The following is a 62,456-nucleotide window of genomic DNA, read 5'->3' as shown; positions in this document are numbered from 1 at the left end:
AATGTTATGTACTAGTAGCTTGTGTGGGGCCTCCGGAGCAAACCATTCAACGTGGTGGTGGGGTGAGGGTGGTGGTTGTCGTAGTAGTAGTAGCAGCCGTGGTAATTGTAGTAGTAGTAGTAGTAGTAGTACTTATTGTTGTTATTGGTGCTATTGCATATTACTACTACTACTACTACTACTACTACTACTACTACTACTACTACTACTACTACTACTACTACTACTACTACTACTACTACTACTACTACTACTACTACTACCACTACCTACTACTACTACTACTACTACTACTGCTGCTGCTGCTGCTGCTGCTGCTGCTATTACTACCACTATTACTACTTTTCTTCTTCTACTAACAACAACAACAACATCAACAGCGGGAGTTTCTTCTCAGAAAGATAGATAGATAGATAGATAGATAGATAGATAGATAGATAGATAGATAGATAGAGAGAGAGAGAGAGAGAGAGAGAGAGAGAGAGAGAGAGAGAGAGAGAGAGAGAGAGAGAGAGAGAGAGAGAGAGAGAGAGAGAAGGAAACCATCAGATAATTTAACTTCCAAGATATTTTGATACCCCCCATGTGATAATAAACAAAATCCGAGTTGTAAGACATCAGAGGAACGAAATAAATCCAGTTATTCTGGATCTTACAAGAGAACGGAAGAAAGGAATGGATTAACAAGGAAACTCTTTGAATCAGTAAGCCGTGCCAAGTGGGGATGAGCTGAAGGAGTGCCGCTCAGCATCAGGGAGACGTGGGTAAGAGGGAAGCATTAACAAGCTCAGAAAATTGTTGCATGATGAATTAAGGGAAGTGACATTATGGAGAGCAATAGAAAGCTGTTGAAAAAAGGCAAGTTATGAAGTGAATTTCTTTTGATATAATCCTCAAAAGCTTAGATGTTCTTGGTTCACTCTTAAACACAAAGGGTGAGAGGAAGGCAAACAACAAGCTCAGAAAATTGTAGGATGATGAATTAGGGAAGTAACATCATGGAGATCGATAAAAAAAAACAGTTGAAGGAAGGCAAGTTATGAAGTGAATACCTTTTAATGAGCCTGAAGAGCTGACTCCTAAACACAAGGGGGAAAGAGAGGCAGTCAACAAGCTCAGAAAAATAAAGAAATAAGGAAAATAACACCGTGCCAAAGAGGGAAGCGATGGAGGACAGCAGAAGGAAGGCAAGTTATGAAGTGAATACCTCTTAAGACAAGCATATCCTGAAGACTGTATAAGTCAGGTGGTAAACACGAGAACGAAACAGATCAGTGTTAATCAATGTTTGGATGTCACACCTCTACGTTTAGCAAGCTGTATTGAAAGTGTGGGAGGAGTGTGGCGGTGCAAGTGTGCTGTTGTGGTGGTTTGATAAGTATTTTGTATTATCAGAAAGGAAGAGATGCGTTGTAGTTGTTGTTACTGTTGTTGTTGTTGTTGTTGTTGTTGTTGTTGTTGTTCTCCTCCTCCTCCTCCTCCTCCTCCTCCTCCTCCTCCTCCTCCTCCTCCTCCTCCTCCTCCTCCTCCTCCTCCTCCTCCTCCTCCTACTACTACTACTACTACTACTACTACTACTACTACTACTACTACTACTACTACTACTGCTGCTGCTGCTGCTGCTGCTGCTGCTGCTGCTGCTGCTGCTGCTGCTGCTGCTGCTGCTACTACTACTACTACTACTACTACTACTACTACTACTACTACTACTACTACTACTACTACTACTACTACTACCCCTTTTTCTTCAAGCACCACCACCACCAGCACCACTACCACTGATAATGATAAAAAGGAATGCTAATGATAATGCTTGTTTTGCAGATGATGAGGCGCAGAATGGCAAGCCAGCAACTCTATGCGTGAAATTGGGTGGCCGGGCTAGTCCTTTGTTCCTTGGAGTGATTTCCTGCTGAAAGGTAAGCTGGAAAAGTTATCAAAATGTATTTCATGTTGTGGATTAAAGAAAGATGAAATAGATGGAGAGTTGAGGTTTGTTGTATCGAGGGCAACTTTAGATGTAAGGGAAAGATTAATGAGTTCTTTATTCTTCATATGTGAGAAATATAAAACAGAAAATCATGGAAGAAGATATGCCGGGAATGTGTCTTGCATGTTACTGTGTGTGCCAGAGAGAGAGAGAGAGAGAGAGAGAGAGAGAGAGAGAGAAGTTGATATTACAACTCTTAACTTATTCAATAGTGAGGTATGGATTTCATTGGACGATTAGGGAATTTTACGAAATTAAGGATAACACTTTCTGATCATTGGTAGATAGATCATTAACTACTTATTTAACACCACTACTTATTTACCATGACTCTCTGTTGTACTGAATGGGTTAGCAGGCAAATGTTATGGTCACAACAAAATCCCAGAGCAACACAAGAGGTGCGTGTGATGTGGTGGTCTTCATGAAACTCATTTCTTACATAACTCATGAAAAGTGACTACATGAAGATTACTAGGAAGCGAACCTGTGATCTCAGATTCTTTCTAAATTTTCCTCACCAAGGTGATAGTCATAACACTTCGTTCTCTTTAAGTGTAATATGATTTTACGACTTATAAGTGGCCGTGTAAGAAGTAACGCTATTGTTCTCACTCGCTGCTTTTACATTGATGTATGAATCGCGGGGGCGCATTCTCAAACACTTCGGTGTCTTACTTTTACAGCTTTCCTCAAACTAATGGAAGTTGTTAGGTGTTTGGAGGGTCTTTTAGTGATTCTAGCTACATTCTAACAAGGATTCTTCACTATTAGGAGAAACACCCCAAAAATCAGGCTAACCATCGCTGTGATTTCTGGAAATAATAAGCTATGAAGTATTGAAGGATATCTTTATGATTCTAGTGATAGCTTAGCAGGGATCCTACGTCATCAATGTAATCCCAAAGAGAATCAGATAAACCATCGCTGTGGTATCCGAAAGAAAATTCTAATAAATCTCAAAGCGTTTCATAATACGTACTTGATACATTCTTGATACTCAATAAGTTTCTTTTTCCTTTATCTGGTAACTTGTAGCAATTCCAGTGTTCGTACTGATCGCCTCTACGTTAATACATGAATCATAATACTGTCTTGTCCCTGCCTCTGCACCTTGGAACTCGGGATGAGATGGTATAAAAAAAAAGCTTATGTAATGTCTCTCGGGAAAACCAACTCAATCAAACACAGGAGCCTCGAGGGGCGCCAGGAGTCAGGAGAACAGAAGTGGCGTGGTGGAGGAGCGGCGGCGAGGAGCGAGGGAGAGCTGGCTGCTTCCCTGGGGCGGAGAACGAAAAGTTAGGTATTGGAAATGGCCGAGGGGAACCAGAGTAGTCTTCTGTGCGCCAGAGAGGGTCAGACAATAGCGAGTTTCTTAAAACACTGAAATTGCCATGTAAAGGTTAAGATTGGTCTACAAAACTGAATTAATTACAGCTTCATTCCCCTTTCTGCGACCAAGCGGGAAATACAATGGAGTTACTCGTGCATCTCATGAGTTCCGCTATGCAAGTACGTGAATTAGTACATGACACACGAACGCTATAGAACTTTGAAGAAGTGCATTAATAACAATTAACATTTGCCCTAAACTAAGATTAGATATGCAAAAAAACATCAAGTGTTCTTGACTGGAGCTCTTAATTAACATTGAAACGAAGTTGTAGGGTGGCGGCTGATTACAACTGTATTAAGAGGCCACAAAAGGATAGCACGAGGGAGAGGAAGTGTTAATATCAGTATGTTTTGATCTGGTTACGATACACAAGGTGAGGTTTTTTCTATAAGTGTAGAAACGCACACTTAAAGAATATTTTTTATCTACATTTTCTAACATATTGCAGAAAAAGAAAAAGAGTGTGTACATTTAACATGTAAACTTATTGTATTCCAACATTCATGATAACATATATCAGTGTCATTACATCAGGTGGGGATTAATTCCTTTTGAATAGAGGTGTAAATACATTTTTTTTTTTCATCAGTGATGATAGGCAAGCCGGTAACTATGTAATCGGTCTCAGTTCAGATAGATTACTCATTAACATTATATTCCCAACAAATTGTTACAGTAAGTGTTCGCTCTAATGGTCAGCAAAGACATAAAACAATAAATGCCGACACTTGAACCTCCCCGCCTTTTACTTCACGTTATTCCTTCAACACCGCTGAATACAACGCTGCTTCATGTCGACTGACAAGCAAAACTGGATAACCTGTTGGCGTCCTTATATATATATATATATATATATATATATATATATATATATATATATATATATATATATATATATATATATATATATATATATATATATATATATACACACCGATAATTGAAATTAATAAGTAAGATCGGCAGACTTAATTCATATCTAGTTGGGAAATGAATGAGACTAATGAGAATATTCTCTCTCTCTCTCTCTCTCTCTCTCTCTCTCTCTCTCTCTCTCTCTCTCTCTCTCTCTCTCTCTCTCTCTCTCTCTCTCTCTCTCTGTCAATCTATCAATCTTTCTGTTTATTTAACTATGTATCTATCTGTATCTATCTATTTATTTATCCGTTTATCTCTCTATCTCTCTCTCTCTCTCTATCTATCTATCTATTTATCTATCTATCTACTTATTTATCTATCTATCTATCTATTTATTTATCTATCTATCCATCTATCTGTCTATCTATGTATCTATCTATCTGTCTGTCTGTCTGTCTGTCTATCTACCTATGTATCTATCTATCCCCTGTGTGTCTGTCTGCCTGCTTGCCTACCTCTTTCCTGGCCTCCACCAGCAAAGCTCTTGGTGTTGAGTGAACATGGCCGCGCAGTGCCATGTTTCACAAATCACTTCCCTCTTCTCCAGCTTCAGTTTCTTCCGAGCAGAGGGCCAATTTCTCCCATAAGGAATTCATTGTCAGTGTTAGCATATTCTGTACGATATATAGGGTCGAGATCTTGTTGCAGTATTCATAGTCACAGATGTGGTCTAACAATCAAATATTGATGGTAAGGCATGCATTATGGAAAGTCTACCCGTGTGTATTTATTCTGTGGTACCTGCGTCTTCATTTAAGTTAATTAATATGGGTGGAGAAGGGAGCCATTTTAATTATTAACTCCCTTACACGACTGTTTTTTGTTATTCCTCTTCTGAACTCATTGTTTTCGTCTCTTGTATAGTGGTGGTAGTACTGAAGTTTTGGTTTGTACGGTAAGAAATGTCTACCAAAAATGTTGTGTTTAAAGTGGAATTCGTAACCTTTATTTAACTAAAACTATATGTCTTTCATGTGCCTTAAACGAGTTGTCTTTGCCCGAGTTGTGGAGCAAACTAACATGGCAGTACGTTTATGATGTGTCTAATGCATCACGAAATTGGAGGATACTTGTGCTCAAACGGTTTCCCCAAAATCAGTTACTCAACGTATTCATGAAGATATATCATACTTGTGGAATTAAGATCGATACAATAGGATAAGTTGTCCATTTGATCAGATTCTTCCTTTGTTATACTATTATATATTCTCGCCCGTGTCCTCGTCCTGCTCTTATTTTTCTCGTTTCCTCTCTTCTCGTCATATTGTTGTTAGGTTTCCACCTCATTCTTCTATACCATCTTTTGTCGCGGTCTCGCCTATTCATGATACGACTTAATACCCCGAGAGACGAGCTCCAGTCCTGAGGGAAAATGGAGAGGCGAGACGTTTTATTAGCTCTTTATTCTCGCCCACAAACAGAACAGCTACACGTGGCCTCCCCCACTCTCCCCCACACACACAAACACACAAACACACACACACATGAACGCACACACACACACACACACACACACACACACACACACACACACACACACACACACACACACACACATAAGTGTAGTGGTTAGCACGCTCGACTCGCAATCGAGAGGCCCGAGTTCGAGTCCCGGTAAGCGGCGAGGCAAATGGGCAAGCCTCTTAATGTGTGGCCCCTGTTCACCTAGCAGTAAAATAGGTACGGGATGTAACTCGAGGGGTTGTGGCCTCGCTTTCCCGGTGTGTGGAGTGTGTTGTGGTCTCAGTCCTACCCGAAGATCGGTCTATGAACACTGAGCTCGCTACGTAATGGGGAAGACTGGCTGGGTGACCAGCAGAAGACCGAGGTGAATTACACACACGAGCGTAAAGCCCAGGCCCTGTAAAACTACAACTAGGTAAATACACACACACACACACACACACACACACACACACACACACACACACACACACACACACACACACCACACACACACACACACACACACACACACACACACACACACACACACGATCTTTCTCTCTTATACAACAAAACAATGAAAAAAAAAATAAATAAGAAGAACTGCAAGAAGTCAGCACACCTACATACACTCCGTCTCCATTTTCTGCATAAAACTAACTTGCTTATATCCACATATCATCCAAGTCCATACATTTATCTGGCCATTTGAAGCTCCCTTATGAATTTCCCTGATCAGTTATTCTATTCCATTCATTCATCTCCCTATTAAAGAACCAGCAGTTGCTTCCTGTCTCATTATGAAATCAAAGTACACTTTTTTTCTACACCCGGAAAGGAAGCAGCAGGGTCGTTAGAACATATCATGCAGTAATGCCATAAGTATACGGTCAAAGAACATGCAATATGTGCTACTGCTAGTCACACACACACACACACACACACACACACACACACACACACACTGTACATACACCAACACCCCTACCACCACGTCCGCATTAATGCACTTCACCACCGTAATTTATAGTGCCACTAGCAAGCACGGGTCAGGTTTAATTGTAATACGTGTTTAGAAGGGCACGCAGAGGGGCCGTGGAGGGTGAAGCGGGTCTTGGGCGGGAGGCGCGAGTGGCGAGTATGGCTTGAGTGCGGCGGGCGTGCGATGTAGGTCCCTCCGACGCGGGCACGGTCACTATCCTTCCTGCCATATGCCCGGAATGGCTCCACTCTCCCTCGTATGTACTGCTTGTGTGTGTGTGTGTGTGTGTGTGTGTGTGTGTGTGTGTGTGTGTGTGTGTGTGTGTGTGTGTGTGTGATCTTCCCAGTTACAAATTAATCTACATACATGTGAGCGTGTGTGTTGTATTGTACATAGCACACACACACACACACACACACACACACACACATCATCCCTCCTTTACCCTTTCCCGCTCTTACTTCCCTTCTCCTTTCCCCTTTCCTCTTTCCTCTTCCCAATTCCCCTTCTCTTTCCTTCTCTCCATCTCCCTCTCTCCTCATCTCCCTATTTTACACACCTACACGAATTCTAAGGAGGCACAACGAAGGCGAGGCAAGAATACCGCTCGGTCCTCTAGTAGTCTATGTGTTTCCCCACAAGTATGCTCTCTATGATTCTGGTTCCTTTGAGCGACTGTAGACTTAATTGGAGATATAGATGAAGTGTTCTTGGTGGCAGTCGTAATAAATTCCAATCGAGATTCGTGTGGGAGTGATAAGGTTTGATAAGGTGTACGTATAAGCTCAAACAGATAAGAAGCTTACCTGGAATGTTTGAGGTGACAGGGAAGAAGGAAGACTTGCCTGTGATGAAAGGGAAGGGTAAAAAAAATAAAGGAGGTCGTGAAGGCTTACCTTGTTTCTTCTCTATCACACGCACATACACGCACGCGCGCCCACACACACACACACACACACACACACACACACACACACACACACACACACACACACACACACACACACACACACACACACACACACACACACACACACTCTCTCTCTCTCTCTCTCTCTCTCTCTCTCTCTCTCTCTCTCTCTCTCTCTCTCTCTCTCTCTCTCTCTCTCTCTCTCTCTCTCTCTCTCTCTCTCTCTCTCTCTCTCTCTCTCTCTCTCTCTCTCTCTCTCTCTCTCTCTCTCTCTCTCTCTCTCTCTCTCTCTCTCTCTCTCTCTCTCTCTCTCTCTCTCTCTCTCTCTCTCTCTCTCTCTCTCTCTCTCTCTCTCACACACACACACACACACACACACACACACACACACACACACACACACACACACACACACACACACACTCACATTGCCGTAAAACGATATTCAAAAGTCTACAGAGTCTCACCAAATTGCTGTTATATATTTTCTTTTTACTTCCTAATTCTTAATCATATTATAATTTCTTGTTAAATCATCCCGGTGATCCTAAGTCTTTAGCCTCATCGTCTGCACCAAGACTGTTTCCCTTGCAATCTCCTACTGCTGTTTTCACGGTCATTACCTCTTCTGAAGTTTCATACAGTATCTGTGCCCTTTCAGGAGTGTCCGCTATATACGAGATTATGGTAATTGTCTTCTTTGTTCTGTCTTACTGATGTACATGTTAATCAATAGCTTGTGCATTTTTTTTATTATCATCCTTTTCAGTGAAATTACTTAGCTTGGTTGTTCTACAATGACACAGCTGGAGTTCCTATGATCATTTAAACGTTGAAAATTGTTTCTCAAGATCGACTAATGGCTTAGAACAGTTGTTTTCAATCTGGCGTTCGCGAACCTTTGTCTATTGAGTTAGTGTCAGTCACCAAATTAACATTCTGTTCCATGTCAAATTACTTGGGGTTCGGGTAGATGGTCCTATAATTTAGAGGGTTCTTAATGAGAAAAAGATTGAGAAACTCTGATCTATAGTCTAAAGGCATAAACACAGCCTACACCTATGAAAGATCCAAACACCCCAATTGGCAGCGTCCTTACCCAGAAAATGAAGAACACCTCATTGGAAAATTACTTTTTGAAAAAAAGAGTAGTATAGAAGAAAGTAAAGAAATAATATATCATTTTTGGAAAATAAGAGAACATAAAGTAAAAAGTTTAAATAGTGATTAATTGCAGCAACAGACCCAGACAAAACCCAAACCAAAACACATCAGGAAGTGCCGATATCCAGGCTACACTTCCGCCTATCAACAGTACTGAACAGAACTGAATACCATGTTCAGGCTATGGCAAGACAGAGCTTAGGGACACGGCGATGAAAACACTATAGCACCCTCGGACTATTTCTGTTTCGGCCGCTAATTTTCTTTTTTTATTTTTCTCATAAAGAAAACCGAACAAATATTGCTCTACTCATTCCTTGTGAAGAATTAACCTGTGCAGAAGCGAGGTGAAATGTGTGTTAAGGTTCCGTGCTGTATTTAAGTCTCTAGAAATTAAAGATCTTGGTACACCAGACAATTATGTTTTGCTCTATATTATGATGTTAGTCGTATAAACTCAAGTAACTATAAAGAAATACCATGGTAGAATAAGAACAGAAAAATACTGGAAGGAGTAAAAGCATGGTAAATCAATAGATACATCGTAATACAGTGTTTAGAGACGACTACTCTGTACCGCGAGACGATGCTGACCCACTCCTGAATTAAACCAACCTGCGAACACTGAAAATGTGACAGTTTGGGTCCTCTCCTATTGACATTAATCAAAGTATTACGATTTATTCACAATAGTAATATATTATACTCAGACGGAACACGGGCCTGATGTGTTTGAGATGTGGCATTTTGTTATAGTACATTTCGCACTATATAGCGACTGTTTAGGACCGAAAACTATAGCTTCAGGTAGATATACAATAATGTTATCTATCGATTTTCAGTCTTAAAGTAGGGAAAATTACAAATATTGATGCATTTCTTTATAGTCCTCCTTGCTTCTCGAAAAGGTGCACGAACTTAGAAAAGGTTGAAGAACACTAAACTATACCCTGAGAAAAAAAAAAATACAGTAAAAGAGATAAGATAAAAATGACCAACATCTCTATTATTACGGAGGCTAAGAATAATACCAAGACTAATTAAGTAATTCAGAGATAACGAAACGAACGACGATCACGAGAGCTTCCACGATAACAGTGTGTATAATAAGATGGGATTCCAGATTCCTCGATAGCGCTCCGAATTTCCAAGACAACAATGCCAATCCAGTTTCCTCGATAGCGATGCGAGTTTCCAAAATAGGGACGCCATTCCACGATAAAGTTGCCATTCCAGTTTCTACGATAATAATGCGAGTATCCACGATCAAGATGCAATTCCAGTTTCCACGGTAACGATACGGGTTTCCACGATGTCGATGCTGTTCCCGTTCTCACGATACGATTTCGTGACACAATGTTGAAGTCCACTTGCCTACACAGGTACTGGGGCGAACTCTTTCACCCGTAAGAGTCCACCCCAGACCCTTGGGTGCGAGTAGAGTGACGCTGCCACCTTCCTGCGCTGCAATTGAAGTTCACTTGCCTACACAGGTACTGAGACGAACCCTTTCACCCCGTAAAGGTTCATCTCAGACCCTTGAGTGCGAGGAGAGTGACGCTGCCACCTTACTGCGCCTCACACGGGTAGCCATGAGAAATGACCCGCCACACACCACTCCCCAAACACTGTCAGTAAGTCCTTTTCACCCCGTAAAGGACCACTGGTATTGTCAGTGTCTGGTGCATGGCGCACAGCGTGCCCTCGTTCATGGTGAGTTGTTCAGCGCGGTGTCATTATAAGCAGAGGTCCTGTACACACCACTCACCACCAGACTCTATGCAAGAAACCCTTATCACCCCTTAAAGGCCCCTCACGGCATCATCTGGTGGACGGTAGACACGGCAGACTGCTTAAGGCGACCCCTTGCCTAGTGTGAGGCGCTGCAAGTTGACGACAACCGGTGAGCTTGAAGCCGCAAAGGAAAATGAGTCCACGTTAACAATGGGATTCCACGACAGGTTGCGATTCCAGTGTCCACGGTAAAGATGTGTTTGTCGAGGATAACGATCCGTTTATCGAAACTGACGATGCGGCGATGGCGATGGCGAAACGATTCAAAGTATTATTACCTACACAGGTACTGGGACGAAACTTTCACCCCAGTCCCGTGATTATGAGAGCAGTGACGATGCAACCTTGCAATGCCTCACACGGGTCGCCATGAGCAATGACCCGCCACACACCACTCCCCAAACATTATCATGAAGTGAGTCCTTTTCACCTAACCTAACCTAACCTAACGTAAAGGACCACTGGTACTGTTAGTGCCTGGCTCATGGCGCACAGCGTGCCCTCGTTCATGGCGAGTTGTTTAGCTCGGTGTCATTATAAGCAGGGGACCCGTACACACCACTCACCATCAGACTGTATGCAAGGAGCCCTTATCACCCCTTTAGGGCCCCTCACGGCACCATCTGGTGAGTGGTAGACATTGATCTCTTGCTTATGGCGACCCTTGCCTAGTGTGAGGCGCTGCAAGTGGACGACTAGTAGTGAAGCTTGAGGCCACCAAGGAAAAGAAGGACCTGCAGCCAGTTCACTGCCTTGGGCCCCAGGCCGGACCCGACAGCCACCTCCTTCCCCCGTGCGGCGCCCAAGGCCGTCACGGCCCTCAACAACTTTAGGCCGAAAGTTCTCAATCGTCGTTTAAATTTTGATTCGAATATAAAATCGTCGATGGTAAATGAAAAATAGCTTTGGTCTGAAAGTGTGCAAGAGTTAGCTGATTAATGAAACAAGGTGAGGCAGCTTTGCTCCGGAGTATTTAGTGTACTTTGCATGTTGCTGCCGTGAATGTGTACGTGTTTGTAGATAACTGGATAGAAACAGTAGACCAATGGTAGTTGTGTAACTATTGGGGAACTTTTGAAAATTAGTTAAGCTTCTGGATAGAGTGGATGAGTGCACACAGGTTTGCTTGTCTTATACATAAACTGCCACCTGTAGACATAATTTTTCTATTTATGCTCTTAGAAAAAAAAAAAAAGTTTCCTTTATTTCCCTGATCACAATGACGTGTAAATATCAATGTTTCAAATATAAGGAAACACTAGGAGAGGGACCCAAACTCCTGTTGAAGTTGCCAGATTCAACATATATCGTAACATTTCACAGAAAATATGGTCAACTGCATATCGTACATTTCTTCTGTCACATAAGGAGATATTAAGATGGGTAAAATATTTTTAAACATGTATCTACGACAAAAACGCTATAATAGTAGAGTTAGGTTATAACTATGCATTGTTTTTTTGTTTTTTTTTATACCATCTAGCTCTATTCCTGGGACGAAAATGACTTCTTCCTCAATTGATAGCTCGAAGTCAGTATGATATTTTCTTTCCTTTCTTGGTTAGTAAGTAGACTACAAGACACCATGAACATATGAAGCCCCGTAAATGAGTTTATTTTCATAACAGAAAAATCCAAGTCTGATAATGAGATTGTCTGTTGCCAACCAAACCGTTCTGCATAGACGTCTTCAGCGTCATAGAGACCTAATGATGTTAGCTCATGGACAGTGGCCATCCTGACAGCGTGAAACCCCAGAGGATCCATAGGAAGATTTCCAGGGGTACTTAGATGGCTGATCTAATAAAATTCTTTGCAGCACCATTGCATATTGAGTTCCATGTTCCATGTGATGATGCTGGGGGTTCCGGTAGATGGTCTTATAACTCAGGGGGTTCTTAACGATAAAAAGGTTGACAACCCCTGGCTTAAAATGAAATGACTATTCTTCAACCTGAAAGTGGACTCCTCCTCTATCTTTAGATTTGCCAGTGAAGTTAGTATATACGTAGTACATGAAATCAGGTAAAAAGGAAAAAAACACAGTTTCCATCAGTAACCTTGTTATAATTTCGTTAGTTTAAGTGTACTTGTAAGTGATAAATGAGGAGACTCATATAACCGAAAGCAATAGTTAGAAAACTTTTATTAAATCCAACACAAGCAACAGATGATCAAACACTATTTTCAAGCAAGTATGGTCGGGTTTTTTGTATGTTTACTTTTGCTTAACTTCCGCATAACATGCAAAGCTTTCTTTATTAGTTTCAATTGATGACTTTAATGTATAAAAGATTGATGAGGTATGCCATTTTCCTTGCTAACATGACATATGGAAAATATAAGAACTAGATTAATAAATTGAATAAAAATGTAAAAAAAATTCATTAATCTCTTGTATTCGTTATGCACCGGATTTTCTTTTATTGGAAAACATAATTTTATCTTAATATGATTATGACTGGTGTAGCGTGCATGGAGTAATGCGCAGCGTGGTGAACCCAGCATGCCAAACCTGGCGTTGAGCGGCCCTCCCGGTCTTTTGTTGACCCACACCATCCAAAACTCACAAGAACAACAAGACTTTTTTGTTTTTCTCCGTGGTGTCTATATGTCTTACCATAAGTGCAAAATCTAATTTTTATTTATGTATTATATGCGTAATAATTTGCCCCGCTGGACCGTAAACCACTGTAACCACTATCCATTTCAGGTCGTATGAGGCATAGTTTTCAAAACAAGCTTCCAAAGCTGGTGTAAGCAGAGTAGACAGCTGCACGGGGAATGTTTTATGTGACGTAACTGTGACGTGTTTCATTCCACCACCTCTCCCTCCGTTCCCATCTCCCTCCCTCCTTGCCTCCTTGCTGCACCGCATCGTCTGTACTTGTCACAGCTGCAAATGTCTACACGTCTACTACCAGCTTCGCCTTCACAGCCAAGAGTAAACTTCTTAATGACACACATGTCAAGGCTTTGTAGCGATAATAATTACATAACGGTGCCAAACAGACTGTGCCAAAAAGTCATATTCCAACTGGTTGTTTAGAAGATGTTAGGGAAAGTGATGTGCAATAGGCCTTGAAATAGAAGGGGGTCTTATTTGTATACCTGCTGTTTCATGTCGATGATTTATTACAAGGAAAGGAATTACTGACATCGCGTCTGTTATCGATTTTTGCTTTTGTTCTGTGATGAGATAACTGGTCAGCAGAAAACAAAAAAACATACTCATCCATGTTGAGAATTATATATGTATGTGGATGCATTATAAAAATATATGTATGAATAAACAAATGCATATACGATTTAGAGGAGGTGGAAAGATCAAATTTGTATTCATATCATGAATTTATTGAAAGAAAGAAAGATATATGTGATACAAGGAAGACAGAATACAATACATGCGATACTCATGGCTACTGATACATTAGGTTGTGCTAAAATTTGGTTACACACATTATGATACATAGAACATATACAACACATATGATACTCATGGGAAGTAATACATTAAGTTGTGTTGATATATGATTATACATATGATACACAAAGATATAAAACACATACAACACTCATGTTAAGAAACACATTAAGTTGTATCAACATTTCGCTTCACAACTAACGCTTCATTCTTCCGTCATTATAAGCTTTTCTTTACATTTTCTCATTTAATTTCACTTCCCAACACTTACTGGTTCGTGTTCTTGCCCAAGTGTGCTTGGCTTCAAGTGTCTACTTGTTTTCTCTCCCCCGGTCCGTACCCTCCCTTACTGTTTGTAGAGACACGGTACACACACATTTCTACTCCTTGTTCACAGCGCTTGGCGGGTTGTTTCCTCGTGTGAAACCTCGTGGAAACTTGGTGCGGCTTGCCTGTCTGAAACCGTTGAAAGATCCGTAGCGCTTGTAGCCTACCCAGTTCCCCATCCCCACCTCCCCTCTTCCCATCCCTCCAGAATTGAATAATAGGGTTGATTCTCACTCGTGTCACATTTATTTCGCATCTGCTCCGAGTACTCTGAAATCTTTCGGTGCGATAAGATTTTTTAGTATACCTTATTATTCTCCCTTTTCTTTTTTCTCTATTTTCCTTTCTCTGTCCTCATTAAATTTTACGGTACAGGATACTATTGACATTTCACGATATTAACTCACCTTCGCATTACCTACTCTGAAATAAATACTCGTCTCTGTTCTCTCTCTCTCTCTCTCTCTCTCTCTCTCTCTCTCTCTCTCTCTCTCTCTCTCTCTCTCTCTCTCTCTCTCTCTCTCTCTCTCTCTCTCTCTCTCTCTCTCTCTCTCTCTCTCGTCGCTGCTCCGTCGTGTTGTCTGTGTCGGAAATTCTCTCCATTTCCGGTGTTGTGTCTGGTCACCTCAACCTTTCTTCGTTATTTGGTGACGAGGTGACCTGCTGCTCCTCTTCCTCTTTCTCCTCCTGCTCGTCATCTTCCTTCTGCTCTTTTTCATCGTTGTAGTTGTCATTGTCCTCTTCTTCCTCCTTCTCCTCCTCCTTCTCTTCATCTTCTATCTCTTCATCTTTCTTAGGTCTCTCCATTGCAAAATCATGCTTAGCTGCTTCTTTCCTCATAGCTCTTTTCTCCCAGCCGCTGCCTCCTCGTGCTTGCAAATAATGTGAGTTTTATTTTGTGTTGATGGAATGTTGTGTGTTGGTATTCATTTAGGAGGTCAAAGTGTGCATTCAGTTAGATTCGTGTTTATGTGTGGGTGTGTATGAGAGAGTAAAAAAATAAATGAATAAGAGTAAAGGTGTTAGTTCATTTGCTTCTATATTCAAGTTAACATGTGCTTCCTTTTCTTTACCGGTCCTGTTTCGCATTGATGTTGGTGAGCTTAGCGGTGAGGTCATGTCTTAAAATCAATTGATGTGTCCTACTCGAAAAGGGAAAGTTAGAAATGTTGAGTAGGTCGAAAGTTTGGTACAGCGGTTAGTGGTGGTGGTGTGGGTGGTTGTAGTGGTAGGTTTGGTATAGCGGTGAGAGCATTCTACTGGTGATAAGGAAGTGAGAGAGTGGTGTGTGCATGAGTAGTAATAGTAGCAGTGCAGGTGGTAGTGACTGTTAGGGAGGAAACTAGGTGGCAATGACAGGGTGACTGCGAGAATGGAAAGGTGACATGATAGTGCTGGTATGTCGAGGTCAGCGGTGGTGGTGGTGGTGGTGGCAATACTTCAAGAACTGTGTTTTTGGACAGTTTCATATCATGCAATCACTCCAAAGAATTTTAATGAAAAGATTCACGAAAGATTTTCAATTAGGTAGGAAAGGCTGTTTTTCCTGACTCTTCTATGTATTTTCCTCCTGTGTTTTCTATTCATTCCCTGTAGGAGTGGCCACGGGTGATCTCACACCGAGAATATATGATAGAATTTTTTTTTGCTCATACGAATGTAGAGAAATACTTACGTTTACAAATCTTGTGCCTAAAAAATGCGGTTATGGAAAAAATGAGCCTTAGTTAAAGCAAATAAAAAAAAAAAGTTGGGTCCCTCGACTCTGTGATTTATTTAGTTCCTGGCGGCAGAAATTTATCCTGAATTTCTTTTTGATACTTAGTTTTTGCATATAAGAAAGGATTGGAAATTATAATTTACGTTGCTTAATTTCTGGTAAGCGCAATAGTCGATCTTTAAAAAAAAAAAATATATATATTTATCACTGTTTTATTCTTGGTCTCAGTCGGCAATCGATCGCACCTTTATGCATCTCTGCTTCAGTTTCTCTCAATAGTATGCATAATTTTACGAGACTGAGTGAAAAGCGTTTTGCCAGTCGCACAGTCAATCATTGTATTGATATCCGTTTGAATCTTAACACACACACAAAAAAAAAAAAAAAAAAAAATAATGAAGTTCTTTAGTCTCGAAATTGAAGAAAAATACAGCATGGTAACGCAACACACGGAAAACGAGAATAGAGGAGAGGACGAAGAAAACGGAGAAAAGAATGAAGAAGAATTGGAAAACGAGTCAAAAGAAATGTGAAACGCTAGTGAGGCTTACAAAGGCGGTTGAGGAGTAAGAAGGAGGCGGCCGAGAGGAGTAAGACAGTAGCGAGTGAGTATTAACAAGATGGTGGATGAGAAGTAAGAAACTAAGGGAGTGTAGAGGAGTAATGAAATACTGGGTAAGGCGGTGTGGGTGAGTAAGGAAGTGTGGTGGATGAGGAATAAGTAGCTAGTGAGTAGAGAGTAAGCAGGTGGCGTGTGAGGAGTCTAGGGAGGCGGGTCGCGTCGTCGATGCGGTGTACACACATTCAGATAAAAGACAACATTGATCCCTCGGCTTGTCCTGCACACGCTTGGCTGCTCAAGGGAAATGCGACCAAAGAACTCACTCACTGCCTTCATTCAGCTCTGCCTCTGAATGGTGCTGCCGCGCGTTTTTTGTACACTGACTCTTTTTCATGCGTGGCGTTCATCTTTCAGCAACGGCCCCAGTAACATGGTAATTTTTACTGGGACCTAGACGTGTGTCCAAATATAACGCGTCATTGTTAGCGGAAGAATAGCAATCTGAGTTTTAATAGAGGTATTTTTTGCCGTCTCGTATCCTGTGTTTGTTTATTCATTTTACAGTCTTTTTTTTTTCAGAGATGTGTACAATGAAAAGTTACAGTTACATTACTTCCAATTTCTATATGGTTACTTGTACTTTGTTTTATTTCCACTCTTAGCCAAGTGAATAGTCATTATTTTTCCTGACTGTATTTGAAATTTTGCAGATATTTTTCTCTATATTGTGCATCAATACTCAAAACAAAAACAAAAACATGAGTCAGACCAAGGCGAACAGAGAAAAGGAATGATAAAAGAAAATAATAAATTAGAATCCGCCCTGTGCAGATGTAATGGGATTCAACATGGCAAGGTCATTATTTTCCAGCAGTTGTGCGCCCATTGTTTGATCGCAGCTAAATCCGAGGGCGAAGGATCAGAATACAGGGGTGAATCTTTAGAGAAAGGTGTAGAATACGGATAGAATTAGAAAGACTTTTATTAAAGGCTTGGTAGAAAAAATATATAGTAATGGGGAAAGGGAGATAAATACAGTGGCAAGTGAATGAATAAATGAATGATAGGCATGGATACTTCTACGGGTAACACAAAACTATAAAAAAGTAGTGGTAAATATAGACGAAGCCTGAATTCCCCCAAAAATATTATTTGCCACAAAATGGAACAAAAATCCTAACGCGATAAAGGTTAAAAGAGTGTATAGTTGTGTATACACGAAGGACGTAGTATTATTTTCGAAAGCGTTATAAACAGTGAAAGAAAATATCACCCTGACCATTTTTTGAATTTTTTTTTCTTCGTTTCGTAACTGCATCGTCACAACAACTAGATAACACCTCACATCAGCCTGTCTGTCAACACCTGTAGTAAAGCAAATATGAACCTTGTGGTCTTGGAAAATAGATGTTATTTGTGTCCTGATGCAGCTCAGTGATATGTGATGGTAAATATCTGAACATTGTATCTGTGAGAAGACGTAAATTCACAAGACATTTGCTTCAATATTTAAGGAGCTGTCGAAAGCCACTCTGAAATATTACAGATAATTGTGCTAAACGCAGAGCCAGATCACAGCGACAAGGGCGATACGACCTTTTACAATCACTACATCGATATTTCTAGCCACTGGACACTAATAAAACAGGTTGATGTGAGCTTTCTTGTGCAGTGATCACGTAAATCATAAGTAAACATGTTAATAGTGTGTTTTCTATCTCGCCCTTCAATAAACGTTAACAAGCATTTCCAGAGTGACAAGTAGGTGGCCGTGGCAGTATCGAACAGTATTCATCAAGACCTGCTTAGCTCAGTGTCGTACATATATGACCAGTTATAATAAGTGATGGGGTTCCTCAGTACCACTCGTATTGTCCGTGTAAATTTAGTCTTTATCTTTTTTATCTTTCTTCCGGCAAAATTTATGGGCAAAAACCAAACTTTCCTTTTTTATGGTTAAGATCAGGATTTTTATTACGTATTTATATAAAGAAACTTAAATCGATCAACTCTTTTTATTACGTTACTCTGAAATCATGACGGTGTGACGGTATCTGGACATTAACCAGGAATCGTTCTGCTTACGTAACTCGGCAAAATTCATAGTTATCTCCACCTAAGTGTTACTGTCCAACTCTGTACCGCATCTGTTATTCTAGAGAGTATTTGTATTCGTGTTGATTTGTCCTGTGACTGTATTAGGACATCAAGATTTCAGGGGAGGTTCTGTTTATCTTAACTTGGTAAAATTCATAGTGGTCTCCAGTTAAGTGTCACTGTCCAACTACTTAGCTCCTCTGTTATTTTAGAGATTATTTGTATTCATGCGGATTTGTCTGGACTGGAAACAATTCACTTTCCAATATTTGAGCTCGCTGATAGAATTCACAGCCTAATTTAGTGACACCAGTGTCTACTCTGCATGGGAAACCAAGAATGGTATTACTTATGAAGCTGATGAAGCATTTTTCCACAACTGACGGTCACACACAGTTACAAGTAGCCTGTCCCTCACACAAGTTTAACATAAGGAACATAATCACTTACGGTTCAAGACTGCAAGAGCATAATATCTTTAACTGTTCTGTTGCGTTATCAATATTTATTTATTTCAGGTGTTGAGGAATATATATCACTGTTCTCATCATTGTATGTGAATATTATATCGAAATCACTGCTAAAATGATTTTAAAACTTCATATTGTCCCTTTTTTCCCTCGTGTAATATTCAATTCATATTGTTTGAGCCATTTCTATTGATGTGGGTGTTGTTAATTCATAGATGTTATAACTGTCTGCAACATTGTCACGGTTACCAGTGTTCGCATTACCAGCGTTGCTCCTGCTGTAACCACAATCAACACTCACGCTCATCACCATTACTGTTATTGCCATTAATTACAGAACGAAATGAAATGTCGAACCGAAGTAATTGCTCAGTATGTTGGCAACGCTTTTCATGAGTTGGTAAGTTACCTTCATAATAATTTAGTGGCGTGAGGTCATTTCTTGATTGCCTATTATCATATGAAATTATTAATCCCTGTCAACACAACTAATAATAATCATTACATTAGGATTATTTCTAACATACAATTACCAGCCGATTTATACGTGTCTTTAACTTTATCTTACCGATTCCGTTTAGTTGATGTTGGTGACCAGGGAACATCACCCCCCCTCTCACCCGATCATCTGCCTTTCTTAATGAATCACGTGCCCTTCATGTCTTCAATATCTCGTGTCAAGCTGTCCACGTATTTCACTCGCCTCTCTCTTTCTTCTGCTTTAACTATATGTGAGCTTCTTCTTTCCCACGTAAGTTTCTGAAATCTTTTTTGTCATCATTGAGTCGTTAGTGGAAACGTGTAACTTTTTTGTGTCTCATTATCTTTGAGCTGATTAAATATCCACATCTCTCCATTGGTCATATTACTGCTTTTCCAATCCCTACTCTCTCTCTCTCTCTCTCTCTCTCTCTCTCTCTCTCTCTCTCTCTCTCTCTCTCTCTCTCTCTCTCTCTCTCTCTCTCTCTCTCTCTCTCTCTCTCTCTCTCTCTCTCTCTCTCTCTCTCTCTCTCTCTCTTACGTAACGGACAAAAGTTGGACTGCTTCGTGCGATAAAAACATTCGTGACAAACACCACAACCATATCGAGTTTTTGTTTTTTTTCTCGAGAATTAGGCAAAGAACGAAGGTTTTGTGTTACGGTGTTGGTGGTTCAGGAAAACATGATATATGGACACATCGCTGCGGGGAGTTAGTGAGTGAATAAATGAATTAGAGAGAGAGAGAGAGAGAGAGAGAGAGAGAGAGAGAGAGAGAGAGAGAGAGAGAGAGAGAGAGAGAGAAGGGGGGAGGGAAGAGAGAAGGGATGGAGGGAGGGAGACTATTCTTAGCTTTTAGAGGCAAACAAAACGAAATTTAAGATACGATAGTAGTCAATGTGTGTGTGTGTGTGTGTGTGTGTGTGTGTGTGTGCGTGCACTAGGTAAGGCTCCCTCAGTGAAAGTTACGTCGCCCTGAGAGACTGAAGGCCAAGAATAACTAAGGGGATCAATGCATTCTTGAAGATTACATATTCAAAGGCGACACGCAAGGCTGCCACCACCACCACCACCACCACCACCACCACCACCACCACTACCACTACCACCATCACCGTCACCTCCTCCTCTTCCCTGATGCACGCCGATGATGACGATGAGGAACGAGAACGAAACTGCCACCTAAGACTTTATGATTCTCTTCTCTCATATATTTTGTACTGTCTCATGTACGTACTTCAGTCTCATCTCATCTTATTTTCTGTTCCTCCCTCCCCTCGCGTTCTTAAGTGAAATCTGAAAAGTTCCATAAGTGAAAAATATTTATTGTATTTACCTATAGGAACCTCTGAAATTTCATCCGGTTCTTTCTTCCTAACGTTTTATTAGCGAAGACCACGTAAATATTCCTAATTGTGAGTCACCTTATTGTACTTGTCAGGAAGTGAATGACTGAAGTGACGCTGATAACAGTGAAGTAACACTAAATGAAGAGTTGCTTGTAAGGACAGTGAATAAGAGCTATGGCCTCACTAAAGGTGCCACGTGCTGCTGGGAAAAATTCTGTCTCTGCATGGAGTGCGTTTGAGAATCGTTAGTGCGGCGAGGCAAGATCGGGAAGTAAGGAACTAAACAAGCTAAAGAGACGTGCAAACAGTGGAGATACTTCAAGAACAGACGTTAATCACAGTGGTCACAGAGACGTGTTGCACATTAATGCCATCACATATCGTCTCGCCGTCCGTTGCTGCCGATGAGTGACATTCTGGCAATACATGTTATCGTGTCATTTGTATATGACGACACACACACACACACACACACACACACACACACACACACACACACACACACACACACACACACACACACACACACACACACACACACACACACACACACACAGTCGCAATGCAGGTTTCATATTATGGGTAACCTTTTTTTAATCATAACGTATACATTAATAGGGCATTGGTGACATTAAGCAGTTGTGTCAGAGTTGAGCAGAGATTGTAACAAAAGGAAAGTTATTACAATCTGCATAACACAGTAATCATCATTGACAGCGTGCCCCTGTGGCGCAATCGGTTAGCGCACGGTACTTATAGACAGTGTTCGCTGCTGAGCCATGCCGGGGTTGTGAGTTCGAGCCTCACCAGGGGCAGCTGTTTTTGTGAAAGGCGGATGTTGGCGAGTGTTATAAAGGAACTGCCACGCGTAATGATGGAAAATATACTTTGCTTCATTTGCAATACTGTTAAATTGAATTATTTAGGAATTACTACTGGTTTCCTGCAGCTTTCTTTAGGTTCTCGTGTTCCTGAATTTAATGTTGGAAAATATGCTTTGTTTCCTTTTTAATACCGTTAATCTAAATGTGAAGTCCGCACATACAAATGAGTGGCTGGGACTGAATACCTCATAGGAGTCCCAAGACACAATAGAACAATTTCTTGAGGTGTGAGATAAAAAGATGTAATGAACTATCTTTGTCTCGCCTCTTATCATTGAGTCCATAGAGATATATTGTTTTACTACAGTATGATGTATGATATTGAGCTTTTGCCAGGCATGATGGTGAAGTAATCCAGGATGCAGGGAGATATCACATTATATATAGCCAGCAGCGACAATGTTTATTATAACTACTATAGTTTTCATATAAAAAAGACAGTGTGGAGTTACATACAATCAACAAATGAATCAATATTTTTTTCCAGTGAATAATGATGAATATGACAGCAATAATAACAATGATGATACTGTAATAAATATTCCTATGAGAGAAAAAAAGGTTTATGGTACAGTGCATCTTAACAGTGATTTGGTATGCCGTGATGTGCTGTATAGTGAAGTATAGCATAATCTATAATATTTAGGTGTAGTGCAGTGTGAAGTATGGCGTGGAGGGGCATGGTATAGTGTAGTGTACTGTAGTGTAGTGTAGCATGGCGTAGAGTATTCTATAGTGGCACAGCGTGGTGTGGCATGGCATGGTGTATCCAAGAGTCGGGTGTGGGATGGCGTGGTATCCGCATGGTGCCTTTATTGCTCAAACTATGCGACGCTCTTTAGTCTTATATCTCGAAGGGGAGATTACACTTAGGTGAATGTGGCACTGGAGACCACCTCGTCTTGCTGTCCTGTGTCTGCCTCACTGCACACACTGCCACTCCCCTCACAGCGACGACCTGCTACGTTTCACCCCACCTGTCCAACTCAAATTTACCTGTCAGCGACTCTGTGTCAGTTGTTGGATTAATTAAGGCAGGTGGAGGCAGATCAGATGAAGATGATAATAGTGGAGGGGGAGATACGGAGAAGGGGAAAGGGAAACAAATTGCTGCCTCATGAAGGGTTAGGATGCAATGCTGAGGATCGCTGTAAAGGCAATGAAGGTGATCTGTTTCTCTTCTGTTGAAAGTATCAGGACAGTGAATGTGAGGGCGTGAAACTTTAGAACTTATTGCAAGGAAGAACAGCTTTTAAGTGATCTTAATTACTCTTTGTTTGTTTATAGGATGAAGGTGTGGTATTTCTGTAAACGGCTTGCTTAACCCTTTCATTGCTGGACAGTTTATCTCATAATCATCAACAACTTTTTAGAATTTCAATATTGTACTACAAGCTCAATAATTTTGTAGCATTTAACAAACAAAATGTATATCCTGGCTCCTCTCTCCTTTCTGTAGGTCTATTAAATACAATACTTTACTGTGATTTCTTTTTATTAAGGGGTGATCATGTAGCAGAAAAAATGGTTAAATATACAAGTTCATACAATAGCTGGTAAGGTGTGTGTGTGCATGTGTTTGTCGCTGAGTTAGCATTGTCATAACTTGAAAATAAAATTCTTTTGTCGAAGGACACGTCAGTCTTCACAAGAATATATCAGACATGATTATGCGTCGAAAACTGTGGGTTGTTTGAAAATGTATATGTATAGAGAGCACTTCCAGATTCCCTTTGTTAAAAATGGAACCTCAAAGAAATGAGTGAGAAGACGAGGCTCACCAATCTTTTCATCATGAATGCAGAGAAAAAGGTCCTTGTCTTTTACATGTCCTCTTTAGTCATGTTCTTTATGTATTTACCAGCCAAAGGTTTTATCTCGACCAGTCTTAGTGCATCATTAGTCATACTTCTTTAATAATTCCATCATTCTTCAGAACTCGTCCTTCTCTTGTCCTCCCACGCAGCCTTCGTGACGCCTTCCTCCCTTGCTGCTGCTCCTGCTACACAAACCTTCATCAAACGTCGTACATTTCATTGATCGTCAGAAATGTACCGTCCATTACCGCCCTGTGGCTCAGTCGGCGATGTCAGTGACGTGTTTGACTCAGAAGACTAATACCTCGCCTTGTGTCAGCGAGCATTATGCCTTTGTACTGCGCCAAAGAAGAATAAACACTGCACCCAGTCCTCCAAACACACACACACACACACACACACACACACACACACACACACACACACACACACACACACACACACACACACACACACACACACACACACACACACACACACACACACACACACACACACACACACACACACGCCCGGTAGCTCAGTGGTTAGAGCGCTGGCTTCACAAGCTAGAGGACCGGAGTTCGATTCCCCGGCCGGGTGGAGATATTTAGGTGTCTTTTTTCACGTGTAGCCCCTGTTCACCTAGCAGTGAGTAGGTACGGGATGTAAATCGAGTTGTGACCTTGTTGTCCCGGTGTGTGGTGTGTGCCTGGTCTCAGACCTATCCGAAGATCGGAAATAATGAGCTCTGAGCTCGTTCTGTAGGATAACGTCTGGCTGTTTCGTCAGAGACTGCAGCAGATCAAACAGTGAAACACACACACACACACACACACACACACACACACACACACACACACACACACACACACACACACACACACACACACACACACACACACACACACACACATGCCACACGCATGTAAATTAGTCACTTGAGACAAACGTGAATGGATGTTAATCACTGTGAATGTTTAACAGGGAACACTGATGCTGGCACGGTAATGTGGCGCGCGCGGAGGCAGGTAATGATTGTGCCGTGGCAACAAAAAGTGCCCGACAGGTGAATCCGGCCAGTTTCTCAGAGAGATGTACATGCAGGCGACAATTGCATGCTAGCCGCTGATTGCATTATGATCGTTCTCACATTTATTTTGTAAGTGCGCTCATAATTGCGTTATTTCCTGATCGCATTACCGCGTTTATGCTCCGACACACACACACACACACACACACACACACACACACACACACACACACACACACACACACACACACACACACACACACACACACACACACACACACACACAGGATCGCGTGCCGCCAGACCTTAACAATCAGCACGTCCTCTCATCCTGGAAGCCCCGCCGCTTCCCTTTTAGTCTTCCCATAAAGTCATCCTCCAGAGTGTTTATCGCGTCGCAGTGAATTGCCCCCATCGATGATAGACTTCCCCCGTCATCGCCCTCTGCTGCAGGACCAGTGCCACGTATGACCGAGAATCACAGACCGCAACAACACCTGTAATAAGAGGACGCACCACCAAAGCCATGCACAAAGGAAGGAACGTTTTGAGAAGCGGCGAGTCTGTCCGCAGAACCTTTGTGTTTTGGGGTGAAGATAGCGGAAGGGGAATGTGATAGTGTGTTCTGCGTGTAAGTAAACTAATTTCACTATAAACAGTAGGTAATGAATATAATGAATAGTGATGAGTAGTGAATAAAAGAAGTTACCATTCTCTAGTACTTCTACCACGTTGAGGTATATAAATATGTATGTATTTTAATGTATTTGTTTTACCATAATTAATTTTTTTTTTTTCAATATTCATGTCGATGAGTTTATTCTGTTTATTCACTTTATTTTACTTCCCTCTTCATCCCAAGAATTCCTCAATACAGTTCGCTTCCAAGAGAGAGTTGTTAGGACACGTGTGGATGTTACTCGGTCACTCTGTTAAAAAAATGATCACCTTCCATTGCGACTCGATTCGTCAATGAGACTTACTTGTGCTATTGCTGATCACTCGGCCGCGCTTCCTAGTATGTGATTGTTGGCGACGAGTATTTCACACGTTGCACGAGCGAGAAATGTTTGGATCTATCTATTTCTCTATTTATTTATCAATCTATCTGTCTGTTTATTTATCTATCTATCTATCTATCTATCTGTCTGTCTGTCTATCTATTTCTATCTATCTATATGTATCTGTCTACCTGTCTGTCGATCTGTCTACCTTTTGTCAATCTGTCTGCCTGTCTGTCTTTCTTTTTATCTATACATTCATCTATCTATCTACCTATCTATATATACATATCTACGTTTATTTATTTATTTCTTTTTCTTTCTTTTATCCTACTTTCTTTCTTTCTTTCTTTATCTCTTTCTTTATTTCTTTTTTCTTTTAAAATTTCACATATAAAACTTCTTCATGTTTCAGTTCATATGTATTCTTTCTTTTAACTCCTCTCTTTGGATCTTTAGTTCTTAGCACACCGACAACCGTTGTTACATTAAAACTAAATAACCCTCTGATCGAAGCTACACAAACTTGAAGGTGAATTGCAAATTAAAAGAAATACGAAATAAACCACATCGTTTGTGATACTCAAATCGAAGGTGAACCGATGTGAGAATGAGTTGCAAATACAAATACACTAAAGAAACTGCATGATTAATTACCTTTTATTTATAAATCTGCTGTAGAACTTGGTTACATTTTTAGTTCGTCTTACGTCTTAATCAATAGAACACATGTAACGCGAGAGGTGTGCTTAAATATTTCATTGTGTTGTTAAGAAAAAGCTGCATGGATATCCTTGCATTTGAGATTTATGATGTGCAAAGAATCAATACAGACACAATGTCGATGAGGTGAATAATTGATGGCGCTAGAGAGAAAGAGAGAGAGAGAGAGAGAGAGAGAGAGAGAGAGAGAGAGAGAGAGAGAGAGAGAGAGAGAGAGAGAGAGAGAGAGAGAGAGAGAGAGAGAGAGAGAGAGAGAGAGAGAGAGAGAGAGAGAGAGAGAGAGAGAGAGAGAGAGTTTATGAATCAGTCGCTATATAGACAGTCGTTGTTCAATCAAGTAATGTTTGGAGTGAGAGGTGTTTGGACACGAGTGCAAAAAAGCAAGTGTCTGTTTCTTCCATAGTTGCTTCCTTTACCTATTTCTCTGATGGACAATATCTTTTTCAGACTTTTGGGCATTTATATTGGCAGTACATTATTTTGGAGACAAAATTAATCTCATCTCTCTCTCTCTCTCTCTCTCTCTCTCTCTCTCTCTCTCTCTCTCTCTCTCTCTCAGCGGAAAAAAAAATTAAAACCTCCGAGGTTTCCTTCGGTTCTCGATACGTAGTCTGCACTTCCGGTGCCTTAAAAACGTCCGCAATTTTTCTGCGTGAAGTTTTTAGCACATTCTTATTTACTATAGTGTGATGGTCCGCCCGTATAGTGTATTGATGGGTGTCATTTATTATTAATTTGCGCGCTGTTCCCGTAATGAAAATGTCCGTACCTTTTGTAAAGATTACCTTCGACAATGTGTAGATATTTTTGTATTGTTTTGTAAGGCGAGGGGACCAGACGCGCAGTGGCGGCGAGAGTATAATAGCGCTGGCATCCACCTTGACTGGCTATCAAAGAAGGCTTCCCGCAGGATACAATGAACCCTTACCTGAGATATTGACATGTTATCGAGTTCCTTGTCAGTGTTGCCCATGCTACACCCCTCCTCTCTCCTCCCTCTTTCTCTCCCTACCCTCTCTCCACCTTATCCTCTCTCCAGCTGTGCAGCTTACCATTCCTCCCTCCTCGACCCTTGCACCTTCACTGTTTCGCCTTCACTGCTCCGTCACTCTTCCCTGCCCCACACGCTGCATCATACACTCTCCTCCTCTAGGCTCCTCCCCGCTATTCCCCTCCCTACCCTTCACGCCCTTCACGGCTGAGTCCACAAACTCCTCGCCTGCATACATTACTGGCAGCTCCAACTTTAGAAATAACGACGAGTAAGCTATACCGAAGGTTAAAACTTTGTAGTGAATGTACATATCTATTTTTCCATGGAATGTTCTCCTGATGGACTGATATTCTGTTTCAAGAGATACTGGTTAAATGTTGCGTTGAAAAGTTTTCTTTTTGTTGGTTCGAGTCACAAACATTTGTTCTGATTTTATGACTTTTTTCTCACTGGTTACTCTTTTGTTCCTTCTTATTTTTCGGTATCTAATAATATACAAGTATTCAGACTGACTCGTCATGTCCGCGTGAAAAGTTCTGAACTCAAACTAAAGAGGAGGAATTTAAGTGGTAGTCATGTTGTTGAAGGATTGTTAGTCTCAGTGCAGTTAGCTATGATGTATTTTCCTAACATTTTTACTGTAGTCTTCTCTCCAGTACGAATATTGTCTGTATCAAGCTGAAGAAACTATTTTTATCTTGGTACTTGCTTTGCTTTACACGCTTGGAATCCCAGGGGAGTGGTGTGTCTGCTTTAAAAACAAGAGTGAAAATGCATCATATTATAAGTAAGGAGAAACTCGCGATAAAGTACTGCATCGAGACTGCCTTGAGTAGCAGTGATGAAATAAATGATTACCACTGGTTTCCTTTATTTGTTTTGAACATTCACAACGATCCGAATTATTTCATTCCGCAGTATTGGATTTTAAAACATTTCATATTTTTTTTCCTCAAGAAGTTTGCTGTAATCCGGTGAAAAGAACGAGGAGGAAGTGAATCATTACTGTCTTGAAGTGGTATCGATAATTTTTTTTTTTTTTGACGAGCCATATCGAGTTCAACAATATACCATTTAGAATTACTAGTTTGATATCTGCTGATGGACTTTTTAGCGTTGCTGGTGCAGGTAATGACGGCTATCAATCAGTTTACTATCCAAGGTTCATTTGTTAAGGCATCACGTTATCTTTTATATGAGTCATGATGGAGTGAGGAATCATGAACATACTCGTGCCTCACACCAACACACGCTGCGTCTGATGTGGTTGAGCTAGAGTGACATGACAAGTGACCGTAGCAGGTGAAGTTGTTGATCTCGGTGGTTCTGCTGCGTGCTATCAAGAGGCGATTCTTCCTATATTATGTAACGCTGCCGATCCCTCCCTCCTTTCAAAATTTAGAAGTAGGTCAGCCATAGTCGTAATAATACTAACAACAACAACAACAACAACAACAACAACAACAACAACAGTGATGATAATGATGATGATAATAATAATAATAATAATAATAATAATAATAATAATAATAATAATAATAACTACATTAACATTAACACTTCTAATAATAAATGGGGCATTGGAATGAGGACCAAGATATGAGAGGAGGACAGAATGTACCTATAATAATGAATGAGTATGTATAATCAAACAAGGGGCTACAGTTCCGGTTGATCAGCATCAGAAATAACGCTTTATCTTACAAAACACACTCATGCTTATCTACAAAATTTTATGCAAAATAGTGAACACAGTGGGTGATACGCGATTAGTAGTCAGCCTGCGGTTCCCTTAGAGGTGTCAGCTTATTGTTGTTTCAAAGGAGAATTATGAGACAGCAATTGACCATGGCACGGGGAATGGACTTGTGCTTCCCGAATTATTCTCTTAGGACTTCGTGGTACCTTAAAGTCAATCTCGGCAGGCAAGTCTCAGTGAGTCATATTCAAAAAGAGAAATAGGAAGAAATTGTTTCTAAAATAGATTGGTAGATGAAAAAAAATGAATCTAGTAATCAGAATGTTGGTGCTGAGTCAGTAGAGATCTTCAAAAGATTACTTTACAAATTTATGGATGTGGATGGTAGGTAGCCTTTTGTAGATTCCCTAATGTTCGTATATTCTTATGTGTTGTAGGAAAGAAACAGATTACTGAGCGAATAATCATTTGTTCTATTTTGGGTAAATGCTCGTGTATTAGAGACTACATCAGCCTTCTGGACAGTGTAGTGTGGTGAAAGGGAAAGGTGATATGTTGATAAGAGATTGAGGTCGAGACACGAAGGCTTTGACAGGTGGCGGCAAAGAGACTGTTGATCTCAGGTCCCAGGTGAGGGGATAAGTGGCAAGTGCAGGGAGAAAGCAGGAGTGTTGTTGAGACCACAGGCAGCTTTGATTTTGTAGCACCACTGTGGCCTACTAGAGGTTGTGTGTCTTCCTCGGTATCAAATGGTATTGGCGGCTTCAATCTCCCTGATGACTCTGTTTCTGACTCTCTGGAACTAGGTGGGATCCGTGTAGAGCAAGAAAAGGCCCCACTCTCATCAGCAAGAGAAACAGGGGCCGAGTGGTCTGCGCATGGTAGTGATGATAAAATCGGGGCCGGATTACCTCCCTTTCAGAAACTGGGTTTTCTTTCTCTCTCCCTTGTGCTGTGTGTTGGAAGGTCACTCATGTTATCATCAATTTTGTGTTCGATTGCACGTGTACTGGAAACTGACGTGTCTAGATTAAAGATGGTGATGGTGATGATAACACACACACACACACACACACACACACACACACACACACACACACACACACACACACACACACACACACACACACACACACACACACACACAAACAAACACACACACATGCATCGCGAAACAATACATACAGTATATATAAACAAACGACTGTCAATGAAAAAGACTAAGTGGCCGAACAAATGCGAAATCTTACTTCCAACTGAGGAAAAAGCTGAACCACATCTTTCATAGTACACGAATGCGCTTTTGGGCCGAAATCACAGAAGACGAAGCTGAACGAAGACACAAGAAAAGATGTATATTTTGCTTAACACGAGAGTAGCTGGCTTACCATCAACCCGTCATGATAATCACTCGGCAGTACTTACTATGAGGGCACTGCCTCTTACTTTTCTTTCTGGTACTTCTCTGCCCACTCCTGCATCTCGTCTTCCTGGCCCTCCGTCCCTGCCTGCCTGCCTGCCTCCGTCCTTCCCTTCATGCTTGCCTCTCTCCCGCATCGACGCCCTCCAGCCCTCCGTGTTTTGTTATCAAAAGTCCTCCGCTAAGCTCCTGAATTGACACGACTTTACAACGAAAGTTTTAATCTTGCCTCAACACGGCTCCCATTAAGGAGTTTTTACGGTGGTGGCTGGCTGGTTTTAGTGTGCCTTCCCCGCTCACTCGCCCACACCCTCCCCGCACCCTCGCACACACTCCCAAACATAAATACGGCGGCGTTCTGCATCTGACAAAAATTTTACTCTCTATATTACGTGGCGCAGGGGCTGGTGTAGCTAAAGTAACCTGTAGCAAGTAGGTTTTCTTTGTTTTTGTAAGAGTATATTAGTGTCGTGTCGCGATGAGATGTACTACTAGATTCTCTCTGTTCATTATATAGTTTGGTGGAGAGGTTAGTAGGTTTAAGCTTAGGTCTATTCGATTAAGCCTCTTGGAATCTCTTTGTTTACATGGACGTGATAATCCAATAAACAAACATCGTGCGGGTTTCATCTTTGTGTGTGTGTGTGTGTGTGTGTGTGTGTGTGTGTGTGTGTGTGTCTTTGTGTGTGTGTCCTCAAAGTTTTTTCTTACTTCGGCTCTGACTTGACCATGTACACACAAGAAATGAGAAAACGAGAAAATCTGCACAATAATAACTGTGATTAACTCATATAATTTAGTATGTTGTATTCATGCATGTATTACTCACAGCAGTCCTGGCTGACCTACCACCACCACCACCACCACCACCACCACAACAACAACAACAACAACAATAACAACAACAACGCACCTCTAACTTCCATAAACATTCAATGGTGACATGCACATAACATATCCTACACTTTATTTTTTTTTCATTTTTTTTCGGTTGTTAATTTTAGTTTTTTTTTTCATTCTCGTATCTTACATTCCCTCAGATTTGATTGCTTTCTCATTGTTTCGTAACATTTTCCACATTACCCTTTTTTTTTTTTTTTTACTTATCTTTCGTTGACAATTTTCATCTCTTCCTGCTTCCTGCTCTCTCTCTCTCTCTCTCTCTCTCTCTCTCTCTCTCTCTCTCTCTCTCTCTCTCTCTCTCTCTCTCTCTGGCGTCTCATCTGTGTCATCGTGAAAAAAATAATGGGCAGATCCTTCAAACGGGCAAACTTAAACAAATCAATGATCGAGGAATTCTTGTAGCGGTTTAGAAAGATAAGATTTTTGTTTTGTTTTGTTGTGGAGTAAAGTTACGAGAGAAAAAAAAGAAAAGAAACGGTGTGGACTCTTTTATTCATTTTTTTTTTATCCATTTCAGCTTCTTTTTTAGTTCGAGTTTATCACGTATACATTTGGTTGTATGTTCACGTTTTGTAAGGTGTTTTTAGTTTGTCTTTTTTTTTTTTTTTACGGTGATGTGATTTATTTTTCTAAGGTTGGTTGTAAAAGCCTATGATTAATTGTTATTGGCACAAAGAAGGCTACGATTTCAATGTGGCAAAGAAAAGTTGAAAAGTTTAGGAGCAAAAGAAGTGCATCCGAAATTCTACCAAAAAAAAAAAGAAAAGAAAAATAGAAAGAAAAAGTGATGGAAAGAAAAGTTTTGTGTAGTCATGAACTTTGACTCTTGCCACGCCCCCATTCACACACACACACACACACACACACACACACACACACACACACACGCCAGCTGAAGAGACCAGGAATACTATCTTTGGATTTACTTATATTTTTCGTTCCTTTACTTACGTTAAACAAATCAGAGTCTTTACCACACCAAAACTATCATTCACGTGCACATATATTTTATTCGCGAGTCGTTTGAGTGACTGGTGAGTCTTGCTTATGTGTGAGTCTTGCTTTGGAATCTTCTATTACTGTCATCAACTCTGTCAATAGTATTTTCGTAAGCCTATTTTAATTTTTGCTCTTATTGTCTCTTTTTCCGGCTGTTAACATATCATTTCTTACGCACACTACTGTAAAAGGTTTATTTGTGTTCTTTAGTAACTTTTAAGCATTATTTTACATCAATAGTGAAAATATATATACATTTTTTTATTCCTGTTTTTCTTTTTATATTTGCTAGGAAACATTTTGTGCTCTTTTTCTGTCGTGAAGTTACATAACGCTGTGAAATGTTTAAAGATGTGAATGGTATGCATAACTTAATTTCGTTTATAATAGTAGTTGTAATAGCGGATGAGGCAGCAACAGAGTAATAATAATGGGTAGAAATAGTAGCAGTAAAAGAGGTGGTCGTAGTAGTAGTAGTAGTAGTAGTAGTAGTAGTAGTAGTAGTAGTAGTAGTAGTAATAGAATTGTAGAATAAAGGATGTTGAGGTTATAATGACATACAAACACGTAATGATCATAAATTTACCATCAAGGTCGAAATGAAAGGAATGATAATTGCACAAAGCCACAAACTTCCTTAGTGCGTGACCAATACAACTTCACCTCCCTCCTTCTCTTCCTCCTCCTCCTCCTCCTCCTCCTCCTCCTCCTCCTCCTCCTCCTCCTCCTCCTCCTCCTCCTCTTCTTCCTCCTTCTCCTCTTCGAACAGTATCTAGGTCGATGGGTATAGATTCATTAGTAATCCCCTTTATGATGGCAGTGTGGTTATAGTTTTTTCACCATAACACTTTAGCGAGAACGTGCAGCCTTAGCGTAAATATCCATGGAAGAATGCACGTGTTTATGTTCTTGTAGCCCATAAACACTGTCACATGTCCTGCCCCGTGTGCTATTACCTCCACTGTGCTGCTGTTCATGATAAGGCGTTCATTTCAACATGCTGTGAGGGGAAGTGACACAAAATCCACGATTCTATTCTCATTCATAAACGCAACCACTTATCTTCCTAGGTGCGTTATTATTCCTCCTGTGCTGCGGTTTGTGTTGTGGAGCTTGTTGCAAAATGCTGCGGGAATGACTACGGGGGAATAGAGAAATTACCTTAACCTTCTAGTTTCAAGTGTATGTATGTCAGTATTACCTCAACATAATTTATTTTACGTTACTACTACTACTACTACTACTACTACTACTACTACTACTACTACTACTACTACTACTACTACTACTACTAAAACCATGCGATGAAAGAATGAACAGTGAAATTAGTGAGCCGAATAAATCCAAAACTAACTTAACCGAACCTAACGTAACCTAACCTAGCTCTCAGATAAAAACGTTAATGTTATTTCAGCATTATTCAGGACTAGTTATGCAGTTGTCACGTGTTAGTGTTGGTGGTGAAGGTCGTGGAATGCATTCTCACACGCACTCCCTCTGTCATGTCTCATCGGTATGGTCTGAATGTTGGTCTGAATATTGCCTTCACTCCCTCGTGTCTTGGGAATAACTCACGGACATCACCAATCTGTAAGGGAGATTAGTGTGGATCTATCGACCTAATGTAAGGTTATAAAAATTGATCAGCTTTGTCTTCTAGTTAGGTCATGACTTAACTGATTGGTTGGTTCATTGATTCATTGTTATCAGTCAGTCATTCAATCTATCTATAGTGTTTAGAAAAGATATTACTGTGGTGAAAATTGTCAGGCAGTGTAAGTGTCAAGGAAACGTCAAGGTACAATTCTCATCTTTGCCTTTCTTCAAATACTATTCGTCAGACTCCAAGGACGAGTAGCTTCTCAGAACATTTCCCAATACATTTTTTTTTTTTTTTGCAGTCATATCTGTTCAATTTTTCAATACACAGCGAACCTTTTATGTGGTTTCTCTTCCGGTAAATTTCTGTTTTCTTTTTTATCATTACGTATTAATCCTGAGAACCAATTCCTTTGCCTTTCATCATCAGTTTATCGGTAAGCCTTTGAAGTAGTCTTGCGTCCTCAGTCATTACAACGCCATCTATCTGATACTCATTTACCGCCTTTGTGGCCGATGCTCCCTCTCATGTGTAGTATTGCGTTGTTTTGTAAATATCAGAATGCATAACAGAAAGCAGGAATAATAGTATCAGTAGCAGACCATTATTTCACTTCGGGAAAAGAATAGCATTGTGGAAATAAAGATATTGTGTCGGTCATGTGCAGGTGAGATTTGTGCTACATCTCTGGAAAAGGTTGATTACACAAATTAAGATTTATTTATTTATCATGTGTGTGTGGTGTGTGTGCGTGCGTGTATGTGCGTGTGTGTGTGTGTGTGTGTGTGTGTGTGTGTGTGTGTGTGTGTGTGTGTGTGTGTGTGTGTATAAATGCAAGAAAAATGTCAACTTACGAATTTTCCTCCTTTCGTTAAACATATCGTTATAGCGGTAATAGATGTGAAGGGATGACACAATGACAGACTAGTGGTGGTAACAAAGGACAGGCTACAGTGGTAAATGGAGATATTTCTGTCTGACTAAATGTTGGCCTTTCCTTGTGAAGCCACCGTGGAAACATTTGTGGATTTACTCCCGGCAATTGTGTGTAGTTTTAGCTCCAAAATGAGGAGTCTTGTTTACTAAAGGTCATTCTATTATGCCGCAATAAAACCTTGATGTAGTATCGTTTGTGTGTGTGTGTGTGTGTGTGTGTGTGTGTGTGTGTGTGTGTGTGTGTGTGTGTGTGTGTGTGTGTGTGTGTGTGTGTGTGGGCTTGAATCACACTTCTTTCCCACTCAGCTAAGAGAATATTCCTGCCACCGATAACTGACTTGCTCCCTTTCCCTCATTATTCAAAGCTGGCCAGAGCTCCTGCGTACCTTGCCACTCAGGGAATGTGGGGGTTAGTTGAGAGAGAGAGAGAGAGAGAGAGAGAGAGAGAGAGAGAGAGAGAGGAGATGTGGAGTATTGAAGGGCGACGAAGCGCATCTATCTCACCGCTTTTTTTTACGTACACATCAAGTCATGAAGATGCGCGAGAGAGAGAAAGGGAGAGGGAGATAGAGAGAGAGAGAGAGAAAGAGAGAAACGTCGTAGAGTCTTGAAGGATACGAGTCTGATTATGATAATGAAAATAGTGATAACGGAATTACATCCACCAGCTGTCACTAACACCACCACCACCACCACCACCGCCAGGGCAGCATCCTTCCACGTAGCTTTCCTCTCTCATCCATCTCATCCAACCTTCAGCACCCATCTTAGCCTCCTTTGCCTCCCTCGCCTCCATCCATTCAGGCAGCTCAACCCACCATCCCTCCGCCTCTCATGGCATTCGTCCGCCTGATAGGAACCCCTGAAGAGATCTGTCCTGCATTCCTACCGATTGAAGGAGTCTGTTTGGCTTAAGGGGATCGACTTTTGGGAACTCTTGGGGACTCTGGGACTCGCTGGGGAAAGGGTGGGAAGGCTGGATGGTGCCGGTGAGGTGGAAATCTTACCACTTTGTTATATTTCCATGCAAGTGTGTACCGAGAGCAGCAACTGGTGTGTGTGTGTGTGTGTGTGTGTGTGTGTGTGTGTGTGTGTGTGTGTGTGTGTGTTACCAGACTCTGACTACGTGACCAGGTGGCTTTTAGCGAGCGACAGTAATGAGACGAATATTTTTTCTCCCTTTTCTCCCTTTTTATCCACTCCTTGCTTTTATTCTCTCTCTCTCTCTCTCTCTCTCTCTCTCTCTCTCTCTCTCTCTCTCTCTCTCTCTCTCTCTCTCTCTCTCTCTCTCTCTCTCTCTCTCTCTCTCGTTCTCTCTCCACATCACTGTTCCCATCTCATCAGTCTGCCAAGAAACACCCGCGGAAGCTGCAGCTGTTTGGCTTTGAGAATGGCTATTAATACGAGATAATTCAGTTAAGTCCCTCAATAACTCTAAGGGGCGGGAAGTTAAGGTGGCGGTCCGGGGGGCAATGAGCTTGGGCCAGAGTAGTTAAGAGCCCTTCTAATAACCTTGTTTAAGGGCGGCAGCGGTGAGGAGGGAATGACAGCTTCCCCTTCTGCATAAGACAGGCCAACTAACTCAATGAAGGTGAAATTATCGTCAAACTAATCGCTTTATGGCCTCGTTACTGACCAATTCGAAGGGGGTGACTGGTGGTTATTGCTAATTTGAGAAGGTTATGTGATGAAATCGGATTAAAGTAACGTTAGATTGCTGGATTTCACTACCATGGAATTTCGCGTCACTCTGGATTGCGGGCAGATTGGTTTTAGATTTGTCTCTTGGTCTTAGTTCTGATGTTGGATGATTTTAGCGTTGTTTCGTTTTTTTTTTTTTTTACGTAGGGAAGAGGACCGGCCAAGGGCTAAAAAAAAAGGAAAGATTAAAAAAGGCCCACTTGAGTGCTGGCTCTCAAAAGTGGTAAATGACCGTGAATGATCATAGGGTCAGGTCAGTTATTTAAGTTTTGTATGATTTTATTTCAGGTTAGGTTAGGTAAGGTTACGGTTTGTTAGTTTTAGTTAGATCAGGTTAGATTAGGGTAAGTCAGATTAGTTCAGGTCATGTCGATTATGTAAGGTTATGTCAGATGGTGTTGAGCGAGGCTATGTTTATCTTACCTCATCTTACCTTACGTCATCTCACCTCACCTCACCTCACCTTATCTTATCTTATCTTAATTTGCCTTTCCTTATCTTTACTTTTATCTTACTTTACCTCTCCTCACCTCATCTCATGTTACCTTACGTTACCTTATCTGATTTTACCTCATCCTACCTTAATTTACGTACCTTATCTTAACCTACCTTTCCTTATCTCATCTTACCTTATCTTACCTCACATCACATCACCTCACCTCACCTCACATCACTTCACCTGATCTCACCTTACATTACCTTACCTTACCTTACTTCACCTCACCTCCCCTCACCGTACCTAATCACATCTCATCTAACCTAGCCAAGTGTAGCAGCTGTGAGTGATCCTCCTGCACTTCACCTTATCTTCGGAGTCGCACATAGGCTGAATCTGGCAAGTGAAACAAAGGGTAGGACGGCCCGTGCTTATTTCATCCCTTAGTCCAGTGTGCAGGTGTTAATTATCTTCCACTGCCTGCCTGTATCCTAGCGACTATCGAACCGAAATGGAAGCACCTGGTAGAGAGGCAATGGTGGAGGCGATGGTGAAGGCGGTACCTGCATAGAGCTCGCAAGGAAGGTCAGCTTCAAATGCAACCTTCCTAATACCGTGAGAAGACATGAGCATATCGAGAAATAGATGAATATTGGAAAACTTTAAAAATGGAAGGCCGTAACGAGCTGAATGAGAGAGCAAGTAAAGACGAAAACAAGTGGTGTGTTTAAAAGAAAATTGAAGTATAAAAAAAGAAAAAACACTAAGGTTGGAGGTGAGCGTAGGAGTATAGTGAATGTTTTATTTTTTTACATTGAGGAGTAATGGAGAGAAAGGGATAAAAGTAGTATGTTTACAGGTAACTGAATCAAAAACTCACTCAGTCTCAAAGTGTGTGGAGTCAATATCTTTTTACAACATTGAAAAATCGAAAAAAAGAAAAGCAAGGCAAAAAAAAAGTTGAAGTGAGTAGAGAAAAAATGTCTTTCTCAATACTGAAGAGAAACGTAAAGTGAGAAATTAAATATCCCATAAAAGAACTCGAAGGAAAAGAATATTCGCACTAAAACATGAATAAAAAAGTGAGTCAGCCAAATGTTTTCCACTTTCATTTTCCTCCTTTCTTTTACTCAATTTTTTCTGTTATTTTCTTTCCTTTCTTTTAGTTCATTTTCACTTCTTTCTTTCCTCCTTCTTTCTTTCTTTCCTTCTTTGTGTAAGTCTGTATATCATTATTAATTTTCCTCAGGTATGAAAAAATAGGTGACCAGTAAAGTATAATACAACATACCAAGAACAAACAACAACGACAATAACAACAACAACAACACCGAATCACCACCACCATCACCACCACCACAAAAACAACAACAATGACCCCTTATAGACTGCCAGTAATCCCTCTTACCGTCAGGCTTGCGGTGATTAGAGCGACACGTGGAGGTAGAGGCGAAGGATGAGGAGGTGGAGGAACTTCGAGCGCGCGGCGAGAGAAGCAGGGAAGCGTTTGATCCCCGGCTAGCCCTCGTCCATTAGAGTGATGTGTGCAGCCTTGAAGGATAATGTAAGGGTCAGGTTGAAAAGTGTATCTTCTAATCAAGACACACTGAAAAGGAGGGGACGACATGGAGGATGAGGAGATGGAGGAGGAAGAGGAGAGAGAGGCAGGAAGACTTGAGTGGAGAAATGTTTCCAAATTATCAGCTGAGAAAGACTTGGTGACTTTGCATCCTTCCTGACAACTTCTGTGTAATGGTTCCGTGAAGTTTCAGGCCTCCGCTGACCTGTGTAATGTATTGGTTGGTATGTTCATTCACCTACATGTTGTTTTAGTTGATTGCCTGACTTCTTTACAGCGAGTTGTAGTTGAAATCCGTTCTGGCTTAGGTAAAAGATGTCTGTGTGGGTGCAGTGATACATTCTAAGGATACAAGAAGACATGCAAAGTTGAAAGGACTTAAATGTGACAAATTTTGCTGTTTCAGAAAGGAAAATTTGAATAAGCAGTTGCTTCTCGTATCATATGAAAAAGAGATATAAGGGATATTTTCACATAGATACAGCCCTTAACTATATTGTATCGTCGGTAAGGGGACGTATTGAATCTTTTATGACGGTGGTCGGTCTGGTGGGAGAGAATGTTTTAAAGGCGAGAAATTGTTGTAGAAAGTAGGTGGTGTGTGTGTGTGTGTGTGTGTGTGTGTGTGTGTGTGTGTGTGTGTGTGTGTGTGTGTGTGTGTGTGGTGGGAGAAGCCCAGCCGCCAACAGGTGAGAAGCTTATTAATGTTCAGCTGGTGAGACTCTTGTTTCAACACTGAAATTTCCACGGTCAGATTAAGGCAGGGAGCTTGTAAGAGTAGCAGTAGTAGTAGTAGTAGTAGTAGTAGTAGTAGTAGTAGTAGTAGTAGTAGTAGTAGCAGTAGTAGTAGCAGCAGTAGTAGTAGTAGTAGTAGTAGTAGTAGTGGTAGTAGTAGTAGTAGTAGCAGCAGTGGTAGTAGCAGTAGTAGCAGTGGCAGTGGTAGTAGTGGTGTGTGGTGCAGTAGCAGTAGTGGCAGTGGTGGCAGCAGTGGTAGTGGTAGTGGTGGTAGTAGTAGCAGCAGCAGCAGTGGTGGTGGTAGTGCAGTGCAGTGTAAGTAGTGGTGGTGGTAATAGCAGTAGTGGTAGTGTAATAGTAGCAGCAGTAGTAGTAGTAGTAGTAGTAGTAGTAGTAGCGGTGGTATTATGATTATTACTATTATTATTATTATCATTATTATCATTATTATTATTATTATTATCATTATTATTATTATTAGTAGTAGTAGTAGTATTAGTAGTAGTAGTAGTAGTAGTAGTAGTAGTAGTAGTAGTAGTAGTAGTAGTAGTAGTAGTAGTAGTAGTAGTAGTAGTAGTAGTGGTAATAGTATTGGTGTTGACCTGATGGTTTTGGTAGTGATGATTAGAGTACTGGTAGTGAAGTGTTTAGTGGTGGTTGTGGTAGTAGTAGAGACAGTAGCAACCGCAGCATTAAGTAAATAAGTGTCCATAGTACTGCGTTCAGTCACTTAGCACATACAGTTAGTGTCCCACCTCAGCTCAAGATTCGTTCACAGCTTGATGGAAATACTGACATAACATACTTAACGATTACTAAGGATGAGTACTTGATTTCACATGATATATTTAATCAGTTTTTCACCTTAACTTCTCTTCGTCTTTCTCTCATTCAAGTCTTTCCTGTTTCATCTTCCTCTATTCTCCCGGCGGATGTTTATAATTTGACAGTTTTATCCAGAACGAAAGGGTGTCTTCTTGAGTCATACAGAACCCTTGCCTTACCTTCTCGTGCATTAGCTCTCGTATACTCAAGTTATTCAGTAAGTAGTGGAGTTCCATCTTCATAACGGTCAAGGCTCCTTTGTTAACAGGGAAATGATTTCTTTTAAGCATTCTGTAAGTTGTTTGTTTCTCTTACCCTCGTAGCTGACAACCATTCTTTTCCTATATAAATTGTGTGCAAGATAGAGGCACTCCATGCTGACCTTTTATTTTCTACTCTCTAAATACTCATTAGTGTGAAGTGGGGAGTTAAATATGCTCTCTGTGCCGATTTTGAGGTTATTTTCTTAGTCTTGGGTGATTTCTTAATTTGATGCAGCTTGGTGAGTAAAGTTACACCATCTGTTAACTGTCCTTATTGAGAATTTGTGTCTAGGAATGTGCGACACTTGCACCAAACAGACACATTCTCTTTGCTGGATCTCTCCCTTTGTTCTTCTGCTGTTCCGTGTAGCGTGCCGAAGAGAACTCATGTGGAAGTGACCATTATCTCATCGCCTTCTCATATCTTCTCATTACCTCATGCCTCTCGCTGGTGAATGCGTAGGACTGAGTGTTTTGCGTTTAGAGAAACATCCGTGGAAAATACTGAAAACTATCTTGCCATGCGTACATTTACTGAAAGTATGTGAAGCTGCGACAGCTGAAGGAATGCACACACTGGAGGACCGATCAATGACTGTCTGATTGGGTTACACAGGAAAGAAGCTCTAGTTTGTCTCCTTATCCATTAAGAGGCATTTATCCTGTAGTGGTATCCTATGGGCACTTGTTGTAGTTGATGATGATGACGACGAAGAAAGATAACTATTGGTATATTACTGGGATGTGATGTCTGCGTATACTTGTTAGACTGTAATGTCGATGTTATGGCACAAAAAATGTTTGTTTGTTATTGGGTTTATTCACAGTGAAATAATTCGTCTTACAATAGGACACTTATCCTCAATATTCTTTTCTTCGAAGATCGTTTCTGCCTCTGGGACTGCCTTCTCAGTGAGCCTTTATTTCTTTTTTTTTTCTGTGGCCAAAGCCCCTCCTATATAAAAAAAATCGTCTTTAAAAACCTACCTTATATAACAGCAACACTCATACACAATCCTTCACATAACCATAACAAATTTAACCCATCAACTTCGCACACAACGTTTTGACAACGCCGTAGTAAAAGGTTTCGATTTATTGCCTCAATGAATATTCCTGGAAAGTGATCTGACGTGACCCACATTTGGCACACATAAGGTCATTCCTCCTCGTGCACTGCTCTTCACCTTTCCACACGAGTCTCCACGGTACGAATGAACTACCCCAATTCTTACATGAAGTCTTTTGATCTTCTCTTTTTCTGTATTTCAGTAATATCAGCACAGCGCCATCTCACTCGCTGCTCCGTCTGGTATTGATTGTTTATTAATTATAGCTAGTACATTTTTCTTTGTTCTGTTGTTTCCGTTCTCTTCGTTTTTAGCTAGTATATAATTTTTCGTCATTCATCTCTCTCTCTCTCTCTCTCTCTCTCTCTCTCTCTCTCTCTCTCTCTCTCTCTCTCTCTCTCTCTCTCTCTCTCTCTCTCTCTCTCTCTCTCTCTCTCTCTCTCTCTCTCTCTCTCTCTCAAGAAATTCTACAAACACTAAGCGAACTCCAGGATCCTGATCTCTTGAAAATTACATGTATATATAAAGTATTGGTGTGTGTGTGTGTGTGTGTGTGTTTCACTGTTTGATCTGCTGCAGTCTCTGACGAGACAGCCAGACGTTACCCTACGGAACGAGCTCAGAGCTCATTATTTCCGATCTTCGGATAGGCCTGAGACCAGGCACACACCACACACCGGGACAACAAGGTCACAACTCCTCGATTTACATCCCATACCTACTCACTGCTAGGTGAACAGGGGCTACACGTGAAAGGAGACACACCCAAATATCTCCACCCTGCCGGGGAATTGAACCCCGGTCCTCTGGCTTGTGAAGCCAGCGCTTTAACCACTGAGCTACCGGGCCGTGTGTGTGTGTGTGTGTGTGTGTGTGTGTGTGTGTGTGTGTGTGTGTGTGTGTTTATTTTATTCACCTGTTATTGTACTGAGTTGAGTGAGATTTGTGGTGCCCTGTCTCCTGCTTCTATTGTGTCACACGCTTCTTTACGTAGATATATGTTTTTTGTATTCACCACACACACACACACACACACACACACACACACACACACACACACACACACACACACACACACACACACACACACACACACACACACACACACACACACACACACACACACACACACACATTCTTTCGATAACTTGCGCTGTTAGTTCGTAGCTTTGTAATAAATGTCCAATTTCGTATACTATTGTTCTTCGTTCTGATTTGTTCTAGTTTTCGAGTGTAACTTCATTCCTTCATGCAATCTGGGTCTTCCTGTACGTCGTTCGCTGCTCTGTTTTAGGGGCTTGTGTTTCGCTTTTATAATAACCAGTGTGCGACGAACCTGGGGATGTGGGACAGTAATAGGGGTCACGCACAGCTGGATATGTCGGCTTAAACTCAGGATATTTGTTTTTCTTATCCTTTCTCTGATACAGCTTTACTTTATCAATAACAACTATGCGACGTCTTTTCTTGTTCCTCAGCCATCTCCACACATTATGATAGCTAGAAATTATAAACTCTAATTTTGTTTATTTCTTTTTATCTTCGTCGTTGTTGTAGGCTCCATACAATGCTGTTGTTATTAGGAATTTCTTAATATCACATAAAAAAAAGTTGACAAGACCACACATGCAGTGATATCACACATAATGTAGGTCAAGCATACGGGTAAACAGTTCCCTTATATTCTTTAGTGATTTTCAGAATATTGTAAAAATTCATTGCATGGAGACACCTATACCACAGGGAAAGTATTTATTTTCAAAGTTACGTGAATATTTCAGATGATGTATTCCAAAAGAAATGTGTTTCGGAAGTGTTCAATGATAATGGGGAAAAATGTTTATTAGTGGAAAGGATTGAATTCTATTTACTTCCAGTTACTTGTTTTGCTTGTCACTCCCACGTCGCCGACAGATTTAACTCTTTTCCAGCCATTGGTTGTATGTTCTTTTCCTCTTAGAATCCACCAATTTCTTTATTCTGAACTATATCTTTCATAGCGTTGCTTTTAGTGTGTTCCTGTTTTGACCTCTTAAATTGTCGTGGTTAGTTTTTAGATCATATTATTTTTGTTAGTGTACCGGAAAGCAAGATCTATACTGTATATAAGGTCTTTGCTTTACTTATTGATAAGGTACCTGACATGTATAGTCTATCACTGTGTTAGTATGTTAATTTATTTTTGTAATATTATAAATTCAATCTGTGGCGCGCCCAAAACAACCATGAAAATTCAGCTAATCATCATCTTATACCGAAGACAATAGTCATACTAGATATACGTCTGTGCTTTACTTGTATGCCTCCCACAGGAGAGAAAGATTATAGTAGCGCACAAAACACGCACGTCTTTTACCGACACTTTTATAGCGGTTTCTCCAATCTCATTCCCCGTTCATAGTTTCACTTTGTTGCTGTAACGGTAATGTAAGAGTGCCGTATATTCCCTACAACATATATATTTATTGATCGCTTACTCTTGTGTTGTACATAAAAAAAAGCATGACAAGTATCTTACTGTAATATCAAATCTATATGTATTTATGAGATGCGCTCCGGACGTCACCGGGAAACGTGTCCAAGTATGTGTTTGTGACTGTTGGTTGTTGGTTGTTGTCACTGCCGGTGTTCTCCGTCATGTCAAGTTTGCCAGAATAATTTTGAATCAAGAAAAGGATGGAAGAGATATGAAGGAAGACACGATACTTTTATTCCTTTCCTTTTTTAAGTGTACTTTTTGAGCGACACTAGTTCAGAAAACTCTATAATACACCTCTAACTTTATTTGATACCCAGTTTTCCTTAGTTGCATGTTTATGGCAATATTTGGTAAATTTATTGCCTTAGTGTATTCATATTTCAGTTCCTGGTTTTTCTTTCTTGAGATTCAACTTTCAATTGTAATTCTTTCCCCTCACCGCTTTGCTGTGCAATGAACAATTTGAATTCCAGCAGCGCATGGCCACTTCTGCCGTGAGGGAAGCTGTGATTCATATATCGTATTCCATATTCCTGTCTGATGAACACCTAAGTGAACACAGACACTCGAACTCAACCCCTCGTGTTAATATTCTCTCTTGCATGGAAGTGCATGACTAGTTTTCTGTTTCGAAGATTGGTTAAATGGTTCATCCGATTTATCCCTTGTTTTTTGCTTTTCCTTTACACACACACATATATATATATATATATATATATATATATATATATATATATATATATATATATATATATATATATATATATATATATATATATATATATATATATATATATATATATATATATATATATATATATATATATATATATATATATATATATATATATATATATATATATATATATATATATATATATATATATATATATATATATATATATATATATATATATATATATATATATATATATATATATATATATATATATATATATATATATATATATATATATATATATATATATATATATATATATATATATATATATATATATATATATATATATATATATATATATATATATACTTATTATTATTCTATTTTATTTTCTCTGTATTTTTAATTCATTCTTTGCCGCAGCGATTAAGATTTGCTAAATAATTCTTAAAGCAAAGTTCTTAAAATAAATTTCTTAAATTCTCAGCTATGATCATTTTCAGATTAACTATATTAAAACTAACAATATTGTTTTACATTTTCAAGGGTTTCAGAAGATATTAAATTATTCACTGCCTTATACCATGATGTTCCCACTTCCTACTACCCGATAAACTTTCCAATATATATAACAAATTTTCTCTTGATTTTGTACGTAAATTAATTACTTTTCCTCCATTGTACGAATCATTTACGTTTCTGCTCCCTTAGGTTTTGTCTAATCTCTTCCTATCACTCAGGTACGTCATCTACTATCTAATTGGTATGGAATGTTGTCTTTAGTTGTATACATTTACTCTTCGTGTATTTCTACTATCTTCGGTAGGTAGTTTCTCGAAGTCTTCTTTTAGCAAGCCCATTGATATGTTCCTCCTTGTAGCAGTCTTTAGTAGATGTACAATTCCTTGATTTCCTGCTCATTCACAGGCTATTATTGTCTTTTCATAAACACCTATTTAATTAAGCCGACTGTGCCCTTTCCCTTTAATTAAACCTTACGTCCCTCACGCTGCTGTCATCTTGAATAATTTTGAATTCCTTTCCCGTATTCTGTTTTATCTATGTATTCACTTATTTCTTGTGATATGAGCTGTATGTTTTTTTATCCTCTTTTTTTCCGGTAATTGGTTTACTTAATAGAGATACAATGTGTGTGTGTGTGTGTGTGTGTGTGTGTGTGTGTGTGTGTGTGTGTGTGTGTGTGTGTGTGTGTGTGCGCGCGCACGAGTGAGTCCTTAAGCGGAATATGTACTCGACTTATTGCTTGCTTGCGTGCGTGCGTGTGTGCGTGCACGGTCGAGGTCACTCCAATATCCATCGCAGTTCTGCCACTCAGTAAGAAATAATCATTTGGAGCGTGAAATTAAGTCCAGTTACACATTCTGATGGAGAGAAACCTTCCTCCTCCTCCTCCTCCTCCTCCTCCTCCTCCTCCTCCTCCTCCTCCTCCTCCTCCTACTCATATCATCGTAATCATCATCATCATCAGCATCATCATAATCATTGTCATCATCATCACTAACAACCCAGTTTTCGCTGCCGTGTTCGCTCCACTCTAAGTTGATGTAAGTAGCATGCGTCATTAATACTTGGTCGTCAGTCAGCGTGAAGTGACAGAGATTGTGAACATCACTTTATTTTTTTTCCACAAACTCTGTTCTTTTCCATACTCTATTCAGTAAATATTTCAGAGAGCATTGGCGCCTGGCCTGTTCCGGAATACAAAAGAATGATTTTTACACAGCATATGTCAATCGAGGGACTGCTTCCAGATGACTGTCGGGTGTTGATGGAGAGGTGAAGCGGGCGGCGTTTTACGGAGTGTACAGGATGACTGCATTTGTTTCAAGCAAGCAAGATTACCGCGAAATGCAGTTTATATCCTGCACTCCGTAGTAGGCACAGCGGAAGTGTGTATACGTGGCTGCATTTTTTTTTATTTATTTTTATTTTTACATTGTATTACTCCCGCGTACCTCACACCTCTTCCATTTGCGTATACAATTGCTTGCAGTGTTTTCTATTCAACAGTAAAAGCATAGGAATGTTCAGGTGACGCGAACTCTTCCATGACGAACCCACCATTACACATCACCACTGCACAGTAACTTGACTGGCGACGCTGCTCCGTGTGGGGTGTACAACGTAACAATATAGCCTGAAGAAACTCTGAAATTTCTGTGTTAAAGGAGCAAATTGTGTCATCTGTCATGGTATTGTTGGTTTTCCCTCTGTTTTTCATGCTTAGGATGATTCCGAGTGTGTTTCAGTGAACTGTTATTTGAGCGTAAGGAGAAGACAGAGTACACGAGACACGAGCTGTACATGATGTAGCGCTGATTCGTGTGTTAGTATCCGCCTGTCTCATTTCTTTACTGCCCTCCTGCCGAGTCACAGTGGCTAAGGAAGGAATACTCACTGACTAATCATAGACGTGCTGTTAATGTCATCCTTCACCCTCGTTTTCTTCCTCGTCATCGTTTTCATTCTCCGTCTCCTCCTTCGTCTGGTGTATACCACTTCATAGGAAACAAGTTACCAGAAAATGAATCATAAAACGGTTTGCAGGAAGGGAGAGAGAGAGAGAGAGAGAGAGAGAGAGAGAGAGAGAGAGAGAGAAAAAATGAATCTAATCTAGTGAAGACGAGATCGGCGACAGCACCAGACGCCGCCAGTCCAACGGTGTGCCAAGTTTTGATAGCGATTTACGTGTTTCTTTTTCTGCGCCGTTTCTTTTCCATTGCAAACGATCGCCATCATTGCACTTTTCATCCTAATCATCATCCCATTCATCACTCACCACCTTTCCTTATCCACATTACCGCCTTACACCACCGCACCACCACACCACACCACCCTAACCATCACATATATCCACATCAATCACCAACACTATCACCACTGTCGGAATGCTAATCATCAACACTAAATCACCATCACTACCACCCGCTGACTGTTACACCGCCAGCAGCACCATCAGTATCATCAGACTAGCAAGATGGAGGGAGACGCCGCGTAAGACTGTCGCAGCGAGGAAAAGGAAACTGCCGGTGGTAATTGAGCTGTCGCCCTGACGGATCATAGTCTCGCTTCTTGTAAATTTGTCTGTGTTTAGGCGCGAAGACTGGCTGGAGAAAGGCGGGCCGGAGCTTCATTGCAGTACTGGCTTTGTGTGTGTGTGTGTGTGTGTGTGTGTGTGCGTCTGGTGTCTGGGGCGGAGGGAGGTAGAGAGGGGGCGGACCGGAGCTATATAAGAGATGATGGTAGGAGAGATTAGGGTGTTAGGGATGTAAAGGATGAATGTTTTCCTTCCACACTCGATTATCTCTTACGATTATCATTCTCTCCTGCTATTCTTCACTTACTATTTTAACCACCCACGTACGTCCTTTTTTATACTGAGAGAGAGAGAGAGAGAGAGAGAGAGAGAGAGAGAGAGTGTAAGAATGTTCGTTGGTACATGTTTAACAACGCTAATTCTTTGTTTGTTCGAGTGTGAACATGTCAGCTCTTTTGTGCACTTTACTCTTTTTTCATGAAGGCAGTATATCTTGAAGGTTGTGTGCATGAGAGTGTAGTATTTGTCCGCGTGAGAGAACACAAACACACAAATAGTGACGTGTGTATATTTGTATTGTTACAAAGTGAAACACAAGCGTGGGGCGGGCAGGGCAGGCAGGCAGGCAGGCAGGCAGGCAGGGGAGGAGGGAAAGAGTGAAAGGGGAAGAGAATGGCTGAGGGGAGGCAAGATAGCGTGAGGTCGCATTTAGGGGAGACAGTTGGAAGGAAAGGGGGAAAGAGATCGGGAGGGAGATGTGTGTGTCTGAAGTGAAGGACAGATGTGCCAATTACTGGAAAGAAAAGTGTCGGGAGGGAGAGGACATGACAGGATAAAGGGGACAGAGGGAGAGTATTGATAAAACACGGAGGTAAAGAGGTGGAATAAGAGGACCTTCAGGTGGTGATTGTGAAAGGGGAGAACGATCAAGAAAATATTGGACGGGACGAGGATGAGAGCCGGAAAGGAAGAGAGGGAAGATGGGGGAGAATTAATTATGATTGTATGTGCAGAGAACACCAGACAGGCACACAAGGGAAGGGCGATGAAGAAGGAAGGAAGGAAGGAGAGTCGATAGCAAAATCAGGAGCGAGGAACAGACAGTGCATATGTTCCCTCTCCGTGTATAACTGTTATGGCCAGTCTCGAGTAATTAGCGATCAAAGGAGGAAGCTGTAAAAGCTGTAAACAGGGACTTCTACTGGCTACTCACCCGCGGCCTTACGTCTGTGCTCCTGAAGTAAAACGCAGCACAGTAAACAGACGTGGTTGAAACTTCATGTTCACGCTTTTCACTGCGACACAAAACAATTAGCAGCACCAAAATCTATGTGTGAAGTTCTTTTAAACTTCTATAAGATGATTAGTGATGAGAAAGAGTATATTTTGCAATTTTTTCTTGTTCAAAGTAGCTATAGAACAAGTAAAGACGTCTCAATGACTGGTAATCAGGGAAAGGTGTACCAAGTGGATTAAGCGGAAAAGTATTAACAGTAGTCTGAATCTTGTGACTTCATTTGACAGTGTGTTTGTTTTCAGTACTGGTAAGAACTGTACACGATGTTTCTATCATAAGTCTTGAGTATTACTGATAACATGGCACTTTTTTATATTGTGTAGCCTTATAGAACCTTTTAATACCAATCCTTTCAGTCCTGATGGTCGAATGATACTATTACATGTCAATAACCTTCCACGGGTTTTCCTACCACTTATTGACATTTCGACTGAACGCTAATGGCAGTATGACACTTTTTACTTCATTTGCATAACTGTACCTGATGCGCTGAACAAAATAATACATGGTGCTGATTCCCTTTCTGTTGTCAATGGGGTCTTTGGAAATCATACTCTTATCAAGGAACGTGCTGTGTAATATTTCCCTTTACATTTTTCTTATATTTTCCCCTTTTTCTTGATTATCATCCTCCGTTCTATCTGTCTTCATTTTCTTGTCGTTTCCTTTCATTTTTTCTGGTTCTTCGTTTTTGTCTCTTTATTGATTGCTGGTATCGTTGCGTCGTGGTCGAGGTAGTGGTGGTCGTCATTGTCGTCGTCATTATTTTCTCCTTCCTTATCTTTATTTTCTTCCAGTTGTCTCTTGCTTCTCCTCGTCCTTTTTTTCGGTCTTAATCACTGGTCTTGGTGCGTTGTGGTGATCGTGGTGGTGATCGTGGAGGTTGTTGGTATCGTTGTCGTTGTTCTTGCTTGTCCTTCTACTCATCAAGCACAGAATCATCCTCATCATCATCAGCTTCCTCATTATCCTTGTCCTTGTCTCCAAAGCTCAGTAATTGCTCCTTTTCCTCCTTCTGCTCGCTCATCTTCGCAAGTTCTCAGCTGGTGGTAAACTGTTAAATATCTTTTCAAACTCTACGTGTCGTCTACATTGCTTTCTTCATATGGTGAGTGGGGAGGTAATTTTCTGCTTTTCTATTTCACTTTGTCCATTTAAACTCTACGTGTCGTCTACATTGCTTTCTTCATATGGTGAGTGGGGAGGTAATTTTCTGCTTTTCTATTTCACTTTGTCCATTTAAACTGTACGTGTCATCTTCATTTCTACATAAACTGTCAGGTATCCATTCAAAATCTACGTGTCATCTCCATTTCCTACTACATATGGTGAGTGGGGAGGTAATTTTCTGCTTTTCTATTTCACTTTGTCCATTTAAACTCTCCGTGTCATCCTACATTATTCTCTATACGTATGGTGCTGTTTGTATTTAGATATGGTGTTAGTTGTATTGTGCTGAGGGAGGGTGGATGCTGAGGTATTTTCCTGCATTTTCTAATTCATCTTATCTATCTGAAGTGTACCTGTCATTATAAATATGTTTTCTTTATAGGTATGGTGTTAATATTATGGTGCTGAGGGAGGGTGGAGATTGCTTCCTGCTTTTCTACTCCACTTTTGCCTTCGTAATAGTGAAAGACTTATATAAAACAGCGTCATCAACAGTGCCATTATTTAACTCACTATTCCTCTTCCTTCTGCACAATATACAGCAATAGTGACGGTGGTAGTAGTGGTGGTGATGGTGGTGATGCTGACCACCACCACTACAATTGCCATCATTTCTATAATCACTTTCATCATTATCATCATTGCTACTATCATGTTTTCCTCCTTTACTTCCCAAGACCTCCAATAATTTCTTTTCTCTTCCTATCTTCTTTCTCATTTTCTTCCTCCTCCCACATTATTTTATATCATTATTATTATACTTTCATTTCTCCCTACTTTGATTTTTATTCTGCATTCTGATCTCGGTTCTCCTCCTCTCTCTCTCTCTCTCTCTCTCTCTCTCTCTCTCTCTCTCTCTCTCTCTCTCTCTCTCTCTCTCTCTCTCTCTCTCTCTCTCTCTCTCTCTCTCTCTCTCTCTCTCTCTCTCTCTCTCTCTCTCTCTCTCTCTCTCTCTCTCTCTCTCTCTCTCTCTCTCTCTCTCTCTCTCTCTCTCTCTCTCTCTCTCTCTCTCTCTCTTATCTATATTGTTCTAAATGCACTTCGCTTTTCTTATCTTTACTTTCCTGCATTCTAATTTTGCTTTAATTTTCTTCCTCCCTTCCTCCCTATCTCCCTCTCTCCCCTCTCTTTCCTCATCTCGATTCCCTCCCTCCCTCCTTCATCCTCTTCTTACACCCTCACTCGCCCGACCCACAGACAACACTTTTCTTAAGCCTCTTCATTTTCCCCTATCTCCTTCCCTCACGGTCCCTCCTCTTCCCTTCTGCTTAAACCCACCTACGATCTCCCTCCTGCTCCTCCTCCTCCTCTTCGTCGTAGTCGTCGCTTCTCTTCCCCTCCTCATCGTCCTGCCACACACTCCCATAAAGCTCAGTCATGTGGTCGACGAGGCCTCATCTGTAACACTTGCTTCGATCCCTCCTCCTTCCCCCGCCAACCTGATATGCTCCTACTAACCCTCAGTCTTCCTTAGGGTAAGCTCTCCATGTTGTAAATAAGAAGAGGTGCTTGCTATACCTACCCCCTCGCCACTGCTCCTTGTCGTCTCCCTCTCCCTCCTTCTCCTCGATCTTCACCTCTCCTTGATCTTCACTTGCTGTTCGTCTTCTGGTTCTTGTCTCTATCTCCCTCTTCGACTTCTCCTCCTTCTGTGACTATTCTGAACGCTCTCTAGATTTTCATTCTATTGTTGTTGTTGCTATTTTTTTCATACCATATGGGCTTTTCATGGGAATTTCTGGGCTAAAGGAGACGTCCTATCTGAAACCCACCCATTAGGAAACCGTTAGCCCGAGTAAGAAAGCCCATCCTACACTGGGACCTTTTCTTGTTCTTCTAGTTCTTGTCCTTCGTCTTTCAGCCTCTCTAATTCTTTTGTAATTATTTTTAGGATGTTGTTGTTGTTGTTGTTGTTGTTGTTGTTGTTGTTGTTGTTGTTGTTGTTGTTGTTGTTGTGGTGGTGGTGGTGGTGGTGGTGGTGGTGGTGGTGGTGGTGGTGGTGATGGTGGTGGTGGTGATGGTGGTGGTGTTACTGATGGTGCTGGAGATCGTCCTTCTAACGGTCTTCCTTCTCCTCTTCCTCCTTCACTACCTCCACCATCACCTTCTCCTCCTCCTCCTCCTCCTCCTCCTCCTCCTCCTCCTCCTCCTCCTCCTCCTCCTTCTCCTCCTCCTCCATTTTCACCACCACCACCACCACCCCTCCTTTCTTCTCCTCATGCCACAGCACTATTGCATCTAAGCATTTACTTCAATAACACCAACCATTAATATTTATATAGCAAGATCAATGTTTGTTAAGGGATATTGATCCGAGATGGAAGTGTGAACTTTATGAAAAATGATGCTTTACAGGCAGGGAACTACACTACTTTTCTTTCACAGCAAGCGTATCGACATTATACAAAAGGCCTCTGAAGTTTTTTTTTTTTTTTTTTAGTTTTTTTTCAGTCTTCGTTTTCTTTTCTTCTTCTTCTCTTTTTTTTTTTCTCATTTTCTCAGCGCGCTTCTGCATCACAAGGCCCCTGAAGGACGACATTCTGAAGCCCCAAGGCTGGTATTTACTTTTCATCTTCACGGAGAGACAGACAGACACACACACACATACAGACAAACAGACGGACCGGTGTGTGTGTGTGTGTGTGTGTGTGTGTGTGTGTGTGTGTGTGTGTGTGTGTGTGTGTGTGTGCGTGCGTGAGTGTAAAGGTGTATAGATAGACAGATTATACGAATAGATAAAGATATATAGATTGACAAATATATTAATAGATAAATAAGATAAATAGAAAGATAAATAGATAGATTTGGGAGATAGATATATAGGTAGATAAATAAATAAATAATAAGCCAGAAATATATATAAATAGATAGATAGATAGATAGAAAGATAGATAGATAGCTAAATAGATAGATAGGTAGACAGATAAATGGATAGATAGACAGTTAGATTGATAAATAAATAGATAGATAGATAGGTAGAGTGACAGATAGATATAGAACGTAGATATATTTATAATTTTGTCTTTGTAATGTGAGTGCATGGTGCATTAGCTCTGCTCATGTTTAAAAAGACTGTCTGATCTCCACTGCCTCTTTGAACTTCCGGGCCATTTAATCGGCAAACAAGAGAACTAGGCGAAAAATCCGGTGCCCAATTAGAGACAGTCAGTGGGAGGTGGTGGAGGAAAGTGTGTGTGTGTGTGTGTGTGTGTGTGTGTGTGTGTGTGTGTGTGTGTGTGTGTGTGTGTGTGTGTGTGTGTGTGTGTGTGCTCACGTGCTCGTGTTTGCGTGTGTGCATGTGCATGTGTGATGTGTTAAAAGTTTTGGTATCGACCTGATAAAAAAAAAGAAGAGAGATAAAGAAAAAAAAAAAGTCGAGTGGGAGGCTTGGACATGCATGCGAAACACGACGGTAAGAAAAACACGGAGTGACAAAATGAAGTGCTCAGTCCATCGGGGAGGTCGCAGAGATTAAAACTTTTAAGTCAGCTTATCCGTCTTGCAGTGAGATTGGAAGACACAGAGAATATGAGAAGAGAGGACTTATTTTTCCTGTCGTATCCGAGAAGGTTCCCGAGTCGCCTTAATCCCAGACAACTTGAAGAAGTATTAAGAACGCGCCGTGTCCAGATCCAGAGACAGACGGATGGGGAATTTATCCTACTCTACTATAATCCGCACGTACTAAGTTTTTCTTTAAGCTCAGATTATTAGAAATGTTATCTCCTCCTCTCCTCTCTCCTCAAGGCGGCGGCTGGATGGCGACAGCGTGGATGGAGTTGCTAAGCTTAGGCGCCAAGGTGAGTGACAAGGATGCTTCACATCTTTCATTTATTCAGATTTTTCTGTCAGATTAACTTGAGACTATGATGGAAAGGGAGTAATGTCAAAGAAGTGATTAGATAGGAAAGAAAGGAAAGAGGAGGAGGAAGAGGAGAACAATACACCAATGGCACCAGATGCGACGAGGACAGTGACATCCAATTTTTATCAGCCTTGTCATTCAGCGTGTTTACTCTCTCATAGACCGAAAAGTACTTGTTGTTAACTGATTGCAATGAATTGTATTGCAGCAACATGCTATAATATTTTCACTCTTCGTAAGCTTTATCATTTTTTCATCTAATCATCTGAAATGTGTCTGAGTTGTGTGAAGGAAGGAAGGAAGGAAGGAAGGAAGGGAGGGAGGACGGTGTTGTGAGGGAAGCATTGAAGCATGTGGTGGTGGAGGAGGAAGTGGTGCGGATGGTGGAGTGTTGGTCTTACGACTTAACAGCAAACTTGTGTTTTGGTGAATTTTTGTAGTGTGTGTAGTGTTTTTTTTTTCCTTTTTCGTGGCGAGTCGAGTCTTACTTCAAATTCTGAGTCTTTCGTGGATCGTTTCAACTTCCTGTAAATAATTTTGTGATGCTGATATGAACTGCAGATGTTGCTCATGATATGAAGCAGCAGTTTCGGCCTTAAGGTATCCATCAAGACGATGAGTTCCGGTATAATCAAAGCATCGAATATTAACCTTCCACTGCTGCGATATCGGTTTGAATCTATTCCGCAAAACATTAGATTCTGTTAATTTGAAGATTATACTCATCTTAATGAAAGCGCAGATAATAACCTGTTTATTCATTCATTCCTATCGTCTCTATTTACTCTTTTCTGACTGATAATGAGTGATTTTATGAAGCTGCAATATGGTGAGAGTACTATGAAGGATGAATGGACGTGAGATATGCTACACATTTCTTTACATTATTCCTCCAATTATTTTCTTGATATATTTCCATGTCCTTAGCATAATATATTCACTATTTCTGTATCAAACATCCTTCTTTCAACCTTACATCCTCTAATTTATTTGCTTGACTACCTCTCCTTTTCTTCATCTTTATTTGCCTAACATATAGTTTACCTACCTTTGATATTCTCTAAATCTCGGTCTCACTCATCCACCTTTCCCCAACACAGGTACAAAACCACACGAGTGAATTTATTATATGATCATGCTGCCAGACATTCCTCAAATCACATTAAAAACACGCCGAGTGATTGCATTGGAGTGATGAATGAGATATATTATTTACCAGCACTCCCAGCTCGTCTCCCAGTGGTCGGCCTTGCACGAGCGTTGTTCATATTAACTCCCACGAACAGTTCATGCCAGAAAAAAAGTTCCCGGGATGCCGATAACAAGACTTTTTTTTTTCCTGGTGCGGTCAAAGTTATTTATATTTATTTAACTGGTAATCACACTTCATTATACCTCTGAGCCTCTCCATTCCCTGAAGGCCTCGTGGAACTCATAATACTGTAATCTGTGGGGGAATTGTGTTTGGCAGTGTAGTGATGTGATGGTAATAGTGTTGTCTCGCTGTGCTTCAGATTTATTTGCTCTATGGTCTCAGTTAAGAGGCAATAATAATGAATAATAAATAAATAATAATAAATAAATAATAATGATAATAGTAAATATAATAATAGTAATAATAATAATAATAATAATAATAATTATAATAATAATAGTAATAATAATAGTAAAAAATGATGATGATGATGATAATAATAATAATAATAATAATAATAATAATAATAATAATAATAATGATAACAATGATAATAATAATGATAACAATAATAGTAGTAATAATAAATAATAGTGATAATTATAATATTAATACTAATAACAAAAATGACAATAATGATAATGATGATAATAATAATAATAACAATAATAATAACAATGATGATAATGACAATAATGATAACGATAATGATATTGATAATAATGATAATGATAATGATAATGATGATGATAATGATAATAATAATAATAATAATAATAATAATAATAATAATAATAATAATAGTAATAATAAACAACAATAATACTGATAATAATAATAATAATAATAATAATAATAATAATAATAATAATAGTAATAATGATAATAATAATAATAATAATAATAATAATAATAATAATGATAATAATAATAATAATAATAATAATAATGACAATAAAAACAATTATAATACTAATGATAGTAATAATAATAATGATAATAATAATAATAATATTAATAAATAATAATAATAAATTCTACTACTACTACTACTACTACTACTACTACTACTACTACTACTACTACTACTACTACTACTACTACTACTACTACTACTAATTTTTCAAGCATGGTGACAACACATATCTAAACATTCTTGATAAAAACTAGAGATATAAGATGATTAAAAGGACACATGGATGAAAATGAACTATAGGAAGACATTTGGAGAATTCTTTTTGAACTGGACACCAAAGATTGTTGAACGGATTTTCTTTATTTAATGTCTGGGATTTATGAACATTTTCCACTTCTCTTACTTTCACCCCCAACAATATCAACCGAAACACATATTACACTTCGTTTGTGCTTCCTTTCTTTCTTGACTGCTGTGAAAACACCTTCTGTCTCTCTTGTGCCCTCTCCTCAAAAAAGAAGAAAATATAAATAGATAGATAAAATAAGTAAATAAATAAAAGATAAACAGTAGATAAAGTAAATAGATGAATAAGTGAAATACAATAAACAGATAAATAGAATAGAATAGAATAAATTAAATAGAACAGAATAAAATAGAGTAGAAAATCAATCTTCGAGCAACAATTTATAGAGGAGGAGTAGTGATATCGTCATTCTATTTAGGGGCAGCATCAATGTATTAAAAAGAGTAGTAATGATGTCATGTATAATTCTGTTTCTATCAGGACACTGGTGGCCTGACTGACACATCTCCATTGCAACACCATGTGGAGGTATCAAATATTATTATGGATATGATGTATCTTTTTTTGTATGCGTATAAAAAATGGAGTCCCGCCTTAAAATTAAAAATGAAATGGAGAAAAAGGGGAAGAAAAATTAAGCATATAAAAAGGAGAGAGAAAAAGAAAAGAAAAAGAAACGGCACACATTGCCGCTTCGATAAGGAAAAATTGAAAGCTAAATCCATAATTGATTTAAAATTTGCAGGTTATGTGATACTCTCCTCTTAAAGGTGTCTATGTCAAAAAGAGGAAAATTGATAAAAAAAAATAGATAGGGAAGGTATTCCATTCCAGAGTTTACCGGGAAAAATGACGGCATGGATATTGCTGGGCGTGTATATTAGTGGCGGATGAAAAGGAGAACGTGCACCAAGTCTTGCGGATCGTGTCAGGAGCACCGGAGAAGCGGGACATGAAATTAGCAAAGTCAGAAAAGGTGATGCAGAAATAACGGGAAAAGAAGGTGAGTAAGATGTTATTGATTGACTGAGGGAACAGAAACGTGACAGGAGGAGCAATGAAACGTATATGTATTGTATCGACCAGGCAGATTGGATAAGGAAATGTCAACCTAGTATATTCAGCATTTTGAGGTTTTCTGCATACCGTCTCACCCTTTGTCTCTGCCGTGCTAAGGAATGTTGTGCAGGAGACGCCTTCCCTTCTTCAATACGTGTGTCGCATAATGGTGAAGGAAGTGCTAGTGTTTTAATGATATCTGGATTTGATGACATTTATTTGCTCCGCCATCAAAACTGCCAGCTAGCGGTGCGAAGCTTTACTGTGATATAATAACATACTAGATAGAAATGCATATTTTTTGCCAATTATACCGTAGATTTTTTTACCAGTGCCACGAGACTAACAAAAACCGTGAAATCTGAACTCCATCCATTCCTCCATCCATCCGCCAGCCCATACAGACAAGTTGCAACGATGAATGCATCTTTACCTGTCCTGAACTGCATCCATCCATCCATCCATCCGCCAGCCCATACAGACGAGTTGCAACGATGAATGCATCTTTACCTGTCTCCCCGAAGTCTGACTCTTCACCAAGCACAGCGACCCTTCCTCGGGAGACAAAAGATCGGTGATGACGGCCGAGTTACCTGAGTTTATCTTGCCCGTGCATCCCTACCTGCACAATCACCGGCCGGCCTTTATGGGGGAAATGAACAACTACGAAGACAATGCACCGCCTGGCTCCCTCCGCACTCAAAAATGTCGATCCCTTGAGTAAAGAAGAATAGTTTTGCTCAGTAAACTTTGGGTATAAATAAAGACTTTGAAATGTTTGTCTGATATGAATAGATGGATTGATGGATATATAGTTAGCTAGATAGATAGGTAGAAAACTAGACAGGACGATAGATATATATGAATAGGTAGATAAAGAGGTAGATAGATAAAAAGATGGGTAGATAAATGGATAGATATATGTAGGTAAGCACTAGGTTCATACATATATACACACTGTAAACACACACACACACACACACACACACACACACACACACACACACACACACACACACACACACACACACACGGCCCGGTAGCTCAGTGGTTAGAGCGCTGGCTTCACAAGCCAGAGGACCAGGGTTCGATTCCCCGGCCGGGTGGAGATAATTGGGTGTGTCTCCTTTCACGTGTAGCCCCTGTTCACCTAGCAGTGAGTAGGTACGGGACGTAAATCGAGGAGTTGTGACCTTGTTGTCCCGGTGTCTGGTGTGTGCCTGGTCTCAGGCCTATCCCAAGATCGGAAATAATGAGCTCTGAGCTCGTTCCGTAGGGTAACGTCTGGCTGTCTCGTCAGAGACTGCAGCAGATCAAACAGTGAATTACACATACACACACACACACACGTAGTGTAGTGGTTAGCACGCTCGACTCACAATCGAGAGGGCCGGGTTCGAATCCCGGTAAGCGGCGAGGCAAATGGGCAAGTCTCTTAATGTGTGGCCCCTGTTCACCTAGCAGTAAATAGGTACGGGATGTAACTCGAGGGGTTGTGGCCTCGCTTTCCCGGTGTGTGGAGTGTGTTATGTGATCTCAGTCCTACCCGAAGATCGGTCTATGAGCTCTGAGCTCGCTCCGTAATGGGGAAGACTGGCTGGGTGACCAGCAGACGAACGAGGAGGTGAATCACACACACACACACACACACACACACACACACACACACACACACGCACAGATTGTTTCCCTACTCTTTTCTTTATAATATTTTTTCCTTACATTATTAATCCAGTACCTTAACCCATAGTATCTTGTACATTACACTTTTCTCCCCTTGTATTTAGATTCTTCACTTGACTCCCTTACCTATATACAAGACACAACTTCTGGCGGTTTCTTCTTCACTCTACGCATTTACAGGAGTTAGTAATACAGTTAGGGTTCGTTCTTAGTGTACTGCGGCTTATTTGTTCCTTCTCTTAACAATGACGTATAAGGAGGATGCGAATAAGCCTAACTAGTGAGTATTTCCTCTTCACCTGCCACACTATTTCTTGCCATCGCCTTTAAGCGGAATTAATATCATCAAATAGTAACGGCCACAGCACGTCTTGCCACCGAGCCACAGAAAACGAGATGCAATAAGGAAAGTGGGGAAAAGTTAGTCTCTTATTTCTATGAAGATATTTTGAATTGGCATATTAACGAAGAGAAGTTATTTATAGGTATGACGGCGATATGCATCAATTCATTGCGGGAAATCTGTATTACAAACATCTAAAAGAGGGAAAGGGGATTTATAGATTAGGTCCTCCAGTCCTGTCAAGTGTAATGTACGAAGATGACTGCATCACAAGAAAGGAAATGTCTTAGCTTGATTAATGAGCAAAGAAATATGCAGAATAGTAATAAAGGGTTGAGATGCTAAGATTCTTCAACTTTAATTTTCTTTTCTTTAATGACGCAATTGATAATTTTGAAGCCTCCCTTAGAAAAAAAAAGACTGAAAATACTAATCGTGTATCAAATAACAGTACTAAGTCATTTTAAGCAAAGATTCGACTCTTTCATCCGCAAAATTCCCGCTCACCGTATGAAATATTTAGTACCACAGGCTTCAGGAGACAGACCAAAGTTAGACGTGGGTTATGGTGACAGCCAGACGGACGGTGGCGGCGAGGCGGGACACCTGGCGTATGTCCTAATCATTCCAGACGCCACCGCTGGGAGGAATCCGTAATTCCACTCCCAGGAACGTATTCGGGTGCAGTACGATTGAAAACACGTTAGTTGTGCACCTTTCCTGTGTGTGCGGGTGAATGAGCCTACTGGAAGAGTGGTAGGAAAGTGTTCTTGTGTTTTATGTAAGACTTACTCGTTTTTGTTTCCCTTAATCTTGTTACACGGAGACTAGCCAGTATGAGAGGGGAGCCTCGGGGGGACGTGAAGGAAAGAGGACAGGCCAGACAGAGGCAGGGTCAGCGGGCCTTCACTTTCACTAACTTCCCCCGCACCTTTGCTCTCCTCTTCCTCCTCCTTCGATTAGCCTGCAGCGGCGTTATTGTGTGGCGGTGGGTCTCCCTGACACACCGCCGGGAGGGTGACGGCCGGGCTATTCAGAAGGCCTGTGTGGCCGATTGATCTGGCCTCACCCTTCACCATCCACCGCTCCCCGCCACACTCACCGCTCTATACCTCACTACTCTACCCACTTCCACTTCATAACCACGCGACTCCATACACACACACACACACACACACACACACACACACACACACACACACACACACACACACACACACACACACACACACACACACACACACACACTCTCTCTCTCTCTCTCTCTCTCTCTCTCTCTCTCTCTCTCTCTCTCTCTCTCTCTCTCTCTCTCTCTCTCTCTCTCTCTCTCTCTTTTTCTTTTTTCCATCCAAAGTGGTTATATAATTCTACCGTTAGATGTCAGGCTAATTAAATTCCATTTTGAGTTTGCAGTTCATTTTTTGGTCTCCTTGTTGAAATATAGCAAAATTATGACTTTAATGCACTAAATACTGTTCTATCAATAGTTTTGTTTATCACTAACTGTTAATTACAGTATGACAATCAGTACTTCATTCGAATATTACTGAAGAAAATGAAAACTAATAGCTATATATTTAAATCCCATCACTATTTTCTGTGTTTAGTTTATTTTTACTTCGAGAGTCTAGACTTACACCACAACATTTCATTATGCAAAGAGTGAATCAAGTCTCATTTCTTCTTAGTGTGATGTAGCGAAATGTATCATATAATTCAAATCTAAGCAACATGTTCTCCGATAGGGCTTCCAATAATGCTGTGACGCCGAATCCTGCTCATTGTTTGACTGTATTTGCTTCCGGTATTTATTTTTGTCTGCGTTTGTCTTTGAAATTGTTTACTTAAGGTAAGAACATACTATTTAGCTTTCTTTGTGTTTGTTTATGATAGAGTTTATCTTACGTTAAGGACAGACTTTAGTTTACCTTAAGCTTCGTTTGTTCTGAGTGTTTACTTTCTACTAAAGAAAGATAATTTTGTTTCATCCTTCCTAACTCTTGCACTGCTTCAAAAAAGGAAGCTATAAGATATCTCAAATCTAAATTAATCCGCTTTTAAATATATCCTCTTATAATTATCATTTTGGGATCAGCACACTTAGAAAACACGTTAAAGAATTAAAAATAATTTGATAGGTGTGGTGTGTTTGTGGGTGTGGGGACGGGGATGGTAGGGACACTGGTGAATGAAGACGGTGGTTCCTTGGTCTGTTTGTGTCTGGAGTGGGTGACAACATGATCCAGCTGCCGGAAAAGCCTCTCGATTATCCTACACAAAGGGGAACTTCCGCCTGAGGGAATCTTGTGGACGGAGAATGTTGATTTATAAAGAGAAAGATATAGGAGGGAGAGTGGTGATGGAGAAGAGGGGAGAACGTGAGGGGAAGAGGAGGATTGTAAAAGGGTCCAGAGAGGAAGATGATAAAAGACGAACCTCTGTGTTGAGGGAAGAAAAGAAAGCAAAGAAAGGGAGTGAGGGAGAGGAGGCAGAGCGAAATGAATCGAAGAATAAGAAAGTGAAAAAGAAGAAGGATGCAAAAGTAAAGGCGGGATAAATATTCATAATTGGATCAGTAAGCCAGAGGTGAGGACAAAGAGAGGCGATCAGCAAAGGCAAGGTGGACGAACAAGAAACTCCAGTAAAAACTTAAATTGGAAATCAAACCTGAGGTGGAGTACGTACCACGAGCAGTTATGGCTACGTCTTTAGTCTGCGCCGGCTTGCCTCAGCACTGCCAACACGTGAAGCCACCTTAAAGAAACTACCAGGGTAAT

General features: G+C 40.5%; 1 non-coding gene across 1 annotated transcript; it reads left to right on the top strand.

Moving 5' to 3' along the window:
* Positions 1-21,748: 21,748 nt before the first annotated feature.
* Positions 21,749-21,843, top strand: Trnai-uau. Its single transcript has 2 exons — positions 21,749-21,786; positions 21,808-21,843. It is a non-coding gene; the product is annotated as a tRNA-Ile (tRNA).
* Positions 21,844-62,456: the final 40,613 nt, after the last annotated feature.

The sequence above is a fragment of the Portunus trituberculatus genome, chromosome 15, assembly GCF_017591435.1.
Source record: "Portunus trituberculatus isolate SZX2019 chromosome 15, ASM1759143v1, whole genome shotgun sequence".
NCBI classification, from domain to species: Eukaryota; Metazoa; Arthropoda; class Malacostraca; order Decapoda; family Portunidae; genus Portunus; species Portunus trituberculatus.
This window is presented reverse-complemented; position numbering and strand designations above follow the sequence as displayed.